We start from the raw sequence: 72,089 nt of genomic DNA, 5'->3' as shown, positions 1-72,089 counted from the left end.
GCATCTTTGAGCATTCATCAACTATCCAACACGGCCTTGAGAGACTGAGTTTTCATAGGCGATGAGCATGAATTTTTCTAACTGAGGCTGTCTGGAATTCATCGGGAGTTTGGTTATTTCCTTCCTGTGTAAATTCTCAAAAGCGATTAGTGATAATAGTTTTGACCTTTTTGTGTTTTCTTTAACTTGCTATGTAAAACAAAGTGAGCGTGACTTTACTGCTCTGTTGGCAGTGAGCGGGAATGCTTCGTGATATGGCATATCAGTCCCCTCTAAGCACTGTTTTTTCAATAAACTGTTCATTAGTGTTGGACATTATACTTATCATTTGTTAATAATTACGTATTTAAAAGATTTCCTGTAATCATTTGCAGGAAAGGAGAAATGCTCCTTCCTGAAAATTAAGACTGTCAAAATCAGTGGGAATTACAAATTTTCTTTGTCAAAACAGTTCTATTTATTAAAGAAATGATTTATTAGTACTCATTAGATGTTGCAATATGGCTCTCTCTCTCTAAAAGAACCTATTTATAATTTTTCAGAAATAAGCTCCATAAGCAGTCATTTCTTATCGCCATATATCCAGTCAATAAGAAATTATTTTTAGTTTCAATTCATGAAATAGTTACTTTCCGGGACAGCATCTCCAATACGAGGCTGCACTGATTAAGATTTTGGCAGTAAAGTGATAGCTATCGCTTTGAAAACCCAGTGGTACTAAACAATGAGCCCATAGCAAGTCTTTGAAGTGGTCCCAATGCTTCTATAGAGACACCTTTATCCACAATGGTTGTTCATTTTATGTCCCATGGTAGTGCAGTAATTAATTTTATGACCTATAGTAGAGCCCTAGTTTACATTATACCACTTTGTTACACCCACATTGTAGTGCCCCAGTACATATTATTTAATATTGTAGGCTCCTGTTCAAACTGTATTGAATATACCAGTATTGTGGCAAGTAGTTTGCAGACTGTCACTTTCTATATCTAATACAGTGTCACCTTAATGCACAGTTTAGCACAGATGCTGATGGGAGCCAGATTCAGGGGAGATGGGCTCTGGATGTGGGCACATAAATCTCCGGGCCCCATAGCAATAGCACATTCTGTACCCACTATAGTTACGCCCATGTACAGCACTGACACAAGGCAATTTTAATATCCTAAAAGTTTGTGTTCCTGAATTGAAGTGGTTATCCATCTTATTCTTTCAATATTTCTGTGAATAGTAACTGATTTCAGTGGAGTAAATAAATGTTTTGTTAGCAAAAATCTATCCAATAATGACTTACATGATCATTGCAGTTGTTTCTTCTCCTTGGCAACATGTTAACACTATAACTCCCAACCAGTGGCCCTGTCCATCGAGTGGGTTTGGAGGTATTCTTCCTGCAACCACATTTTATTGCGGGTCTCACCCACTATGATGCAGACACACCCCACTGTGCCAAGCTATGCCCCTGTCCCAATTCTGGACTCTCAAACGTTGAGAGTTACAGTATGTAACACAAACCTGATTGCTCTGACCAAACTGCCAAAGAAAAAGAAAAAAAACAGCTGGCGCTAATACACTAGATGTAGACTAAATGAGATATAGTCAACTTAGCAGCAGTTCAGCAGTGGAATACTGCAAGTTCACAAAAGGAAAGATAGAAAAAAACAACAAAGATATTGATTTAAACTGCGCTTTGGTGACCATATCACACACAAACTGCAAACACAATTATATAACGTTATTTATTGTAAAAAAGTTTTCATAACACACATAAAAACTTATTCTAGTGTAAGAGGAAAAAATCCACAAATAAGCAACAATCTTTCATAATAATCAACTCATATTAGTTATATTGTAACCCTTATTCGAAGGTATCTCTTTCATGGAATCCTTGGTTACAATGTCCCAAAGAGCAATAGATAAACACAGTCTCGGCTGTTATAGACAGTATCCACACTGTTCACTCCGCAATAAAGTGAAATATTGAAAAAGTCCCAAGATTGGATCTCCGTTGATTTAAGAAAAAGTCTCCGCTGGTCCGTATACACCATGTTCCGGAGTCTTTGTGACGGACTTGCGTCCTGGATGAGACCGGCGTCTCTACCCTGGAGGGCACAGGGGATGCTGGATGTTGTAGTCACAGGTCCAGTGGTGCTGCAGATGAACGGAACCAATTCATATAGCGGTTAAGGTATAGATACCAGTGGTTATAACGTTAACGGATGATAGAGGCGGGCTTCCTTGAAGGGTCCCCGTGTGGAGCAGCTTGTAGATAGGGTACTGCGGGTGATTTTTGTAATATTAGTAAAAGAAACCAGGCTGTGCAATAGCTAACATTCCTAACATGTTTCTTTACACCAGGTAATTTCATCAGAGTTCCTCTGTTGAAATTACCTGGTGTAAAGAAACATGCTATTTTACTTCTGCTAACTGTTCACATATCCGCCACATACTTACCGACTTTCTGGCTGACCCCAGAGACTAGGGGCAGCCAAGTCGGTGATGACGGGGAGTGGCCAGGGCAAGTGGGCAGCACAGTGACAAGCATGACAATTTGATTGCATCATTGTGGCCCAATATACTAAAGCAGGGAACAGGGCCACGATGACATGATTCAAAGCGAATCATGTCATCACTTGTGAAATGTGTTGGAAGAAATGCACTCCTGCGCTGCCCTCCTCCAGCATCCTGTTAGTTACACTAAGCCAAAGGTCACTGGGACCCACAGGAGCTCAGTCAGAAGGGATCTGATCTCTGACATGTGCTACTGCACATGTGCAGCGTCTCTGTGCATCTTTACTTCATTGTGTCCAGGACAGGACAGACTCTGAGACTCCCACCACAGCGAGAGCCATTTCAGCTCCCAAACATTACCGCAAGTACCCTATACCACCATCATTATGTAGTAGGATACCGGAACTACCATCTGCCAGTGCATATAACACAGCTCACAACCGGAGCACTACAACGCCCAGCATTACCCTAAGATACAGGCTGCTATATTCCACACAGATTGCCTACCGCTGTTACACCTGTGATATCCCTGTGTCATTTGTTACTTGAGATTACAATAAATCGAAGAACTGGTTAAGCATACCGTGTGCGGACTTACCACTATTACTGTGTGCATTACACACACAGTACCATCAGTACCTTGGCCAATACATGTGTACCTGGGTATAACTGCTTATCTGGAGGACTACTGCACAAAGCTCATTCCGCTACACATATCTGTGCTTTGCTAACAAAGTGTGCAGCAGCAAATGGCTGCAAGGGGGCCCCGGGAAACTTGCCTATTTTTCCTGACATCTGGGAGAACCACCAGAGATTAGGGAGTCTCCCGGACATTCCAGAAGTACAGGCAATTGTTAGTGATGTACCCTGACCCCTTTGGTTTGGTTTTGGATCCGGATTCATCTTTGTGATTTGGTTTTGTTTCTGCAAAACCACCCTCACGTGTTTTGGATCTGTATTTTTTAAAGAAAAATAAAAAACAGCTAAAATGACATCACTTTGACCTGTTAGCATGCAATCCAAAATCCGAACCGCGAGACGATCCAAACCGGGACTCGGTTCAACTCTGTACCCCAAAGTGATTCTGAACTCGTACTCGGTTTGACTTGGAACCCCTAAATTCGGGTGATGATGGTTCTTTGAGAACCGGACCTACACATCTCTACCAATTATATTAATCCATCAAGGTGTATATGCATGGTGCAAATCATGCTCTGTCTGCAATTGGTGCATATTCGCAGTCTGCTGATAATTGCGACAAGCGATCAACATCTGCGCCTGAAACAGGCCCATAGTACATTTTATTAAAACAATGTGTTGTAGTTTTACATTTCTTCCATTTTATAAATGACCTTTACAATTACAAAGAAAAACGGCTGCATGCCCAGCTGTAGCCTAAATGTTAAGGAGAAAAAAAATTATGTGGAACAATGATCATTTCTGCCTATATCTACTTTCCTCAAACTACAGTACCCCTGTTATCCCACCAAATTCCACAAGATATTAAGTAGGCGGCTAATTTCTGTTACTGGGACTTTGGTCTTTTTTTCTGCTGTAAAGACTTCAGTTTGTCTAGTGATTCATTTTTATTAGGTCCGGTTGCTAACACTGAAACAATTAACTTACAGTTGATTATTGTGAATTACAAGGAAAAATATGTGAAAAATGCACAATTGACTCACTTCAGTCCCGTCTCCTTAATGTCTCGTGCTGTAATTATCAACAGAAATGTTTTTCATAGCAACATGAGGAGCCAATTTCCTGTGTCACTTTCAATCGTATTGTCGCAAAGGCCAGACTTCATTGAATTGAGACTATTAACTAAATCTGCTCTTCCTGCCTTAGAATAAAGATGAGAAAGAGCACCTAATCCCAGGCTTAAACCCTTTAGCTTCACAGGTAGATAGAAATGGATCCACCTATTCATAATAAAGCGACTGAATATAAACAGTCACCGGCTTGCTCACTGGAATGGAATTTATCAGGTGTTGGCCGACATTTCTATTGTTTACTTATTGAAGAAACAAATTTACATTAAAGGGACGGTATTCTGTAGCTTTATTATAGGAACTGTTTATAATGGCTGTTCTTTCTAGAATTAGTCATTTGCATATTCTGGTGACAAGGAGGTGACAAAACTAAATTAAACAGCCCCATATAGGTTAATAAGCATGACCTACCCTACTTGATGGCAGCAAGCAAGGATCCCCACTTGTCATTTCACTCTGATTGCTACTGAACCGTAAATGGGATCTGCATTGTATACTAGACAAAAGACTGCCTAGAATACTAGCTACAGGTTGAGTCTCCCATATCCAAATATTCCGAAATACGGAATATTTTTAGCATGACTGAGATAGTGAAACCTTTGTTTTCTGATCGTTCAATGTACACAAACTTTGTTTAAAGCACAAAGTTATTAAAATACAGTATAAAATTACCTTCAGGCTGTGTGTATAAGGTGTATAGGAAACAAATGAATTTCATGTATGTACACAAACTTTTTTTGATACACAAATTTATTAAAAATATTGTATAAAATTACCTGCAGGCTGTGTGTATAAGGTGTATATAACACATAAATGCATTCTGTGTTCTGATCTGGGTCCCATTCCCAAGATATTTCTTTATGGTATGCACATATTCCAAACAACGGAATATTCCAATATCCAAAATACCCCTGGTCCCAAACATTTTGGATATGGGAGACTCAACATGTATTAGAATGGGCTCCACTATAAATACTAAGGGATAAATTTACTTAGCGTCGGTTTGATCAGCATCACCAGCGGTTTTGTGAAAATACAGCATTTACTAAGCATTGGCTGCCATTTGAAAATCAACAGTGACAAGGGGTGTTTCTAGAGAGGAGGGGGTCCGTGTGCAGTCTCATACACATGCCCACTCCTCTCTGTCCAGCGGTCGGCAGCGCACTGAGCTGTGCGCAGCCAGCGCCAGATTTATAGACTCTGGGCACTAGAGTGTGCCCAGAGTCTATAGAGAATGCACAGGTCATTGGGAAAATGGCCGTGGCAGCCATTTTCCCTGTACTGCGCATGCACAAACGATGGGAAAATGGTCGCGGCAGCCATTTTCCAGTAGTTTTTACAGCGCTGGACCCCCGCTCCGACGTGGGACTCCGAAGAGGTAAGTAATACTATGGGTGCAGGGTGTGCAGTGCAGGACCCCCCTGGTCCTAGGGGCCCGTGTGCCCCTCACACCCTGCACCCATTATAGGTACACCCCTGACTGGTGATATCCATTGGTTTATAGGGTCAAAAACACAGTTTACTAATTTTCGACAGAAGCTGCCATCAAATGCACTTGTGAAGCCTATGGAAACCGTCCACAAACCGACCAACGCTTCCTGGTACATTTCTATTGTTTTCTACATAACACATGCTATTCTGACAGTACAAACCCCCTATAAATGCTGGAAAGAACCAAAACTGTTGATAAGCTGTAATGAGGTGTGTGGCCTTTTCTGGAGTTTATAAGCAATAGCTGAGTTGTTTATCCTGTCTTAAGGGGCCTATCCATTTGCAGATCTTTCTGGAAGACAAAAGATTTATCTTTTGAAAATTCTGGGGCAGCTGTGACAGATATCTGTCCTGTACATGACAGATTTTTGCCAACGACGAACGATATTGCATGACATCATTCTGGGAGTGGATTTTTTTTTATGTTTCTATTCATTTTCACAAAAAAATTGTTCGTCGTTTACCACGACAGATATTTCTAATATCTGTCAGCGATAAATGATAATTGACCAACATGTTGGAGACACAAAAGACCCAATTTGTCGGCCGCGGGAGTGTGCATTTTTATCGTTCAGAGCCTATCGATTAGCAAATAAATTGAACAACTGAATGATAAATCGTTCATCGTTCAAATTAATCTGCTAATGGATAGGCCCCTTGATTCAGTGTTGTCTTGTCTGTTTTTTTCTTGTCTGTCTAAATTTTTCTCTTGTGTCAGTCTAGTATCTATGGCCCTCATTCAGAGCCGCACGTTAACAACAGTACGCTCGTTGCGTTCCGATGTTGACTAACCGCGCATGCGTCGGTGTTACACTGCGCATGTGCGTACGGCAGATTGCGTTTTTTTTTTCTCTCGTTCCTAAAATAGCGTACAGGAAGTGACATGTCAAATGTGATTGACAGAACTGGGCGTTTTTGGGTGTTGACGGGGGTGGAGATGAAAAAACGCAGGCGTGGCGAGGCGTTTTTGGGGCGTACATACATTAGCAGATGCGAACGTCAAATGTGTTCGGACCGTCTCATACGTCACTGGAACATCCGCTTTCCCTTCAAAATGCTCGCACAGCTTAGGGTCAGGATTACTCGACCACATTGGCGATGGCCTTCTCCTCCGTCCCGGGACTCAACGATGGTGCTGCGATTAATCGCGGCTAGTCAGTAAAGTAATTAGTGTTGGATTGAAAACCGGCTTGGTATGTGTTTGGAAAGCAGTTTATTGGGATAGCACAAAAGCGTACGCAGGTGGAAATCAGAGCTGCTAATGTCATGATTACACAATCAATTAGCGTACATTTTGGGTGTTTTATTTTGGCCACAATTTGTTGGTTATGGCCTATTGTAACAATAATGTCATCATGTTTTAATTAGCTCCCCTTTTTTTTGGTTTACTGTGGAATTTGCATCGCTATGTGATTTTTTAAACGTTCCTTAAAGAGGCCTTTTTTTTTTTTTAAGAGGGTCAGTTTTTGCCTTTAGGGCCAGGATTAAATGTAACCCATTTGTACAATAATGTCACAATACAATGTCAGTTTATTGTTTTAAATTTATTGTTTAAACACAAACAAATTGGCCTAATATTTTTTTGCCTTTTTTTTGTGGCAAAGATATTTGTTTAAAAAAAAAAAAAAACCCAAAAAATAAGCCAAATAGGAGTAGAATGAATAAATCAGAAAGAGAGGGAAAACATGCACACGCAGATATGAGTACAAATAATAAATAGGACAGACAGGAAAACATGCACACGCAGATATGAGTACAAATAAGAAATAGGACAGACAGGAAAACATGCACACGCAGTTTGCCCCACAAACACAAACATTAAAACCACAATACATAACACTTACTTTCCAGGATCTGCATGCGAAAGCATGCCAGCAAGCAGGTCGGACCACCTGCGCTCCAGCTGCCCGATGTTGCGGCGTGAGCCGAAGGACCGCAGGCGGGACCGTGCCTCCGCATACGCGGAGCGCTTCTGCCGGTTGGTCATGGGTTGAGGTTGGCTGGTGATCCGGCGATCCATGACCTCCGTAAGCACCAGCAGCTCGCGCCTGGTGAATGCGGAGGCTCTCATGATGGCAATGGTGTTTTTCTTAAAAAACATTTTTGATAAAGTGTGTAAAAATTTTCTGATTGGCTAATGTATTTTGGAAATTAACAGGAGCAATTTTATTGGTTAGTGTATGAGTCATGTGTTCGACAGGGCCAGAAATCTCTGGAGAGTTAGGATAGGCTTGATGCAGTGACATGCGTAAGCAAATTTAAATAAAGAAATGAACCCAGGGAAATATGCGGGGATCCACAGCAATAGAACAATTGTTTAATTGTGGTTCACATGTTTTTTGAACAATAAAAGCGAATGTTTCATCCGTACGTATTCTGCGGGTAAACACAAACACGGACAAGAGTAAAGTTTCTTGCATTGTGTTGAAAAAAAACAAACAATTAAGCTAATTGATACATTGATTGGCATGATACGATTGATGGAGGTAGGCAGAATAAAGGAGCAGGTAATCGACATCTGACAAGGCCACTTCCTGTTTATACTTGTGCGTGCGTTCCTTTCAAGCCATTTCGGGGATGTACGCTCGCTATTTCGTATGCTCGTTAGTTAGAGGAGGGGTCGTCAGAGTTTAGGGAGGAATTTTAGATGCGAACGAAAATACGAGCGAGCCATTGAATTTAAATACGTACGTGCGCCCGCTTGCGAGTGGGTCTGAATGAGGGCCTATGTCTTTTTCTTTTTCTGTGTTTGTTAAAATTGTCTGTTTGTTTGTTCTTTGTTTTTGTGCCAGTGTGGATGCAGCCTTTGCTTCTCGTAAAAAGAGAATGTTGCATTAGTCTTGGCAACTGTCCCTTTTTACGACTTCATTCTGGGAAACAAGGCTGCTAAAACTCCGGATAGGCGCAAAACGCAACTGTGGAATAATGTGGTGAATGCTGTGGGGCCATATATAAGCGTTCAAAGGGCCTGATTCATCATCGATCGCAACTGCAACAGCGTACGCAGATCGGCCGATGGTGCGTACTGCATATGCACCGCAGTGCGCGTGCGAGAGTTAGCATTGCAATCTCACTGCGATCACCAGCGCAGAATCAAAACCATCGCAGACCGAGGGACGGGACGTCAGTGTTTGGGCGTGGTGATGCGAGAGTGGTCGGTGAAACGCAGGCTTGCCTGTCCGTTTGAACGCAGTTGCATGGGTGCGCATAAATTAGTCACTGCGATTGTATACGCAGCTTGAGTGCTCACTGCGTGTGATGATTTTACCAATTTCTGAGTAAGGTCAGACCTGTAGTATTTGTGCGGGAGGGGGCGATGTTACTCGATGTTCCCGATGTATATGCAACACTGCAAGGTATTACGGATGTGAGATAGCGGTAGTGGGCGTTTCTATGCTGGCTGTTCGACAGCTTTGCAATTGCATTCATTAGCACATTTTCACTGCAGACCTGCGCCCCATTGTAGAAAATGTTTCTCAGATATGCAGAGGTGGGTTAAGGTTGAAATGGCTGAGGAACAGAAGGCTGCATTAAGGACAAATGATAGGAAGCATCATTTCACCAGAGTTAAGCAACGAGTTTTATCACTTGTTGTGAATGATAAAACTTGTTGAGAAATTAGGCCCTTAGGGCACCTGACAGATATATCTGCAGATGATGGTCGTTCATACACACTGAACAACCATCATCTGCATGCTGCAGTGGGTCCGGCAGCCGGGGGCGTGGCCTGATCGTGGCAGACTTGGCCACGCCCCCTTCAGGAAAAAATACACATTTGTGGCGCTGGGGATGGGGGGGGCGCTGTGTGCCCCTCAGCCCAGCGCACAGCCAATAGGGGGCGCGATCAACGTGGTCGCTCCCCCCTTTGGCATAGGAGACTGCTCGGGCTGATGCTTTAGCAGCCTCGGACAGTCTCACAGTGCAGCCCAGCACACAGCAGCGTGTCCTGGGCTGCTGTGGATGGGGAGCTGTGCCGGACTCGGATAAGTAGTACCCACTCGCAGATCCCCCCCTCTCTGCACCCCTTTGTACGGGCGATCTGCTGATCGCCCATACACACTTGCCGATGGACAGATATGTCTGCAGACATATCTGTTCATTGGCTGTGCAGCACAGCCAATGCGATGTCTGTGAAGGACGTTGTTCACAGACATATCGTCTGTACACACTGGCTGACGGGGGCACGATATATTGGACGATCAATTGATCGGCCAATATATTGGCCAGTGTGTACCCAGCATAAGCGGCTGGATCTAAACCCCGGCGGTTTGGTGGCGGTTTTGCTATCCGCAGATTTACTAAGGCCAAAACAGCTGTAAAACGTCAATTTTGTTTTTGTTTTTAGAATAGAACAGGGCTGTCATTTAGAAACCTTCTCCAAACCGCCACCAAACCACCGGGGTTTAGAGCACCCTGTCAAACCGCCACCAAACCGCCGGGGTTTAAATTTTGCCCTTAGTATTGAAAGAGAGTTGTGCCACTGCACAGATTTAAGTATTCCTGTCCCTAAAGGTAGGCTTTATGCACTGTTCCAAGCTGGCCACCAAGATCACTACTGAGCATGTGCAGGGGCCATCTTGTTTCTTTAATGAGTACTGTGAGAAAGACATGGTGGGAGAAAAAAGTCTTAATTTATCAACGAGGTTTATCATTCACAACAACTGATAAAACATGTGTATGATAATGGTGCTCCAGCCAATCAGCTCCCAACTGTCATCTGTTTGAAAAAAGCTGATTGCCTTGAGCACCATTTATCATACACAACAAGTTTTTTCACTTGTTGTGAATGATAAAACTCGTTGATAAATGGGCCCCTTTGCTCCAATGAGAAATGGTTAATACCTGCATGTAGAAGCTGTTCCAGCATCCCTGCACTGCTACTCGTTTGCAGCATACACTCACTAGCTAGTGAGCTGTATAGAAGCTGCTCCGCTTCATTACCAGTGAACCCATGGCGTAAGTTCATCCCAGACGCCTGGAGGCAAGTTATAATTTGGTGCCCCCGCCACACTGTAATGTAGCAATTTACATGCAGACAGGCTATAGATAGACGAAGGCAGCAGCTGATGGTCTGACATGGAGCTCTCCACTAGTGTATGGTGGCTTCTCAGGTCCCGGGAAGGGGTGCCATGTATTGGGTGGCCGTGACGGTACACTCTGGGTACATAGTTACAACCCTGAGTGGGGTGAATATGTTGTGGACAATGAAGGAGGTGCCCCTTCAGAGCTGGAGCCCGGCGGCAGGCGCCTCCATTGTCTCCCATACTTCTGCCCCTGCAGTGAACATGTTACAGTGCATACGACTGTACCTACTATACTTCAATAAACCAATAACCAATACTTCAATAATTAACCTGGCTGATCTTAGTTTAAGTCATCTACTGGTATGTGCCAATATTATCAACACCTGCACACATATCATTTCCAACAGTAAGTACATGGGATCAATGCCCATGACTCTGATACCCCACACCAGCAACAACAGCATGTTTAGTGAAATATTATATTATAAATATGAAATATTTCACTAAACAAGGTTTTTAATAACTATATAATAAAAGTTATATTTTATGTATGGTGTCGAAGCTGGATTAGTGGCTGAGATGGAATCAGTGTAAAAATTAGCGTGCGCGATGCCATCTTGCGAATAGCAGCTAGACTCCATCTTAAAAATAAGAATCTGTAAGATGCCATTTTGCGACCAGCGCCATTTTAAGTTACAACTCATGAGCTAAGTACAGATGGCAATGTTTTTGATAATCTTCCAAAAACAACTAGAAAAGCAGCCTCCTGAGAAAAGTAAATAGAATAGACAATACACCAGAATACTGTGAGTATTTTACATACAAATTGGGAATCCCTGTATATAGACAAGTATAGTTGTGGAAATTGTAATATAACCCAGACATTGATCTACACAATTGAATTTGTCTGAATCCTAAACAGGTTTTAGTCTTACTCCCAGACAGAATGGCCCCAGCTTCACAGCTGGGGGTAACACATTTGCATTGGAGTTTGAAACTGTAAGTAAGGAATGAGATATGTGTGTGTGTGTGTGTGTGTGTGTGTATATATATATATACTTATATATATATGTATATATACATGTGTATATATATATATATATATATATGTATATGTTAAGTCCATCATAGATAGAATCTCATGCATAAACACCACACATTACGCACAGTTGAGCTGCTAACATGACGCACAGTAGCGAATGCACAATATCCCGCATGCGAATGCTGTTTATTAGCTGCATGCGTGCACATCTGCCCCAAATCAGATAAACCTAACTAGCGTCTTTTCCCATATCCCTAATACTTACATAATGCACACTTACACAAAAGGTTCCATAGCTATAAAGTAAAAGATCCAAGTTTTATTCATTTATTACAAATGCTGTGAAATAAAGACTATTTTGGTATCTAAGGTTTAATATGTGATAAGAAAGCCGTGTTTGATATTATACTGATCTGCACTTTATCCACAGCTTTCCGGTATCAACGGTGTGAAGATCGGAACATGCGTTCACAACTTATGGACCGTAAAGACATAAAGAACCAAAATGTATTTTTGTGAAACCAACAGCCTAGATTTGCATGCAGGGGAAATAGAGGAGGTAACAAGCTGTTAGAGGCTGTTCTGTGTCCATTTGAACTAACCTGTTAAATGCCCTGTAACAAATGCACCCGCACTGGGAACCAATGGGATCAGCAACAAACTCCTCTATTGTATTGTCTATTTCTGGGGGGGTATAAATATGTGTGCTCTGACCCTGGGTTTCTAGTCTTCTTGCTGATTGCTGATTGACGGAGGTTATCTTGCTGATGCCGGGATCTGGTCCAGAGCGCTTGCGTATGTATAACTGTACTTGGGTCTGTATAATTTCTTTGCAATAAATTGTACTTAGATCATAGCGTGTAACTGACTGTACTTTTACTTGAATAATACTTTGTGCTTTCTAACCACAGGTTCAAGGTCTGGAGTCTTTATTTACTGTATGACTGCGTACGCAAAATAGCGTCATCAGGTTTATAGGAAGGATATTAGAAGGTATAGGCAGGAGTAAATAGAGGTTCAAATCCAGAATCCTTAATAGTTAATTCTTTTTTGTGCGCCATCATAGTACATTTCGTTTCCCTCTGTTACTATTATGTTTATGTAGTTGGGCACTGTCCTTGGCAGAACCCCCACTCAGTATCAATATTGGTTTGGAATATATATAATTGGGGATAGTTAAATTGTAAATTGCTAGTGCAGTGGTTTCCCCCTTTCCCATATCCTTTGTTTTATTTAATATGGTGATGTTAAGCCAGGATTAGGGAAATTTCAACCATGGATCAACATGCGGCAGAGAATATGAAAATATACATTTATTATGCTATGACACATACCTGTTTAATTTATCTGCAGGATGTTTTAATAAAGATACAGTGGACATTCTGGATGCATCTCCTGTTATTAGAGAAGAGGAATTTATACCCATTCAGTTCACCCCCACTACCGCAGTAGACTGTTCATGTACCTACTGTACCTCCTCAAAGTATACCTCCAGGAAACTATTCGGCTGGTGAGATGTTGGAAGCCATTTCAGTATTTCAAAAAACAAAAATAGACCACCTAGCCACTCAAACACACCAACACAATCAAAGACTTTGCCAAATGAGGTGACTACACCACCAACATTCTGCAACTAATGCTCTCACGAGCAGGGCTCTCTTCCCTTATGTGCTTTGCCATCCCTCGCTTATACCATCATCTCCTTCCCACTGCCTACAATGGCACCTATACCTTGGGTATTGACTGTTGATGCAACAATGTTTATAAACCATGTCCATGTCCTGCAAAGTTCTGTAGTGTAAGTCACTTTGTTCTTGTTTTGTTCATTCTGTTTCTGCCTATGTAGCTTGAAAGGCACTGCGGACCCCTTGTGGCACCATATAAAGGATAATAATTATAATGATAATAAGTTAACTAATGCTAGCCTAAGTACAACAGACACAGATATTGAAGCACAAACCTCAGGACAGCTATAGATATGTTCAGGCCTGGAAAAAATGGACACAGGGTCTCCAGAAGATCCTTGCCAGGCTTCACTTTAAAAAATGTCTGGATTGGGAGTTCCTGGTCGATGACAGGGAGGTGGCTAAATGATGCACTGAAATAGTACGTCTCATGGGCGTGTCATGGAAGTGTTGCAAATGTGTGATGTTAATAGTGACTGGATACAGAGACGTAGAATCGTTCTCATAGGAGGCCATATTCAGACAGAATATCTGTACCTGCCCTAGAGCTGATGCAAGAAGTGATGGTTCAACCGATAGTGCGTCTAAATATGCACCAAGCGGTATTTGAGCGTATGAAGACACCCAAAGTGGGCGTCTCAGCTCTTGCACATGCAGATGCACAGATGTACTCCAGGGAAGGCATTTTAGCTGTATTTACAGAAGCTATACCGGCAAAAGATGCACACACAGACACTACAGCATCCAACTAATCAGGCCCATAATATTTTGCCAGAACATAATTCATTTATAATACTGTAACTTCCATCTTATGGGGGCAATGTATCAAACTGTGGAAAAGATAAAGTACCAACCAATCAGTTCCTAGCTGTCCTTTTTCAAAAGTAGCCTGTAATATGACAGAAGCTGATTGCTCTCTCCACTTTATCTCTCTCCAAGGTTGTATAAATATCCCCCATAGTGTGTCTGAGTTATATAAGGGACATCCATTTTTCTGGAGACCAAAATGCAATGAGGCCTATGAAATTGCTCAACCACTATGATTTTTGCATTGCAAATATTTTGTCATGATTGATCACCAAGTAGTGAGGTAGATAAGCAGTGGAAAGAAGTACTGGTATTATGGTATACAGTTGTATACAAGCCCACTGTAGCCACTGATATATAAGAAGAATACATTGAGCACTGCTTATTGCGCACTGACATTATACTGACCTTTATTTGATGGCCATTAAGGTAATACAATTGACCTGTAGGTAAAATGATCTAAAGACAAAAAAAGGATATTGGCCCTGATTCAGAGCCGGACGCTCTGACCAGAGCGCTCGCTCTGAATCAGGGCCCAACTCCATTAATATGGAGCGTCCTCCTGGACGCTCGTATAGCTGTGGGTCACCACCCACAGCATATACGAGCGTGCAGGATGATGGTCACGATGGTCTTGACCATCGTGACCATCGAAACTGCGAGCAAAAGCCTGCGGTTGAGTTTTTCAACCGCAAGGCCAGGAGTGATTTTGGCTCTATCAGAGCCAAAATCACTCCCACTAGTGATGTCAGTGGGGCCGGCTTCAGACGGTAGGTGTTCCTTTGGGAACGCCTCCGTCTGGCAGGCACGCCCCTGGCACGCCCACCTGTCAGTCACCATCGACAGCACGTCCCCTTTGATGAGACACTCCGAGCGAAGGAAAGTCCTTCGCTCGTCGGGTCTTGCGCATGCGCACGACGGAGCTCCCTCCGTCATGCGCATACGCAGTGGGGACCATCGACCCACTTGCGAGCGGACAGCTGCTCGCGAGTGGGTCTGAATGAGGGCCAAATTTCACAACTCAAGTACGCCTTTATTGCCTATAGCTGCCAACTGTCCCTAATATCCAGGAACAGTTCTACATTTAAAATATTTATCTTTGGAAATTACCCATTTTTCATTGGTGACCAACTGCTTAGTAAAATTCCTCTTATTCTGCATACTTAGTCAAATTATCATCATCTATATCAGTTTTGCAGCAGGTTCTAAACTGCTTGGTAAATTTGGGTTTTCTATTATTCTAATGGAAAAACATTGATGGTCATTCGATGTTCTATTCCATAATCGTTTTCTTTGAGGTTTTGCGGCAGGCTTGAGGTTTGTATATCTGCTGGATGCAATCCTGCAAAACAGCCGGGATTTTAAACCTTAAAAATTTCTCCCAAATTGTCCAAACAAGTGTTTTCTCAAATTGTGTTCCAAACGCAACTAAAAAAAAGAGTATTAGAGATCTAGGGCCGCTGTATCGTCCCTGCCCATGACTGCACTGGACCCTAGTCTGATAATTTGTATACAAAAGAAAAGGCCATTCTGGTAGATTTTGTATAAAGCAGAACCAAACCTATTGTCTAGTGCAGGGGTCTTCAACCTTGGCCCTCCAGCTGCTGTGGAACTACAAACCTCAGCATGCACTGCCACCTTTTATATATAACAGCATGCTAAAACTATGGCAGTGCATGCTGGGATGTGTAGTTTCACAGCAGCTGGAGGGCCAAGGTTGAAGACCCCTGGTCTAGTGTATAAAGCAGACCCTATTGTGTTGGTTTCTAAAGAAAATAAATACTTCTACCACCTAGCTAATATTGAATATAAACCAAATCATTCTACTACAAAAAGTGTCCAACGCATGACAGCTTATATTACCTAGACACATCCTACAAATCTCAGAAGCGTTAAACAAGTCTATTGCTGCAATGAGGACATCCTATATTGTTACTGTATGCTTTATATAGATACAAAGTTAGATTAAATACAATACTGACCACAATTGTGTTAGTTTTTGTTTCAGTCTTATATTGTCTGTCCTGCAGTCGTATACCACTGAAAGCTTGATTCTTTGCAGAGCTCTGTTCTCTCCATTGGGGTCTTTTTTATCCCACCAAAACACTCATTTTACAAGCCTACTGACGAAGTCCATAGTGATGAAACGTGTCTGGGAGGAGCTACTGCAGAAACATCGGTGTGGATACTTTGCTCCCAGCATACTAGGAAGGAGGGTTGGAACGCACGCAAGGGATTGGTGATGTTCCGGAGTCCAGTTGGTAAAGCAAGTGCAGCAGCCGTGTCAGAGAATGGTTTTCCATTGCTTATACTGAGAGCAGGGTGATAACAGACTTGTTTGCATGCTGTTGATTTTAAACCTATATGTACATGCTTTTATTGCATTTTATGAAGTTCTTGATTTACATTCGCAGCTGTGCACTCTTTTTTATCTGCTTCCTAGAAAATATTAAGTATAGCCTGGATGTATCTATGGGAACATCTGATGCAATCTCCCATTTTCATTCACAAAGCAGCCACCAAAGAAACCTATGGGGGCTGCTTAATTGCTGAACTTTCTTGCGGAGTTTGCCCTTTATCTAATGCCAATTTCAGATAGCATTAGTCTATGTAGCTTATAGACTACATTCTGCAAAACGTACTAGGAGAGGGATCCATAGGAGTAATGAAGTGATTAGTGATCATTTCACAGCGACAGGCTTTTATCAGAGCCCTTGGCCCTGCATGTGTTTTTTATATATTTGGGCGTTCTTTAATTTCTTACTATTGTGATAAGAATTTGGTCTAGAACCCGATAATTTATGACTCCCCATATAGGCTTTTCTTCCCCATAGCAGCTACTCCAATTTGCAGTTACAGTAGTCACATCAATGCCAAGCAATATAGGCTCTTCCACAAATGATTCCCTGTGTCCCCTGCACAGATCCGACCTGTATATCCCTGGCTATGCCACCTATGCTGTCCATAGCAACAGTAGTGATATAAGCATCTTTGGTGCTACCATAAGAAAATGGTACCTGCATTATATAAGTCTCCTTTGTACGGCATAAATCACTTTTGCCCGTGTGAACAGCTCATGGCTATGATATTCCTGATAGTGTTCTAAATTGCGTTTCGGAGTGCAAATTTAGAAAACACTTACATGGAGTAGCCTGAGGATTAAGGGCCTGATTCAGCAAGGAACGCAGTTGCTTATACGCATGCAATTGGCCGATTGTTGCTTTCTGCGCATGCATATGCTATCGGGACTGTGATTGCAGAGGCTACGCAGACCTCTTGCAGAGTGATTGACAGGAAGTGCCGTTTGTGGGTGGTGACAGGGGGGTGGTCGGGTGCAGAGCCGTAGCCAGGGTAGTGACACATTGCACAGGGCACCACAGGTCAGGGGGCGCTGTTTGGGCCTGTCAAAGTTGTGTATATTATTATTCTTGCTTGTAGCTTTCTCTTATTTCATCCCCAGCATCTCCTGGCCTTTCCTTTCTCTTCCCTGGCCCTTCCCCATGAAGCCATGGCCTTTTTTTGGGTGCATTATGTCCCTTTGAAAAATGAGGGGGGTGCCAATGCTCTTTCTGGCACAGGGCACCAAAAAGTCTATTCTGAACACCTCACACCTCACAATATTGTTTTTAGGAAAAAAGGTTGAACCGAGGTAGCTGGATGACTACGCTAAGTGCCACAAGTGGGCGGCACAAACACGTGGCCCATCTAGAAGAGGCACTGCAGTGGCAGACAAGATGGCAGTTTGAAAAACTAGGCCCCAAAGAGTACATACTTGGCGCTGCTACTTTGTTGATGCACATGCGGCTAAGATGCACACAAACACAGAAAAAGAAAAAAAAGAAAATGTTTTAATTTTTTGGGGCACTTTGGGGGTTACACCTCCCTTCAACGGACCAACTGGCCCTTGACTTATGACTAGGGATGTGCAGGCTCGGATTAGTTTGGATTTTCCTGCCAAGTTCGGATTTTCCTGCCAAGTTCGGATTTTTCCCGCCAAAAATCGGGTCTTAGAAAGAGGCAAAATGTCATCTTTCATGGACAAACATCATCTTTCATGGACTTTTGTCCAGGAATGATGATGTTTGTCCATGAAAGATGACATTTTGCCTCTTTCCGAGACCCCATTTTTGGCAGGAAAAATCCGAACTTGGCAGGAAAATCTGAACTAATCTGAGTCTGCACATCCCTGCTTATGACACAGGCGCACGCGCACGCCTGGCGCTGCTACTTTGTTGATGCACGTGCGGCTAAGGCGCACACAAACACAGCAAAGGAAAAAAAGAGAATGTTTTAATTTTTGGGGGCACTTTGGGGATTACACCACCCTTCAACAGACAAGCCAGCCGGCCCTTGATTTATGACACAGGTGCACGCTTGGCGCTACTTTGTTGATGCACGTGCGGCTACAGCATACACAAGTCACAAATACAGAAAAAGCTTTTATTTTTTTTGGAGTGCACTTTGGGGGTTACACCACCCTTCAACAGATGAGCCAGCCAGCCCTTTACTTATGAGACTGACGCAAATTTGTTGATGCACGTGCGGCTACAGCACATACAAACAGAAAAAAAATTTTGCACTTGGGGGGAGCACCCCTGATGGACAGAGCACCCCCTGGACAACACTACAGCACCCCTTTAGGACTACAGCCTTTATGGAACACTGCACAACACAGCCCAGCAGCCCCTATGGACTTTAGAGTGGACACAGCCCCTATGGACGACAACAGTAGCACAACTCCCACCCTCCCTCTTCACTGTCCACAGCCAGAGTGAAAAATGGCATCGACGCGGGGATCTTTTATAGAATCCAAAACCCGCGAGAATCCGACAGCGAGATGATGACGTTTTGCAACGATTTCAGATCCGTCATGCGGGATAACTTGAACCTGACTCGGATCCGGCTCGGATGGGGGGGGTTCGGATTTCAGAAATCCGAACCCGCTCATCCCTACTAATTACTAGAGATGTGCAGGTTTTCTTTATAAATGAATATTCCCAGAGTTAGCGCTCGATTTGAATCGAGTCCCGGCTCGGGTCTACCGTAAGTTCGGAACTCGGATTTAAAAATGGAATCTCGGTTTTGGATTGCATGTAATTATATATTACATGATTTTAGCTGTTTTTATCAATTTTAAAGTAATCCAAAACCAAATCAGAACCAAAACACTTGAGGGTGGTTTTGCCAAAACCATTGTATTTGATAGTGGTTTTGGCAAAACCAAAACATAGGGCACATCTCGACTAATTACAAAAACAGATATATAATCTATATTGCTCATTAAGATTTTCCAATAATATAATTAAGTGGATGTGATATACAAGGGTGGTTAAGTACGTAAGGTAACAAGACCTCTCATTGCGTAAATTTATTCAACTCATACGTATAATCAATAATATGGCTTTGGTACAGATTATTTTTCCACACAGTACCCATACTTGTCTAAGCATTTTTTCCCAACGGTACACCAAGGCATCTATCCTGGCATAGAAGAAATCAGTGTCAAGCACCTGAAGCCAGGACATGATGGCTTGCTGAACTTCGCAGTCAGTTGCGAATCGCCTTCCACCCAGGTGCTTCTTCAATGGTCCAAAGAGATGGAAATGCCTCGGTGCCAGGTCAGGGGTGTAGTGAGGATGGCACAGATGGTGTAATGGTTAGCGTTACTGCCTCACAGCACTGAGGTCATGGGTTCGATTCCCATACGGCCTTAACTGTGTGGAGTATGTATATTCTCCCTGTGCTTGCGTGGGTTTCCTCCGGGTACTCCGGTTTCCTCCCACACTCCAAAAAATATACTGGTAGGTTAATTGGCTCCCCACAAAATTGACCATAGTGTGTATGTGTGTGAGCATGTGGTAGGGAATATAGAGTGTAAGCTCCACTGGGGCAGGGACAGATGTGAATGGGTAAATATTCTCTGTAAAGTGCTGCAGAATATGTGTGCGCTATATAAATAACTGGAAATAAATCAATAAAAATAATACAGTACCTCCCAATGGTAGCACCATAACAACACACGCGTACGGTTGGCTGAAAGTGGCCTGACATTATCAAAGGCAAAGCACCAAACCCAAACCTGTTCCTGGGACATTATTATCACAGTACACCGACAAGTTGGTGACAAATTTCAGCTGCGGATGTGCCCTTTCCAGAAATCTGATCACACTACGCACCTCAATGTTTGACCATGTTTCCGCCAATTCGTCATCTTACAACTGATGTTGGGTCAGTATGACTTATATGAGGCACAGTCTAATGGCGGTGAGGGGAAGCAGTAGTCTACCTGCTCTGGTCTGGTGGGAAATTAGAATGAAATAGAGAACATTACACATGTGAGAGGTCTTGTTACCTTACTTATTGAACCACCCTTGTGTATTTAATCATGTTTTGTAAAATATAGAATTTCTTTACGCGTATTTGGCAGATGTTTGTGTATTGAGTGGCTGTCATTTGGCACCATAAAGCCTACATATTTTCCCATTTACAATTATGATCAAGTATTTGGAAAATCAGGTTTCTTCTCTCAGACTATAAACAAATTAAAATTCATACACAGATGTTGAACTTTGATCAATTTTTTTATTAACAATATATTCAAACATCTGTGATACAATTAAGATACTCTGTAAGGCGATATTAATTTTCAATCTTTAATGTAACATGTATACATAAATAAATAACAGAAAAATAAATACATAATCCATCTTTTAAACCAGTGGTGGAAACACATGTCTGCAACGCAGACTCATGTAGATAAAAAAAAAAAACAGGTTTACTACAGAGTACTAAAATATAAGGCCTGATGATTTCAAAGTAAGAGTAATAATTAAGGACTGAAATACTGCAGGAAGAACAGAGGCCCATGACCTGCGTTTCCACTTTGAAATTCAAGATTCCTCTAATTATTTTTCCTAGTCTAAGTTTGAACTTTCTTTGCCAGTCTTTTCCTAAAACGCTGGGATAAATTATACATTTTACTTGAACACTAACAAAACTAATTTCCATATGTTATTTAATATATGTTATTAGTCTTTGTTAAAAAAAAATAAAAAACAGACTAGGAGACTTCTGCATGCTTTGTCCAATTTTATCCCTCTCTCCACTGTCTCTTCCTCATTCTTTCCCCGGTCTCCTCCCCCTCAACTTGACTATCTCCTATCCCTACCAATTTGGATCCATTAGCTGTGAATGACATTATGGGGGGAACTTAGAGTGCTCTCCTCCCCATGCATACATATAGGGAAAAATTCAAAAACCAGCTGGTAATGATTTAACAATTGTCCCGATTGGTGTCAAACTTATCAGTAATCATTTAATTCTTGTAAACCCTGCTTTGTTTTCATTGCTGGGCAGTGATATTGGAACCCACACATAAAAGGCTTCAGTATATAAAAGCAAGATTATACATAATGCTGTATTGTGTTCTGCTTTCTCAAATTTGGCTGCCCAAAACATATTTAAAAGAAAACAATATTATTCTTTTCTTCAACTTTTTTGATCATATAACAACTCCAATAATGTTTCTATTAGACAATGATATATTCTGATCTTTCTGGCATTTATTTGCTCATATAACAACATTTCGCAGTGTACTATATCTGAACTGGATGCAAATGTATATATGTATGTACTGGAAATGTTTGCCAGATTATATGTCTTCAATATGGTTTACTATATATATATATATATATATATATATATATATATATATATATATATACACAAAACAAACATACATAATCCCAAATCTATATTATCTATATCTTTACCTAGTACTAGACGTTCATCTTTACGCTACTATTGCAACTAAGTTATGTTATTTGTGGTACATACTGTACTTTTAAAAGTAAAACAAAAATCACATTGTAACAATATTTTTGTTCTATCACCAAAATCTTTATTTAAAGACCTGATTACATATATTGAGAATGTCTTTATTGCATAATTTCTAAGTTAAAGTTACTTTTACACCTGCCTCAGTTTTCTACATTACACTTTATAAAAGTATATTTTTAACTTAAAAATATACATTTTGTATTATAGTAATGTTTTTGTATTATTTATATGTCATTTACATGGTGAATGTCTGAGAATAATCTTTGAAATTCTGATATGTATTTTTTTCCTTGCTTCATTTTTAAGATACACTTAGAGGAATTTAAGGGTAAAAAACAATTCGGTATTTCAATTGCTGTTTTTCTAGGTTTGGTTGTTTTTCTGTGTGAAATGTGGAATGAAAATCAGCTTTAAAGATGGTAATAAACAAGAAGAGGGAGGATATTACAGATGCTTAGAGCACAGCTATTACACTCTACGAAAGAAATACCAGGTGGATGGTTTAACATAAAAAAAAAACTTTTCTATTACACATCCCCTTTAATAAATTTCAAAATATGTTTCCTTCAGGACATAATAGAATAAAAAATAGCATTCTCTTCTGATAATGTGTTATATGTGTTACATTAAATTCACCCCAAAATGCATTTTTCTTCTGAATAATATACTATGTTATAAGTATTAAAGGACAGCTTATATTATACCTGTACCTTCAAAAAAACATTTGATTTTACCCAATACACAATGCCAAGGGTGTATTTAAGAGCTGTTAAATGCATTTCATGCTGATAACAGCCCCCCCCCCCCAACGCCCCACACACACTACCCCCATGTGTATATGCTCTAAAAATGTTACCTCACAGTAATTTGGGCTGAAATGGTGTTTTCCTTCTTTTTTATAATCAATTTATTTTATACTGATTACTGCATTTGAAAATAACCAGGAAGAAGGGTAAATATTTGATAAAATTGTCATATTGGAGGGTATGTGAGCTGCGATAAAACATATATGTATAGAATAGATATATACTTATATAGTGAGGTATGGAATCTCTTCGCTTTAGTTACTCAGTATATTCAGAGTAAATATATTTGAGGAGGATACTCAGGGACTATGTCATACAAACAGACATTATCACCAAGTGTTCTCTCCTGCAGAGGCGTGCAGCTAAACAATTTAATGAGTATGGGAAAGGGCGAAGAGAAAGGCGACTGCAATTTTTAAATATAATTTAGTATACTCTAGTCATTATGCTCCAAATTATGGAGAAATAAATATTCCTCATCAAAACTCTAAGCCCCAAGCATTCTAAATATATACTGTGTATTATAAACAACAAACCCAGTAAAATCATAAATCAGTCTTATAAAGATTATCATATTAAGCATATATATGCAATTAGCCTTAAACTCCATTTTCACGTCTTAAATTATCCATAAGAGACAAGAATCTCCTATAATACAGCTGTGCAGTAGTCTATTAACCTGCGCCTCTCTGCCTCTGTTTGGTGACCAATTGAACAAGCAGGTTGCCCTTATATACAATGAGTAACTAAATGGTGTAACTGCAGTACGAAATAAAATACTGTTACAAAAATAATAGGCTCAATATTTTCTCTCCTCTACTTCAGTTCAGCCATCCTTTCTTATCCCTCTTTAGTTGCCTGCCTTGGGATAATAGATCAGCCATTATCTTAATTTGTTTAAGCAACTACTCAGACTTAATCTTTATGTGTTGCATAAATCAACACTGTCAGCTTATCATAACCACATATAATATAACTAGCCTCTGCTTTAATAGTGTATGATTAATATGCATTTTCAAGTTCATGGTGATTTGATTTGCTCCTGATCCTGGCAAGTCGCGGCTTTTTATTCTTTATAGGCTTCACTGTGTCTTTTCCAAAGTCTTTTAGTTCTGACTGGTTGTGGAAACGGGTATAACGCTTGCACCGGCATGATGTAACCACTCTGATTTTGTATATTCTCACTTCATTGTCAGGACACAGCAGCTGAATGCGCTGTGTGTGACTATGAGCAGGTACGCAGCGGTAATCCATTGTGCTCTGACGCCACCATTTTCCCCGGCCAATAGAGTTTGGTAGAAGGTGAGATGGTAAACATTGACCTGAGCAAACTAGCTCTTTGATTGGTTTGAGACTGCGACAAGGACCATCGGTGATGAACTGAGTGGAGCGCAACTCTCTGCAACTGAATCCTGATGGATCTGAAGGCAAATGAAAAGTAAATATATATTTATTTTTAATTGTTAAATCACACATCAATTACGAACATACTGCATTGGGAAATATAAACTTGTCATGCACAATGCACAATATAAAATTCACACTTCTATATAAGTATGCCTATGATCTGCACAAGAAGTGAAGACAACCATTTGTAAGCAGAAACAAAATTCATGAGTATAAAGCCTATCAATTGACTAATAACTGCCTTTTTAGGTCAGAAAGATGTCATTAGTTCCAATAAACTTTAAGGTTGTTTTTTTGATTGCTGGTTCAACCTATAAAATTTACAGAATGGCTGCTTCATCTGTGTGTACTGCAGATGAGACGTACACTTTAAAGCATCAATGGATATGCTATAAGCTTCGGTTACAGCTTTCATGTGTCCAGTTTTTCCCAGAACAGTTACTTTTACACATAGAAACTCACAATACTTATTTGCCAATAGTTGAAACTCCTGATGAAAACAACTTAACTGGACAAATTGGGATAGGTTCCCTATCGGCACAACCATCTCCCCTAGTCCCCAAGTGTGCTGTATTGGAATTATCCTTAACTCCTCCCTCTCCTTCAAACCACACATTCAGTACCTCTCACTGTCCTTCCGTTTCCATCTCAAAAATATTTAGAGGATCAGACCCTTTCTCAACTTGGATGCTCTAAGGGCAGGAAGTACTAAGCATCGCATTAGCAATGCAGTACATCCTACCCGTCTTCGGGTACATACCGCGGTATGTACCAAGAATATCGCAAAGGACAGCTTTCCCGATAATAGTTGTCCTTTGCGATGCAGCCAGACTTCCAGGTTTAATACCAAGAAGTCCCTCTGGCATCCTTCTGTGCATGCCAGAAGGACGCTGGCTGCCGGGTCTCCTGGGAGGGTGTGATCAGATCCTTCCCAAGGGGGAGCATCCCGAAAAGAAGCCCATAGGCTTCTATTAGGTAACAACACCTCAGGGGGCGTTACCCATCGGGGTGAAGCATTCCGGTGCTTTGTACATATGGGGAATATGGTAAAATACCTGAAAACTGCATTTTCGGGGTGTTTACAGCATTTTTCTATTTAGTACATCTCAGCCTAAGACCCTCACTCACTCACTGGTAAGCTCCAGATTGGAAAACTGTAACCTCATCCTATCTGGCCTCCCTGACTCCCACCTCTCTCCACTCCAATCTGTCCTCAATGCTGCTGCCCCTCTCTTCTTCAAGCTCCCCCCCCCCTTCAGAACCCAATTCAAGCTTCTCACACTCATTTACAAAGCCCTCACCCAATCCTCTCCAATTTACATCTCTGACCTCAACTCCTTTCACACACCTGCCCACTCACTTCGCTCCACAACTACATGCCACCTCTTCTGCTAGCTACTGGTGCTTGTAAGTGTGTTATAGTGGTCAATCCAATTAGCCTTGAACCCATCGCAGGTGCGAGTCACCTCGGCATCAGCACCCGGAAATCGCTCAAAACTGCTCTATTGGGCTGCAAGCAAAAATGAGCAAATTCAGGCTGAGAGCGCGAGTGCGAGATGCGGTGCCATTGCCGACGTTTTAACGCTGTGGAATTGGCAACTCACACCCTTCATGGTTAACTGGGTTGACCCACAGGTCAACAGAATAATATTCTATGTCATAGCTTCTAATAACAGAATGCATATTTTCAGACTTGTTTATGAACTTGAATTTGCACCTTGTTTGTTTGTAAACATAAAACTTTCTTTTTTTAAACTAATTGGACATGACATGCTGTTTGTTCTAATTAACTTCAGTCCATTTGTACAAATTAAGTACAAATCAGATGTACAAATAACATTAATTTATAAAAAATGTCTTTATAAAGTAGTTTGTAGTGTGGTTAATAAGGTGTAAATGACTAGGTTGTAACCACACTATCACCCCCAAAGTCTCCACAAATACATAAAAGTAGAAGAATTATTGCATCATTTTGTGAGGAAAATAGATGCACAGCAGCTGTGATTATCATTATAGTCAGTGGCAAACGCAGGATTTCTAGAGGGGGGTTTCCAAATGCCTGATTTTAGAGTGAGTGTGGCCAGTCCATGAAGAAGGTAGAATTAGCACTTAACCAGCTTTAATATGCGTCATACAAAGTATATTGTGTATCATAATTCCAGCATATACAGGACCAGCAATCACAGTAAGCCATTAAATGCAGCAGTAGGGCCAATGCTGCGTGAGCTGAATGGTTTTATTTTAGATGTGGGATCCATTCCAGAGTATTAGAGCAAGTCCCGGAGTCTGGGGGAGCAGCAGAAGAACCTAGCACTGCCCTGGACATATATGTACAGTACATATTGGGCTCTGTAGCAGCACATCCTTAACAGTGAATGTTTTCCAGATCTCCTAGTTGGTGCACAGGTTATTTATTACTGGCTGATACATGTTAAAAGATCCACAGGTGGTGCTAATTATTTCATTTGTGATACTGAGAAGAACATACAGCACTAGTAATATTGTATTATATTACTATTTCTATTGTGGTCATGGTGTGGGCTGGGGAGGGGGGTTTCTAGGCAGATGGAACCCCCCCCTGCATTTGCCTATGAAAGTATGGGGGGAGGCTTCCTGAAAGAGTAGTCCGGGAGACAGGTAGAGATTGCTGTCTAGCCACTCTGATTGTTAGACAGCCGGGGAGTATCTTTCTCTCTCTGCCTTTCAGCCGGATGCCTTATGCACGAAGCAAGCGGAGACACACTCCATATAGATGCCCCTCCGGCTCAGCCCACCCCTGTTCGAAGGCCCCTAGAATTGTGGGGCCCTGGGCAGCTGCCCAGTCTACCCATACTGGCCCATAAGATGGCCTTGCATAACGGGGCAGGGAGGATGATCCGGCAGATGCAATAAGTAGACCATTGAATTACTAGTTATTATATATTAACCTTAACGTGAAATGTTTGTATGTATAGGTCAGTTATTCTCAAACTCAGTACTCAGGACCCCACACACAGGTTATGGCTTCCAGGTCACCCAGCAGGTGCACAGGTGTGTCCATTACTTACTGACACGTTTTAAAAGATCCACAGGTGGAGCTAATTATTTCACTAGTAATTATGTGAGGAGACCTGCAAAACATGCACTGTTTGGGGTCCTGAGGACCGAGTTCAAGAATCTGCGGTATAGGTGTCTCCTACTTAGGCCCGTATTCAATATGGGGCAAAAAGTCTGAGCTTGGACTTTTCGCCATCATCGCCGTTTTTTCAGGGATAAAGTATCGGGCGCGTGTCCGCTTATCCCCGTATTCAATTAGGATCCGAAGAAAACGGGACACGGCGGAAAGGTAAGTATTGAAAAATCCAGGGAATTTTTGGGAAATTTTCCTGGCACCCCCCCTAAAGATGTCCATACATGGGGGATCACTCTGGGTACCCCCATTTTTGCCAGCTGAAGGTAATCAGGGTTTTTAAGTAGCAGCGGCAGGTGCATAAATGCGCCTGTGAAGAAGGGGTGAAGAATAGCACTTAGCTTTTTTATTTTCAAAAAGAAACTACTTCCATCAAATTTGGGGTACATGAAAATGGGTGCAAGCATATTTTGAAGTCCCTAAAATAATTTTTGAAAATTCTTAAAAAATGCACCTGCCTCTACTACCCACATTCTAGAAAACACCTGTGGCATACACGGGAACCCCCCCCCCCCTGAATCAATAGCGCTAGTTTAAAACTTTGTTCCCCAATATTTTTTTTTCAACCCCAAAATTAAAGTACATTTTTGGTGTGTCCTGAGGATTTATTTATTTATTTATTTATTTATTTACAGATGACTTTTAGGGGACCCGCCCAGGGCTTCAGGTTATTTATTTTAAGCCTGCACCCCTAAACCCCAATTCTGAGTTTTTTTTCGCAATGTAATACATGGAGAAAAGTTATCCCCGTTTTTTAACAAAGACTTTTCGCACCGTCGAAAAGTCTTTGAAATTGAATATGGGGATAATTGAAATAGGCGAAAATTATGTCATTGCCGATAAATTATAGCCGATAATGGACTTTTCGCCTCTAATTGAATATGGCCCTTAGAATTTTAATACATGTTCTTTACATTTTTGTGTTAAAACGATTGTGATTGGCTGAGAGTTGTAGTCCAACAGCAGCAGCATTATTATTATTATTATTATTATTATTATTATAAGATCCTATTGTGGAATTCTGTTACTACTACTAAGCTTTAGCATAGCAAGTGCCTCAGGCTTGCCGATAATCTGGCTGCCTCTTCTGGTAGGAGGCAGCCAGCTCGGCACAGCGAGGGAGGGAAAGGGGGGTATGATGCAATATTTACGAAAAGGACGGAAGGGCATGGCCACGTGATAGAGTCATCACCCCCGCTATGTAATGCGAATATTACCGGCATGTGTAGCCAAGGGCGGGGCCACGATGACACAATTCAGCGTGAATTGCGTCATCTGCTCCCTCGAACCAGCCACCTAAGCGCATACTGGCAGGTGTATGCGGGTGGGTTGCGCCGGCCGGCAGACTTGCCCGCTCTTCTGGGGGTTCGGGAGCGATACCAGATTTTCGGTAGGCTCCCGACCATTTCGGGAGGGTAGACAAGTATGAAGTAATACTGATAATGTATATTAGAAATCTTCAATACATTTTCAAAAATGTCACAGGGCCTTTTTATCTGAGAGAAAAAATGAAATATGGCGATATTCTAGCTAATACTGTAATTCCCTGTGAATTGGTCCTTTGCTGATCACACATACAATACGCAATGTATAATTTTAATAATGTACGATGGAAAGAAAAATGTATTCCATTTCTTAAAGTACTGTATATATTATTTTCCCTGTGGGCATAACATGCCAAATGCTTCATCAGATTAATGGGTTTGCAAATCCAACATATCAAGCTTTCCAGAACTTTGGAGTTACATGGTCTAATGCTTCAAAGCACATTTGAAATGTGCCTTGTCGCCAATAAAACAGGATTTTCTTTATAAATGGTTTACTATGTGTGCTGGAGTAAACATGGCCAAATGCACCATCTAGATGTAGAATTGATTCTTTAGCTTCTCTGAATTTTGAAATAGATTCCTATGGAGTTCTATGGACAGTTTATACTAAATTAATTTTCACATGGGGAAATATGTATAGGTAGTCTAAATGCACTATATATATATATATATATATATATATATATATAATTCAGCTCTTTTCCCCTGTTCCTCAAGAAAGCCAAGCCTCTAGTAATCTCCTTACTACTACAGTACTAGGCTGTGGTCCATGTAGAGTAGTAAGCAGTAGTAAAGTGCAGCACATTTCCCCGCAAACCACTATCCTTCTTGCTCTTGTCACTCAATTACATCTGCTATACATCAGTTTTCCAGTTTTGCTAAACTGGTGCTGCCATACATTACCAGTTCTATATTCTTCCCTTTACTATTGTAGCACAGGTTAATTGCTGTAAATAAAAGAAAAAGACAAAATATCTGAAGGTTGTTGTAGGGGAGACCATGCATGACATATGAGGAACATGTTTAATTTACAATACTATTATTATGGCACTTCCATCTACAAACATAAAATGCTCTGTTGTGTGGCTAAAATAAAAAGTGTTGTAGGCAGTATTGGTACATCACTGACCGGAGCGTTTTTTAGGTGTATTAATAGATTATAGGACATAGACTGAAACAATGCCTATTAGTGTGCAAACTCTGGTAAGCTCTGTACGTTTAGTGATACCTTTATAGAAGCTAGTTAAAGCCTTGCAGCAGGAATACTATTCAATAAATTATGTTAACATTTCTATATATACATATAAAGAGAAACTAGCATAAGTACATATAAATCAATGACCCTCACCATGGCCCCCCTCTCACAAGTCTTATTTTCTTATTTAAGAGTTGACCCGTACAGGCTCTGGGTGTACCATCGGTTAGGATGTTTCTGGTATTATGGTAATACCATAGACCCACTGTAGATGGAGAAAAAAGGCAAAGGCTTCTCCTTTATGTTTCACTGCAGAAGTAGGTTTATGATACTTGAATTAAGATGAATTCAGGGCTCTGCTTTCCAGAGTGGGGAAATCACTGCCTGGAGTTAGGGTAAGAGAGCTACTGGGAACAGGAAGGATCAGGAAAAAAAAAGTCATGGGGCTAGAGAATTATAGGTAGAGCGGGCAAAGAGAACATGATTGAGAGGGAGCCAGAGAGCTGGGCAAAGGAAACAGAACCAGAGAAGGAAGAGATGGAGAGAATTGATGCATAAGGGTGACTAAGCATGAGCAAACTTAAACCACAAGGTTGATGGAGAAGGGCTCCTCAAAGAGATGATAACTAGCAGTCTAGGGGCTCCATTTATCAACAAAGCATAACCCTATTAGTGCTCACTAAAGGGGTTATGACTTCCTTTCTGGATTTAACAAACAACGGTAATCTAAGAGAACATTACAGTAAAATTTGTAATTTTTCCTCTACTGATATGACGATGTTGGAAACTTTCCTTAGTTTAGGCATGCAAGGAGATGGCAAAGATGTTTTTGCTACATCATGATTGTTAGACAGAAAACTTACTGAGGCATTATATTCCCTAAAGCTGCGTGTCCACTTGCAGATATAAATGAGCGATTGTTATCGTTCACTCATTAATCGTGCATAAATCGTGTAGTTTAATGGGCATCAATCATCACCTGAACATGCCGGTCAATCTGCCGATAACGATCGGCAGATTGACCATGTTCGGGGATGAGGGAGGGTGCCTGCACTGAACGACATATCGTTCAGTGTAGGCACTACAGGGGGATGAGGAAGTCGTTCCACTATTTGCAATTGGATACGCGGTTTAAGAGACTGAATATGTATTATGATCTGTCTTGCATTCTTTAAAGAAATAAGTGTCGTGATATGAATAACAAATCCTAGGATATTTATTTGTATACACTAAATTCTGGTTTTGCATACATAATATTGCAGTGCATTTGGTAAGCAAAGTAATTGTGTTTTCTTTACTGTTTTATTACAATTGATTTTCCTATATACTGGGTGAGTAAAAAAAAATTGCAAAATTCGATAGTGTACACTATTTATGCATAATTTTTTTATTGACTAATTCTTATCATATATATATATATATATATATATATATATATATATATATATAACACGAGTATAGTTGATAAATTATGAAAGTGAAGCATGATGTTTTATGTCACTAATAAAATTGCTATAATGCAGGTATGGTGAATTCATTCACATAATAAGGAAGGTTCATTCACATCATAAGGTAGGTATGGTTCTGGTGCAGGGGCGTATCTATAATGGGTATCTATAATGGGTGCAGAGTGTGCAGTTCACACAGGCCCCTGGGTCAAGGGGGGACCAGCACTGCATACCCTCAACTCATATTTTCTAATACTTATCTCTCTGAGGTTACGCAATTTGGTTGTCTCAGCCCGCGGGAAAATGGCTGCCACGGCCATTCTTCCAGCATTTTGCGCATGCGCAGTGAGGAAATCACTGAGACAATGGCAGCTGTGCCATTTTCCCAGCGACCTGTGCATGCGCAGTAGACTCTGGGCACAGATTAGTGCGGGATGTAGTCTGGAAGCCGATGGTCTAAATCCCGACCGCCAGCTTCCAGACACTGTAATCCCGGCCTGGTACTAATGACAGGCGTCGAAAATTCGACGCCTGTCATTAACCAGACGCCAGAAGAGCGACGCCCGGCATACCGAACGAAGGTAAGCTGGGCGCGGGCAGCCGCTGGTTTGGTTAGGTTTAGGGCTCCCGGAGGGGGTTAGGCACCCCCCCGGGAGGGTTAGGCTAGTGTTAGGAACCCCCCCCCGGGAGACTTCGGTTTAGGTAGTGGAGAAGGGGGGGTTAGGTTTAGGCACTTACAGAGGGGATTAGGGTTAGGCACTTCGGGGGGGAGGTTAGGGATGGGCACCCCTAAGGGAGGGTTATTGTAGGGAATTAGGTTAGCGATACTTACCTTAGGACGATCAGGATTTTCACCCTTGCTGGGCAGCCGCTGTCGGGATTTGAACCGCCGGCCATGTGTCCAGCGGTAATCCTTACCACACCCATTATTGCCCAGAGTCTACTGATACTGCGGTCGTCGGTCAGCTGCATCAGTCTGCCGCCAAGGGAGAGAAAAGGGGGCCCCGGACGGGGAATGCACATGGACCCCCTCCTCTCGTAATATGCCTCTGGTCTGGTGGGTTCATTCACATCATAAGGAAACCAGGCACTGGACCTGGTGCGTAAAGAAGGGCTGTTTGGCACGACTGCAGCAATAGTATATGAGGATTGATTAAAGTTGGCAAAATATAGTCATTGCTGAATGCTGTGAGCGCACTGGTTCTCTCTCTACTTAGGCCCTCATTCAGAGCCACTCGCAAACAGCAGTACGCTCGTTGCGTTCCGATGTTGAATAACCGCGCATGCGTCGGTGTAACAGTGCGCATGTGCATACGGCAGATTGCGAGCTTTTTTGGTCTCGTTCGTCAAATAGCGTACAGGAAGTGACATGTCAAATGTGATTGACAGAACAGGGCGTTTTTGGGTGTTGACGGGGGTGGAGATGGAAAAACGCAGGCGTGGCGAGGCGTTTTTGGGGCGTACATACATTAGCAAATGCGAGCGTAAAATGTGTTCGGACCGACTCATACATCACTGGATGATCCTCTTTCCCTTCAAAATGCTCGCACAGCTTAGGGTCTGGATTACTCGACCACATTGGCGATGGCCTTCTCCTCCGTCCCGGGACTCCACGATGTTGTTGCGATTAATCGCGGGAGGGCTGAAAAGCAATTAGTGTTGGATTGAAAACCGGCTTGGTATGTGTTTTGAAATCAGTTTTTTGGGATAGCACAAAACCGTACGTAGGTGGAAATCAGAGCTGCTAATGTCAGGATGACACAAGCAATTTGCGCACATTTGTGGGGGTTTATTTTGCCCTCAATTTGGTGGTTAGGGCCTATTGTAACAATAATGTCATCATGTTTTAATTTTCGCACCATTTTATTTTTGCCTCTTGAATTTGCCTCGTTATATGATTTTTTAAACGTTCCTTAAAGAGCCCATTTTTTTTTTTTTTTTCCCAGTTTTTGCCTTTTGGTCCAGGATTAAATGTAACCCATTTGTACAATAATTTCACAATCCAATGTCAGTTTTTTTGTTTCAATTTATTGCTCAAACAAAATAAAAAAAAATTAAAAATTTGGGAACATCTTTTTTTGCCAAAGATATGTCCCAAAATCAAACAAATTGGCCCAACATAACTGTTGACATAAACATACAAAAAAAATGTAAAAACATTTCACAAGAAAGGAGAGGGAAGTTTTGACCAGAAAGGAATATGAGCCAAGCACAGAAGGATTGTGGGAAAAGTCACCATTGCTGTCATCGTTTTTTCACCCGTTTGGATGGGGGAGGGAGGGCGCCAGACCGGGTCCGGGATGTCATCGGGCTGGCCTGTCCAGAGGCAGATGTTGTGGCCTCTGGACTAGGCACAGGGCTAGGCACATTTGGAGGATTGGCTGATGTTGTGCCAGAGGTGGAGGATCCTGATGTTCCGGCAGGAAGGGAGGTCGGCTCCACCATGTGCTGGCGAATGAGCTGCTCCAGGGCATTGGCGATGCGGATGTTGGCCCTGGTATTTTCCGCCAGGGCCTGACCAATGGTCACGTTGGCCGCAGCATTTTGCTCCAGGGCCTCAGCCACCCGTAGCAGACTGGCGTCCATCCTCTGCAGAATCTCCGTATGGAAATCCAATTTGAAATTGAGTTCTGTGAGGAGGGACACTGCCTGCGAGGGGGATTGCCCTGGACTGGCTTCTGCAGGGTCCTCAGCCGGATGTACTGGTTCCTCCCCTGCCGAGCCAGCAGAAATTCGGCGGCCAAGGCTCCCCTCTGGAGCAGATTCATCCGCCTGTGTCTCTGTTAGGAAAAAAGAGAAAAGCCTCACATTAGAATCTACATATTGGCACAATAACATTTCAGAGTTGATGACATCCAAAGATTTACCTGGGACAACATGAGGAGCCGCAAAGTCTGGCATGTCCGTATCCATGTTGGACACGCCAAACACCTCCACAGGCTGCACACACCACTGTGCCAGCTCTTCTAAATCGGTCAACTCCAATGACACAGGGGTGGGACCCCCACCTGTCCCCCTTGCATGCCTAGCCCTGTCCGCGAGTTTTTGCTTTAGGCGATATTTGAAGTCGCCCCATCTGTGGGAAAAAATGGAAGCCATTATCCTTTTGTTTAAAATGGTGTTTGTTTTTAGGGGGGGCAAGTGTTTACTTACCGCCGTTTGACATCCCGGGCTAGACGGACATAATCACCCACCCTATTGACAGCAACGGCTACCTCTTCCCACATTCTCCCCTTCTGGCTTAGACTCATATTCCTGTCTGCCTGTGGCAGGATGTCCACACACTTCTGTATCAAAACCTCCATCTCCTTTCTTGTGAAATGTGGCTGCCTTTTTTTTTTGGCAGCTTTGGCCGGAATACTGGGCCCGGCAGCCTCTTCCATGTCATCCTCCTCACCTATTTGTGTAAATATTCAGATTTCACAAAATCACAACTTGCCCAATCTTATGTTTCAAATTAATCATTGATACAAAATGCATGAAAGACTTACCGCCTGACTCTTGGGCATTGTTTCCCTGGTCTGTCGCCATGTCTGAGGTCCAATCAAGAAATACACCAGAATTTTAATGTGTTTTCGTGACGTATTTATACATGCGTCCTTATTTTGCGGCCGCATCATTGATTGTGCGTTCCTATGATCCCTCCTTAATTTGTGCGGGAAACGAAACACTATTTATGGCTTGGTGTGTCTCGAGTCGAGGTGGCGTTTTTGGATTGTTGGAGGTTACCTTGGCTGGAGTTTATTGTTTGCGTATAAAGGAGTTGGCGGTTGGCGATTATTTTGTTTGGTAGATTTGCGTTTTTATTTTCCGTTCTCTTTTTTGTTTTTTATTTTTTTTACCTCGTTTCTTGATTTGGTAAGTTTTGTGAAGTCTAACTTTTGATCAATTGTTGTTTCATTGTGTTTCTTCATTTTTGTAAATTTTGGATCCATAATTTCATATATTTTAGCTTTTGATTAATTTCGGACCCAAAGACCTTTTGATTTGGACTCTTATATATTTGCTCTTGGTAAGTCCATTTTTTATCTTGTATTTGTGAACTAATTAGCGCATTTTTCACAGTTTGTATAGTGACTTGTATTTGCGAACTAATTAGCGCATTTCTACTATTTACTATTGTGACTTGTATTTGCGAACTAATTAGCGCATTTTTACTACTTACTATTGGGACTTGTATTTGCGAACTAATTAGCGCATTTTTACTACTTACTATTGGGACTTGTATTTGCGAACTAATTAGCGCATTTTTACGACTTACTATTGGGACTTGTATTTGCAAACTAATTAGCGCATTTTTACGACTTACTATTGGGACTTGTATTTGCGAACTAATTAGCGCATTTTTACTACTTACTATTGGGACTTGTATTTGCGAACTAATTTGCGCATTTTTAAATGCTTATTAATCATTTTAATTTTTTTGAGGTTGCCCTTTCGCTTTTTGGGCAAACATTTCAACCCATTTTGATGTACTGTGTGCAATGTCGTTTTGCTCTTTTGCCAAATGTGTGTTTCGCATATTTTAAGTTTGGTCAAGCACAAAATTTAGAAACAAAAATGCACAGAGTGAAATTTTTCAAATAATTTTTGTGATTAATTTCAGTTTGGACGTATCATGACAATACCCCGGCATGTAAGCAGCAATGGAAGGTATCATCAAGCTAAGTTGTTTTGAATTTTCTTTTGGGGTGGGTCCAAAGCCTTACATTACAATCTTGCCATTTCAGGTTGATCTAGGGCGGATTGTTCTGGCCATGCTCCCGGAAGCCGACCAACCTCAATCTCGTCCCAGGCGTAGGCATCGTAGGCGTGCAAGGCCCCAGATATTTCGAACACGTGTCACCCTTTTTGGAATGCCCGATGATGAGGTTTTAAGACGCTACCGTCTTCCTCCCAAAATCATCATAGACACTCTCTCATTAATAGAGAGTGATCTTGAGCGGCAAATTGACAGTCCTACAGCAATACCACCACTTACGCAATTTATGGCGGTGTTACATTTCTGTGCCTCAGGATCGTTTCAAACAACGGTGGGAATAGTGGCAGGCATCTCACAATCCTCCTTTTCCCGGATCCTGAGGGCAGTGATGGAGGCACTTTTCAAACACCGCCATCATTTTATTCAAATGCCTTTGGATATGGGTGCCCTTAGTGTGGCCAAGGCCAATTTTTACCAAATAGCTGGCTTCCCACACATCATAGGGGTTGTGGATGGTACTCACATACCACTTCAGCCTCCAGCATGGCTGGAGGCCATATTTCGAAACAGGAAACACTATCACTCCCTGAATGTAATGGTGGTATGTGATGCCTCCCTCCAGATCCTGTCCCTGAATGCAAAATTACCAGGAAGTGCACATGACTCCTTTGTCATCCGGCAATCAGGGATATGGCACAAATTAAACAACCTACAAGCTGGTGATGCGTGGCTTCTGGGTAAGTGTAGACCTTTAGTACATAACAATGTTAAGCTTGATACACAGTGATCCTGATGTTGTCTAATCTTTTTCACAGGAGACAGTGGATACCCTTGCATGCCCTGGCTGCTCACTCCTTACTTGGCTCCCACACCAGGTCCACAAAGTGAGTTTAATACCGCACTTACAGCCACCAGGCAAGTGGTGGAGCGCTGTATCGGCCTTTTAAAAGGCCGATTCAGATGCCTCCACCGCTCTGGTGGCGAGCTCATGTATTTGCCGGATATGGTTTCTAAAATTGTGGTCCTGTGTGGGATCTTTCACAACATCGCCATAAGGAGTGGTGTTCCAATGCAGCCAGAGGATGCCTTACCTGAGGATGGCCCCCCCGAGGTTGGTCGGAGGTCAGTATGTGGGGGGGCCATACGCGATGATGTGGTGGCCCGATATTTTAGGTAATTATTGATCAAACAACAGTGTGTATACCCAATGTGTTACGGTTTTTTAACGTTCATCTTTTTTTATATTAATTCTTGCACAATCTTCTGTTTGTTTGCATAATCTTTGGCACTCCCACGATGACTACTTCCTGCAACCCTTCAAAAACCTTTCTGTGGAAACTTCGGGAATATATTCTGACACCAATATTGCAACGCCATATTTGTGAAATCATGTGGGCATGGACCTTCGTCAACCAGTTCTTGATTTGTTGTGTGTTTGTTTAGTGTTTTTGGTATGTGGAGTTTTTCTGATTATCACTGTGTGTTTTGTTTGTGAGTGACCACTTTGTATTTTGATTTCTGTTGTGAATAAATATTTGGAGAGTGTAATTTGTTTCCTTTTTGGGCACGTTAGAAGCAAGTGTAAACAAAATCCCAAACGTTAATTTTACCTAAGGGGTAACCCAGTAATGAAGCAAGTGGAGCTAAAATGTAATATGTTTTTGGGGTACTAACCAACACAACAAGGAATCGTGTACAATCAGTTGCCTTCGTAAGATTGTCCTAAGCAGTTTGGCCACCAAATAGGAACCTGAAAAATGGTGTAAACTATCATGTTGACCACCACAAAAAAGGAAAATGACATTGGTACTGGGAGGTGTTTCTTGTGCCTGTTTGCATTCAAAATACAACACACAATCTGTAGTGAGTTTCTGGGGCAAACCTTGCTTGAAGAGTCTACTTATGTCAGTGTAAAGAATCTTGGATTTACTCCAAACGCATGAGACAGAGCTTGATTTTAAACAGATTTATTAAGGAACAATTTGTTAAAAAATAAAAAAAAAAACTAATTCCGAAGGAGGACCAACAGATGGTCAAGGCCCTGCATTAGCCCGGTGACCTGCTCCCGCATACGGCCCACACAATTCACAATCTGTTCCCGACGCCTCTGTTCCTCTGTGGATGACAAAAGTTTGGGGATTAATAAATCGATAATGAAGCAACATTGTAAAAAAACAAAAAACAAGCAAACACAAACTTACAAGCTTGTGGGCCAAAAATAAATTACACGGATAAAACCCAGAACCCCAAAATGTCGTATGCCAAAAATACAAGGGCCCTAAAAAAAGGCACACAGGTGTGATATGTGTATGGTGACATCAGCAGGAACAGGTAAAGACAACCCCCAAAAATACCCTAAGGCGAAAAAAAGAAAAAAAAAATGGGGACGACACATGATTACATACAAACAGTTTGTGGTGTCCAAAATAAACTTTAAAAACATACCGTTCTCCAAAACGAGAGAGCCAGAAGCCACTCCCTGGACCACCTCGGAGATGGCTACATTCCCCAACCCGAGGGGCAAGGTGTTTTCGCGATCCTGGGAGGGGGTATTTGGAGGAGGGACGGATGGAGGAGAGGGGGAATTGGGCTGGAGGGGAAGTAGGCCAGAAATTTCGGCCACAGGGTCTGGGGAGGAGGGGGGAATAGAGGAATTGGGGGTTGGAGAGAGGGGCCGGGACCGGCGTCTTGTGTGGCGATGCCGCCGTAGTGTTTGGTGTGCCCCTAAAAAATGACCAAAAAATTGTTGTTAGTTTCAATAGGAAACAAAAAAAAAAACACAATAGGACAGACATGAAAACATGCACATGCAGATATGACTACAATGACTCAATAGGACAGACATGAAAACATGCACATGCAGATATGACTACAATGACTCAATAGGACAGACATGAAAACATGCACATGCAGATATGACTACAATGACTCAATAGGACAGACATGAAAACATGCACATGCAGATATGACTACAATGACTCAATAGGACAGACATGAAAACATGCACATGCAGATATGACTACAATGACTCAATAGGACAGACATGAAAACATGCACATGCAGATATGACTACAATGACTCAATAGGACAGACATGAAAACATGCACATGCAGATATGACTACAATGACTCAATAGGACAGAGATGAAAACATGCACATGCAGATATGACTACAATGACTCAATAGAACAGACATGAAAACATGCACATGCAGATATGACTACAATGACTCAATAGGACAGATATGAAAACATGCACACGCAGTTAGGGCCCACAAGATAAACTTGAAAACCACAGTCCAGAACACTTACTTTCCGCAATCTGCATGCGAAAGCATGCCAGCAAGCGGGGCGTCTGCCGGTGCAGGTCCGACCACCTGCGCTCCAGCTGGCCAATATGTCGGCGTGAGCCGAAGGAGCGCAGGCGTCGACGTACCTCCGCATATGCGGAACGCTTGCGCCTATTGGAGATGGGTGGAGGCTGACTGGTGATCCTCCTGTCCATCACCTCCGTCAGCACCAGCAGTTCGCGCCTGGTGAATGCGGCGGATCTCATGATGGCAATGGTGTTTTTTTGACAAAATATTTTTAATAAAGCACCACAAAAAAATTTGATTGGCTAATGTATTTGGGAAATTAACAGGACAAATTCTATTGGTTAGTGTATGAGTCATGTGTTCGACAGGGCCACAAATCTCTTGAGAGTTATGATAGGCTTGATGCAGTGACATGCGTAAGCAAATTTAAATAAAGAAATGAACCACAGAAAAATTGTGGGGAGACAAACAAATAGAACAATTGTTTAATTGGGGCTAACATGTCTTTGGAACAATAAAAGCGAAGGTTTCAGCCGTACGTATTCTGCGAGCAAATACAAATACGGACAAGATTAAAGTTTATTGCATTGTGTTGAAAAAAAAAAAACAATTAAGCTAATTGATACATTGATTGGCATGATACGATTGAGGGAGGTAGGCCGAAAAAACGAGCAGGTAATCGGAATCTGACAGTCCCACTTCCGGTTTGTACTTGTGCGTGCGTTCCCTTCAAGCCATTTCGGGGATGTACGCTCGCTATTTGGCACGCTCGTTAGTCAGAGGAGGGGTCGCCTGAGTTTGGGGCGGATTTTTAGCTGCGTAGGAAAAAACGAGCGAGTGCTTGAATTTAAATATTTTTTTACGTACGGCGAACGTGCGTACGCCCACTTGCGAGTGGGTCTGAATGAGGGCCTTAGTTTACATTAACCATGTCATGTGAATTATTCCATATAATATTTTATCCATTTGCCGTAACCATATTCAATTCGCTTATACAAAGACCAGTAGGTATCAAAGATTTATATAGCTCAAAATAATATTCATATAATCCAATGACAATGATTTTCATCTAAGTAGATACATATGTTGCTAGATATAACAGCCAGTCAGTTGTTTATTTTGTAAACTGCTGAACTGCAATAGAAATAACATTTTGCATTTGACTGACTGCTTTGGGTTACTTACAACATATTTGCGCATACTACACTATACTAAATAAACTCCAATTCTGTGTGTAAGCAGATTTATGTAGCAATACATTGCTCAGTTAAATCACTGCTATATACGAAGCCTAGTTTTTCCCATGGTAACTTCACATTCATCAGGTCAGTGCATCAAGAGGCAATGTAGGTTAAAAACCATGAACGCCAGTGTTTTACCCACAACCCATGCTGCTTTGTCACAATGTTTGCCCTATTAGAGGTCATCAGCTATGATAACCCCTGGGTCCCTTTTCTCTTTGGTAGATTGTCAATGTAAATGCTTCCCAGCATGGGCTTGTTCGCTCATTGTATTTCCAATTTTCTACATACCACCAATGGACATGAAAGAACTGTGTTTTAATTGGCAGCTTTTAAATGGATTGCTCTGGTAGAAATTAATTAAAACCAGAATGCAGACTGTACTGCAGCATTTGAAAAATCCATTCAAACATTTCCTGTGTGGGTGTTTAAGACATTTTTGTACTGAGTATGATATCAGTCACTGTATAAAAGAACATTTATTCTCATTTTTAACACAGGAATCATTTATAACCAGTGTAAACTGTGGAAATGAGATTATGAGTGTTGGGATTCAGTCTGCAGACACACAAATCATAATACCACCGTATCACTTTTCCTGAATAAATGTTGTTTTCCATATCGTACAGTTTGATTTCACAGCCATTTCTCTAACTGGCCTTGAAAATATTTATATATGCTGGCCTATGTCTATGATACAGAAGGTGTAGATGTACCAAGTCTTGGAGAGAGATAAAGTACCAACCAATCCGCTTCTGTCAGTTTTCAAATTCAGCCTGTAACATGACAGGAGCCGATTGGTCGGTACTTTATCTCTCTTCACTTTATTTCTCTCTGGGTGAAATGCAGTCAAAACTCAGAAAAACCATGTTTACACAGTTTTGGCTGTATTTCCATATGTACCAAGCCCTGGAATGCGATACATTCCGAAGCTTGGACCAGGTGGATAACGCTATCTTTAGATGGCGTTACCCAGTGCAGACTATGGGCTTCTTCCCGCAATTCCTCCTGAGAGGGATCCAATCGGATTTCTTCCAGCACCCCGAGGCCTGCGCCTCCTTATGCACATGCGGAAAAGGACACCAGAGGAACTTCTGGGTCAAAAACTGGAAAATCCCTCAATCGCAAAGAACAGCTCTAATCGGGAGAACAGTCCTTTGCGATTTTCTAGGTACATACTGGTAATAATATCACCGGTATGTTACCGATAAGTGGCGGAATGTACAGCATTGTGGATGTGATGCTTAGTACATCCCACCCTCCAAAGATTAGTTCAGACCCCCTTATCTCTCTTCATGTAATGTCTCTCTCCAAGGCTTAGCCACAAAGCTGATTCAGAATTACATACAAGAAATAAATGCGTATTTCCACCTGTATTCACAGTTGGTGACATCTATATGGCCCTAATGCCCCTGTACATCTGCTTGTGAAAGTAGCCGCACATCACTTTATCAATGTGCACATGCAGTGGCCCTATCATTGGTGAAAGAGATCTGTCTGAAATAATGCCCACCTACATGCCACGGCACACCCGCAGCACACCTCCTGTGTGTGAATGCCCTGTTGCCAGCCAGTTACATCCTCTCAGCTGCAAGTAGAGATGCTGCAACTGAAATGCATATGACAGTTGCTCATAATTGCATAGGCACAGCTGGTATGCGCATTGCAAGAAATCACAAGATCCATCTGCAAAACAGACTTAAGGTGGGTACACACCTGAAAGATATATCTGCAGATTGAGTGATCTGCAGATATATCTTTAGATGATGGTCGTTCATACACACTAAACGGCCATCATCTATCCAGCAGCCGCGGGTCCCACTGGCAGGCGGGTCGGGGGCGGGGCCGGCCCCGTCCCGGCGGCTGCCACTGTGTGTGCACGGGCGGTCTGCATACCGCCTGTACACACTTGCCGATGGACCGGTATGCACATATCTGTCCATCGGCTGTGCAGCACAACCAGTGCGATATGTCTGAACAACGCGGTTCATCGACATATCGTCTGTATGCACTGGCTGATGGCCAGCAGATGTAATGCTGGGTACAATTTTTCTACTTTTAAGTATTTATGGAGACATTGGGGGTAATTGGCATTACCCAATAGAAGCCTATAGGTTTCTTCCCATAATTCCCCCAATCAATTATAACAAATTTAGTATGAAAATCCCATAATTTTTGCCCTGTACCCTCTTCACAGTCCCACAATTTCAGGCATTATGCCACAAGAGGCACCTGACCCCATCCCATTAGTGGTCAGCTGCAGCTCCCCTCTGGGCTTCTCCCGGAGGGGAGAAATCAAATTTAGGCAAGAATGACATGCTTGCAACTGAATCTGCCCCATAACCCACTAAAACTACAGTATAGTTTGTTTTATGTCATATTGCCCTCTATTCAGTGATGTATTTGATTTTGTAAGCCACAAAGATATGGATGGTGGGTAGGTGAAAAAATGTTGCTTTATGACTTTAATATATATATAAAGAAGTCCAATGGGACCTGGTGGGGCAAACTGGCAGGCGTCATGCACCCAATGAAATATCTAACTATAAACAAAGGTTTTACAGATAGATTTAGTATCTGGTCTCTGGGTGGTCTGAACTCATATTTTCAAGTAGAAGGTATGGATGCACCTGGCATGTTCTTGTGCACAATAGAAATAAACAAATTAAAAATAGAGATGAGCGGTTCGGTTTTGCTGAAAACCGAACACACCCGAACTTTGGGGTTCCAAGTAGAACAGAGGGCCTGATTCAGACCCTTTCGCTAAGCTGCGTTCGCACGTAGCTTGCTGATGTTTGCAATCAGCGCATGCATATAAGATGCAGTCCGCAAACTAGTCCATGCGATCACGTAGCGCTCGCAACCCTGTGCGCAGATGTGTCATTTGGAGGTGGTGACGGGGTGGTCGATGGAAACGGGGGTGTGGTGTTGTGCGAACACAGGCGTGTCTGTGCGTCTGAACGCCGTTTCAGGGGCGTGCATAATTAAGATGCATAGTCAGCGTACACGTCACATGGCTGAATTACACACAGCAGCACTCGTAGTGCTTGCGGTAGGGTATGGTCATCCACAAGTGCTGCGTATTGGTCTGATGTTACCAATTGTTTCATACACTTCCTGGAGATGATGTGTGTTACTAAGGAAAAGTAGACACCTTGTGTCAGGCTGGTGGGCGTCTAAATACATACCGCAATCACACGGCAAGACATAGTTGGCGTGCTAGCGATCGCAGGATTTGCATACTGACGGCTGCTGACGGCTGCGTGCGAACGCATCCTAGCAAACTGGTCTGAATCAGGCCCAGAATCCCGGGTTGGATCACTTTGGAGTTCCAAGTAGAACCGAATACTGACTCGAATCTTCTTGCAAGTTCGGAAGTCGGATCTCACATATTTTAGATTGCATGTAAGTCCCTCCCTCGTGATTTCAGAATCTGTGAGGTTCGCACAATTTACTGGAAATTAATGTTATTCATATTAATTATATTATAGGAACAAAAACAGGTCGAAGTTACATGATTTTAGCAATTTTATAAATTTTTAAAGAAATCCAAAACCAAAACACAATGATGATTTAAAACAAATACAAAACACAGACGTCTGCGCACATCTCTGATTAAAAATAGATTAAGATGTAAAATTTGCTGCATATAACTACACCACGTAATTGATTCCATTGTCCCATCTGCCGTGCTGTACAGCAGATGGGGAGATGCAATGATCAGGCATACACACTATACGATGTGTACGATATATCATTCCGATCCGCGTCGGGACAATAACTCATATGATACACCATATAGGGACATATTCAATTTGAAGCGAAAAGTCTTTTGCCGGACTTTTCTACTTCATTGGAGGTTTTCAGGTCGAAAACTTATCGCGCTCATCCACGCATATCCCCGTATTTAATCCAAAATCGGCGTAAATGGGACCCGGCGAGAACAGCGAAAAATCCTGTCATTTTTTGGGGAAATCAGCCTGACACCCCCCAAAAGATGCTCTAACATGGGGGTTTACTATGGGTACCCCCGAATAGCCCTGTTACAGGTATTTGGAGTTTTTAAATGGTCTCAATAGCTGCTATTTAGCGTCTTTGAGCAAGTGGTGAAGAATAGTATTTACCACTGTTTTTTTGGAAAAATAAGTAGTCCCATGAAATTTGGGGTACATGAAAATGGATGAAAGCATAAATAAAAATCGCTAAAGCAAGCATTAAGAAGCGCAAAAAAAAGCACCTTCAGCAAACACCTGCAATCAACAAAACACCTCCCCCATACTTGCAGACCCCCCCTAGGCTATTTCGCTAGTTTTTTAATTTGTACTCCCACTTTGAACTTTCTCGCCTGCATTTTCAAAGTGATTTTTTGGGGTGTCCTTTGTGTTTTTTTTAAGAGTTTTTTTATGCAGTTAGGGTGCAGAGTGGTTTCCGCACCTCTGCACCCCAAAACCGCAATTCTGCACTTTTTTCCACCGGGTATTCATAGGCAAAACTTTTTCGCCTATTACATTGCATTGCGTTTTCGCACCGGCGAAAAGACACTACAATTGAATATAGGGATGAGTGAGAAATGTGAAAATGACGTCGTCGGCGAAAAAGTTTTGCCAAGAACGGCTTTTTGCTCCAAATTGAATATGCCCCATAGTGTGTACCCAGCTTAACATTCCTATCTGCTAATTTTATTTTCGTTCAATATTGTGTTTGTTTTCAAATGTAAAACACGTGCAGATTATATAAATTAATGTTAGTAAATAAAACAGTTTAAATGACTAATATAGCACAAGTAGCACTAACACATGACTATACACCTACAGGGCTAGAGATTCAATTACATCTCAGAGCGCAAAAAATACAGGCTAGATCACTGGTTCTCAAACTCGGTGCTCTGGACCCCAAACAGTGCATGTTTTCCAGGTTTCCTCACAGAATCAGAAGTGAAATAATAATTAGCTCTACCTACTGTATGAATCTTTTAAAATGTGTCAGTGAGTCATGAATACACCTGTTCATCTGGTAGGTGACCTGGAAAACATGAACTGTTTGGGGTCCGGAGGACTGAGTTTGAGAACCTCTGGGCTAGATTATGCAGTTAATAGGCATGCGCATACATATGCACAAATACATGCAAGGTTAGGCACAATAAAAAAATAAAAAGCAATTTTGTTTTCTCACATGCCTCTTAAAATAAACAATGCTTTACAGTATGAGTATATCATTTCTTTTAGGTGGGTGTTGCAGATAGATTTGAAAGTTAGATCATAATATAATACCGCTTTTACACCAGAGCTAAAACCCGGGTAATTGCAGGGTTAACCCAGGTAGCTCCTTGGGTAGCTCCTTGGTGTAAAAGGGGAGAGGGTTGGATCGCCGGGTCAAGTCACCCAGCAATCCAACCCAGGTAACTAGCAGGGTTTAACACGGGAGTAACCCATGAAACCCTGCCGTGTGAACGGCACGCTCCGGGTAACGATGATCTGGAGCGCGCAGCATGCCGGCCAGTGGTGCTTGGAGATGACGTCATATCCAAGTGTCCACTTCTACAATGGAAAAGCTGGGTCTATGCAGACCCAGCTCCGGTGTGAATGGCACCAACTCGGGAATATCCTGGGTCGGCAGCAGCTAAATTCCGGGTCTGATCCGGATTGGAACCCTGTTCCAACTCCGGGTCAGACCCAGAATTTAGGTGTTAAAGTGGTATAAGTAAGGCACGGACATAGAAATACCTGTATAATTGCTCATTTACAGTTATTACCACAGCACAGATAGTGGTCATGGCCAAACTGTGTGGAGTTTGTATGTTCTACCAATGTTTGCGTGAGTTTCTGCTGGGTGCGCCGGTTTCCTTCCGAACTCTAAAAACATAGTGGTAGGTTACTTGGATTGTGACAAAATGATTAACATTTAACACCAGTGTGTGCTTGTAAATTAGGGACTATAGACTAAGGGGGAAAACCAATTAGTGACTGGGCTTCCACGTGTTAAACCTTGTCTTACAGCCCAGAGAAAATGATATTTAATTGAAAACCCTGCGTCTAATTGGAATTCCCCCACTAAAAGCTCCAATGGGGCAAGGACGGTAATGACTGACATATTCTCTGTACAGGGCTACATAAATTAGTGGTGCTATATAAATAAACTATAATAATGGGAGACATTCTCACAAGGTAAAACAAACAAAATCTAAAGATAAGCAGCCATTATCTGTAGCATTTATAACCTAATTATATCTCTTTTGCCATTATGCACTTGCATTGAATGGTATGTTTTCTTATGCTGTATTGTTGTAAAGTACATTGAAATGTTTAAATGGAAAACCACTACTACACTGCTCGCCTGCCATCACAACTCAAGTTTAGTGACTCATGAAGATAAGTGTTAATGATTGTTTACATACAAACACAATGACCTGACACACTGAAGTGATGAATGGGCTTTCAGTATCTTTATTATTACAGAGACAATTCACATATCCAGGAGTCATTAGATTAATTTGGTATTCACGCTGCATCTAAAGGGTCGATGACTCCTTCAATACTAGATGTGCAGCAACAAGTACCAGCTATCCTCCCTGTTTCTACTATGATGATCAGATGAAGACAGTGGCATTCAGTAGCACAGCACCTCTCTAGTCATTTATAACAGTGAGACAGGATTAGAACAAGTTTAATCACATTTGTATTTGTCACCTGCGTAGACTTCCTATTTCAACTACTAAATAATCTGTCTAATTGGCAATTGTCCTCGTTTAAAAAAGGCATTTTAGCAATCGCAGACAGGTCAAAAAGTGCTGTTAAGACTAGAGTTACTGATTTCTGTATTGATCTCAAAGCAGAAATAACAGTGGCCATACACTGTGAATAACTGTGGGTTATCAATTATGAGGATAATGTGGAGATTGTCTGTTTGTACTGCGATACCCCTTTTCCACCAAAAACCTGGGTCCGACCTGGGTTTTTGGACGTGGTTCCATCCCAGGTCAGACCCCGTTTACACTGCACCTTCGATCTGGGTTATTCCCAGGACAGCCTTCACACTGAACCCGGGTCTGCCCTGCTAAACTTGCGAGGTCATAAAAAGTGGGAGGTGACTACTCCACAACCACCAATCACCTAATTTTAGGCATGACCAGGTCGGATAACCCGGGTCGCGCCATTTACTCTGCACCATTACCCGTGTCTATCCTCTGTCCAAGTCTACCCTGGGTTGGGTTCCAGGGTCACTTGCCCCCCTGGTTATTTTTCCTGGACCCTTTTCCACTGAGCCACGACCTGGGTAGACCCGGCAATAGCCAGGGTTATTGCAGCAGTGGAAAAGGGGTATAAGTGATAGTAGTATTTCGTATTTCCAACCTGAATATAGTGCAGTGCTTCTACAAGGCACTTTGAAGTGTTTGCTTTTGAGCATGACTCTTGGCTAACAGTGATGTGAGCACTCATACTTTCCTTCTGTTAATATTCATATTATAATTATTTTTTATCAAACAAGTGAAAACTTATCACCTGGACCAGCAAAAGTTACTAGTTACATCAACCTATACATATATCAATCTAAGTATATATTGTCTACAAGAGAGATTAGATTATATTCTAAAAATGTTCTTAACGAGCACTGAAGTGATGACATTATTAGAATAATAAAGGGTAGGTTTCCATTCTCGCAGGCTATAACATAAGCTCCTAGGAAGGAAAGAGAAATAAGCATGGTAAGGTCTAAAGCTGTTAGCAGGCTGGATGAGATATCACACAGCTTGTGCTTACAGAACTAAAATGTACGTACATGTACAGAACATTAATTCAGCAGACAAAGTAGAGGCTGAAACATAATATTATAGCTAAACAATAATGAAAAACAACCATCTCTATTTAACGGAGATATTTAACTGCATACATTCACAAATACTGCTTTTCCACCTAAGTACCGGGTCTGACCCGAGATTTGGAACTGTTTCAAAATGGGTCCGAACCGGGACAGACCCCTTTTCCACTGCAGCGACAATTTGGGTTACTCCCGGATTGGCGCCGTACACACTGTACACGGGTGCAGTGGAACACTTCTTCCGGCGCTTGGGGGTAACATCTCCAAGCCCTGAGAAACCTGGAAGTCCCTATGTTGTAAACAGGACCAGGGTCGCATAACCCGGTTACACAGGTCGTTCCCGTGTTAAACCCTGCAAGCTACCCAGGTTGCATTGCCAGGTCACTCGAAGTGGGAATCCAACCCTTGCCCCTTTTACACCTAGCAGCAACCCAGCTTAAACATGCAATAACCTGGGTTTTAGCTGTGGTGTAAAAGGGGTAATAGTAAGAAATGAAAAGCCTCCCCACCTAACCGCTCTCACTTCTTGTATGTATGATTCTTTATGGGAGAGACACTAAACAGCATAATTTAATTCATTAGCTACAACTAACTCAGCTGACGGGCTGTTTTATAATCTCCTAAAGCTGGCCACATAAACACGCACGTACGCCTATGCTAGCACTATCAAACTACAGGATGCTTTTTAAATTTGGTTATACTCTGTGGTAACCAAGTTGGATAGTTTGCCTCTGGGTAGCCAAAACATATGGTGTCCTGTTAGTTAATGGATGAACACACACCATACTTGTTGGGGGCCATAATGAAGCAGATTACAACAAATCACGTCATAAAGCGCCCATACAGTTGGCTACTCTGGGAAAGTGGGCAGTATCTCGGAGGTTGATCTACTATCTCAAGAGTCCAGGACAGCTCTGAATTCTGGAATCTGCTGGACAAACCAGGAGAATAGGCAAGTATGCCACACATTTTAACTACAGTGGCACCACAGTGGTCATCTGCCACCTGAAATAATAAATGTGCATAATAATGGTCTGACTGAGTTAATTTTGGGCCTCTTGGAGAAATCAGATGGTATTAGTGCTATAGAATATGTAAACTACCAGCGCTCTAAACTATACAATGAAGGCATAAGCTCTTAGTGGACGGTTGAGTTAAAAATATGAATAAACATTTATTAAAACATGTGCATCACATTTATAAATATATAAATGAGAATAAAATTAATAGGTCATAATTTAAAATAAACCTCAGATAGTGTCAAGCCACTGTAACCACTCATAAACGGGATTGTTTAAATTAGGACTTACTCCAAACAGTCTCTTATTAAGGGTATACGTACTAAAGTGAGAGTTTTTAGAAGTGGAGATGTTGCCCATAGCAACCAATCAGATCTAGCTATTATCTTCTAGAAGGTGCAAGATAAAATTTTAAGTAGAATCTGATTGGTTGCTATGGGCAACATCTCCACTTCTAAAAACCCGCACTTTAGTAAATATACCCCCTTAGAGTAAAATATAAGCAGCAGATAGTTACCAGCTACAAGTGGACCACGTACACAGCCTAATCATCTGCGGAATCCTCGCTAAAGGACTGTATTGATTCACCACTTGGTAACTATCTGCTGCTTAGTTTAGGAGTGGTTACAGTGGCTTGATGTAACTGTATCATAAATATATTTCCTTATTTTTTTCACCACAGGTGTTCACAACTGTGTAATATAGTGCCTATTGTAGTAATATAGGGGCTGATTCAGCACTGAACGCATGTGCAATGCTGAACGCAGATTGCCAATTATCGCAAATCTGCGGCTGTGCAGGACCCATCCTGCGAGTGTGTAGAATGGGTCCTGCGTAATCGCATTCAGTCCCTTCGAAGCCTCTGCCTGATTGACAGGCAGAGGTATTTAAGGGGCGGTGCGGGGGCTGGGGGTTGCCAGCATTCCCTGAAACAGGGACGTGGCAACCCCATTTTCCGGGAGTGGCAAGGCCGGGGACTGCGCCGACGGATGCAGTTTCCTGGCATCGCAAGCCGGCCAACCTAAGTAACCTGAGGCTTACTTAGATGGGCAGCTTTGCAATTCTGTCCGATGCTGAATCACCCCCATAGTGTCTACTTCAGAATTGTGGTTTGTAACTAAATTATCATGATCATGTGTACAAAACTGTCTGGATTATGAGCATGTTTGCTCTATGTTAGTCCAGTGAAGCATAAAGGTACATCATGCATAGGTCCAGCACAGAAAAGGAAACAAAAAAAACTTTTATTATTCAGTAAACCCAGTTGTGTAAACACTCCCATAGGCATGAAAAATCACAATTTTAGTCTCTGTTTACACTAATAGCCAGTGCAACTTAGATCTGAAATAGAAATGTATGTCCAGCACCAGTTCATGTGTGCAAATGAAATGCACTTCCAACTTTAGTATTAATTTTAACAGACGTGTGACTACACACTTATTGATGACATAAATCATTTAGAACATCAAAATATTATTCTACACCTTACTGACACAAAGGTATTCTCAAAAGAAAGGATATATGTAAAATCATGTTCAAAGTGAAAAAAATATACCTTAATAAATTTCTGTGTGCTATATTTTTATGTACACTGCAGCAGGTCAGCAATGTTGCCATGGGAAGTTTAAGTCTAGTCATCTAACAATGTCACACTACTGTACTTTATCATTCATGTAATTATGTGCACTGGAAACATGCCCTTTCATGAGCACAGTATCAATCGTGTTATTAAATCATTTATCATGCTGTGAAATGGAGCTATATGTTAGTTCATTAGTGATTGGAGGGGAGTTTAAAGTGGTCCTGCCAGTTTAACCAAAGTACATTACTTTCTAAGTGTCCAAAAGACCACCTAATAGGTTTTATAATTGATTACTTGTGAAGAGACTCAGAACCTCACACACCAGAAACTCAAAAATGCCATTAGAATTTCTAGTACAGAAGTTTGTACAATATACTGTAAAGGATTTTATACATAAACATTGGAGCTGTCGCTAATAAACATATATATATATATATATATATATATATATTATAAACTATCCCGGCAGTGACAGTCGGAATGCTCAGACAATATATTAAACAGAAAATATTGGACATTTTTCTTAGAGTACAAATAAAGTGACAATATTGAAACTCTGTAACATTTTATAATGTGTTGTTACCTGTTGGATCAGTGGTTTGATGCAAGTATCTTCCTCCATGTTTAGCTTGGTTCAGAGTGTAATTGTCACTGCTCACAGTAGTTTCTACAATGGCCTCAGTATTTTCCATGTTCCCTGGAATGATTTCCGTTGCATCATTTTTAAGAGATGGCCATCCCAGTACAGGATCAAAGACCGTCTGGAGCAGCATAAAGGCACAGCTTATAGCCAAAGCAATGTACATGATGCTGTAGCTGCTTGACTGATTATCCTTGCAGCTCAGACACAGGCTTAAGATGTTACTCAGACACAAATGATACTCCCTTTTTTAAATCTTTTCTGTTCAGTAGAAACAGCCAATGACAAAAAAGATAGGAAGGACTTAATCCCAGCTTCATTCATGGTGTAGAGGTGACCCACAGGGAGGGGAGGAGGTGTGGTATGGTTATCCAGCTCCACTAGTTTATCCCTTGTTGTCACTCCTCCCATCTCACAGTTTAGGTAGCCAAATTTATCCTCCTTGTCCCTGTTTAGAAAGCAGTCTAGAGAATTGTCACACTGTCAATAACATCATGTGTGTAATTCCCTCATTTCTGAATGATCAAAAGGATTGTTGAGTGAAACACAAGGCTATTAATTAAGTTGTTAGCTGCAAAACAAAACAATAAGCACTTTAACATTTTTATTACTTGCAGAAGTCTATTCTAATTTTCTGCCTGGGTGGTAACTAAAAAAAACCTAAAACTATTTTCCAGTATTTGAGAGAGACCACCATCCTGCAAACACACATGTACATACTTATTGGAAGTCCTTAGAATCCCTTAGGGAGAGTGCTTTAGTTTGTGTGCTGTAGTTTGTGTGCTGTTTCTTGATGCTTTATGTGTGTGTTGCACTTCTTTTACCTTTATCATTAATGATACATAGCTCTTAAAACATGTAAACATTATTCTTAAATCTATATAATTCTATCCATCATGTGCTTTACGGCTGTAGTTATCTCTGCTCTTTGTGTACTTTGATGTAGATAGAACATATACACCAGATTTAGGTATACTGGGAATGATTGCTGGGACTTATAGTTCAACTACAGCTGTAGCATCAATGAGTGCATAATGCCATAAACTCATTTACATATACTATATATATATATATATATATATATATATATATATATAGTGCAGAGCCCCTGTGATTTCTATTTAGACAATGTGATCACATACCATGTTGCACCCCAAAATATAGGAATAGTGAGTGCATTAGTGGTTTTTGTTTATTTGATTATTTTTTTTTAATCATTTTGTGATCACATTTTCTCATGCATCCCTTTTAACCTGTTTAATATAGCTTGTGTCAGCTGTTTTCTTAGGTGCTTTGCAACAGGCGTGCATGGTGACTGTCTCACCTTTAAAGCAAAGTTGCTGTGAGCTTTAAACCAGATAGCATATCTTGAGTTTAATGGAGCATACACACGGTCAGATTTGTCAGATGTGTCAGATGAAAGATTGAACGATTTGACAAACGATTTGAACGATTTGAACTATGAACGATTTTTGACTGCATTAAAATGAATGGAACCGTCCAAAACTGACTGCAAACACATCATATTTCAGATATCGTTATCTGACCATCGGGAACGCGCATCTTTCATCGTTCATCATTCAGACATGTCAGATAAGTCAGATTTTCCTTCAGATATGAACGATTGAAAGATTTTTTAAATCGTTATCGTTCAGATCTGAAGAAAAATCTGACCATGTGTATGCACCATTACACTAATGTGCTAGCTATTTTCATGTTATAATTCTGAGCAATAGAGTAGGGACTTGCAGTAATGTGGGTTCCCTTGACAGGGGGCTGCAAGCTTAAATTCATTGATCAATTCATGAACCAAAACCCCACTGTTTATTATTATTGCTAGTTATTAAGGTGAGTGCAGAGCCCCTGTAATTTCTATTTAAACAATGTGTTCACATACCATGTTGCACCCCAAATCTAGGAATGGTGAGTGCCGTGGATTAGTGCTTTTTGTATGTTTAGATATATATATATAATATATACTTATTTTGGTACTCCTTTATCTTTGCGGCCCCCTGCTGGAGGCGCTGATTGCGCTACTTACGTATCTTCACTAGTCAGTGAAGATACGTAAGTAGCATAAAGACACAGCCAGTGTCCAACATCATTCCCTACCATCCAAGTGGGCATGGAGGGGAAATATATCCTTGTGGCGAGTGAAGCGAGCCACTGTGCACGCAGTGTGGCGAGCGAAGCGAGCCCGCAAGGGGCTGAATGGTATTTCCTCATGTTTACGCTACTTACGTATCTTCACTAGTCTTCACTGACTAGTGAAGATACGTAAGTAGCGTAACCAGCGCCTCCAGCAGGGGATCGCAAAGATGAGGAAGTACCCTTATTTCACCTGTGGTCCTTAGCAGGTACAGTGTGGCCGAGCTGTTCATCAGATCTGCCTGGTCCAATAAAACCTACTACAGTCCTACATTTCAGTGACTTCTATATACTACTGCTGCTGCTTTACTTATTTTAACAGTAGTATTGGCAATTCCTCTTTCATGTAGACCTTCCAGTGTATGCTATTGGAAAAGTTAATAGTATACAGAACAGCAGCATGGGACAGGCATACCTCCCAACATGACCCTCTCCAGGAGGGACACAATGCTCTGGTTCTGGACTTCCCTGGTAATTTGTGATTGGTGGCGGCTCCAGGGGTGGGGCTGCAGTACAGTCCAAAATCCAAATAGGGGAGTCACACCAACTGCCAGTGAGTCCCAGCCAGTGATGTTTGGCAGTGTGTGAAATGACAGTTGGTGTGACTCCCCTATTTGAATTTTGAACTGCGCTGCAGCCCCACCTCTAACCAGGGAAGTCCAAGACCAGAGCATTGTGTCCCTCCTGGAGAGGGTCATGTTGGGAAGTATGGACAGGTGTGGTCATCTGTACTAGAAGGCAAAAGCTTAACATATAACAAAGTATATTATTTATAACCATGTTCAGTTTTGTAGAGCCTAGAGGTCGGCTAAGATGTCGCTATGTATTTACAAGTGTCAGTGCTGCGGCTTTGTACTTCTGCTGTTGACATGTTGGCAGTTATGTAACAGTCATGTTTGAATTTTGACTACACTGGGTAACTACAGAGGTAATGAGAAAGGAGCAGGAATATTATTTTTTACACAGAGTATAGGTGGGTGCTTCAATATGGTCTTAAAGTGAATTAATAATTAGGATAGTACAATTTCTGTGCATACTGATATCAGTTTGATTGACTTAGATCTCTGTGAACGTTTTGTTCCGATCAAGGCAATGGTACAAAACAAATGGTATCCAGTACTTACGTGGGACCAATACATTTCAGATGAAGGCGACATTATAAACATAACTTTATCATTTTAATTTAGTTCAAACACATATTTTATACATTTATACAAGGGTATACATTTGCACAAAATCCCTATACAGCAGTGGTTCCCAAACTTTTTCGAATCACGACGCCCTAGAGTATCAGCATTTTTTCCATGGCACCCCTGGGCCAAAAGTTTCTTATAGAGAAATTCAGCAAAAATTATGAAATAAATTTTGCTTATATATTAACCTTAGGTTCAGTTATGTGGTGGTTGACAGGTCTGCACTTCATTTTGTCATTAGCACTGGTTTTGCCTATCACACTATCTAAAATTAATTTTATTTGGTACTGGACCACCAAGGCACCCCTGCAAGTGCCCTGAGGCACTCCAGTGTACTACGGCACCCAGTTTGGGAACCACTGCTATGCAGTATGTTTCTTTTTTGCTGTTTTATTAATTGAGCTGTAGCTGTTACAGTTGTTCCTCTCCATGAGTCTGAATGGCATATTAAAATGCAGCAAACAGCTAAAGGTGGGTATCCACTATCCGACTGTGTAAAGACTGAACAATAACTATATCAATATCATTCAATCGTTTATTAACTGCACAGTGCCCACACTGAATGATATATCGTTCAGTGCAGGCAACCACCCTCATCCCTGAACATGGCCAACCTGACGATATCGTCAGGTTGCACAACAACAAGGAATTGAATCCGCACTAGAAAAAATATATTGGTCTATACAGATGAGCCTATAATTGGCACAAATAGTTGTTACACAAAAACCAACTCCATATACAGAAAACCTGTATTAAATTAAGTGTTGGTGGTGCTCCCTCTGAGTCAGAATACACAAAATTCGTACAAAGAGGAGAGAAAGCAGACGCTTTCTTATGGGGCGCTCATTGATTTATATGATTCAGCTAAAACATAACTTTTATTAATGTATTAGTTAATATGAATGAGTCAAAAAATTAGTTAGACAAACCATGTTAATAATTATGCTCGGGGTATACACAGCAAAATAGTTTTTTTTTTGTACAAAAAACGTCATAATTTTTTGACTCATTAATTTTAACTAATACATTAATAAAAGTTATATTTTAGCTGAATCATATAAATCAATAAGAGTGCCCCATAACAAAGAGTCTGCTTTCTCTCCTCTTTGTATGATATCGTCAGGATGACCAGCATGTTCAGGCGATGAGCGATGTCGGCAATGACCAGCTTGAACACGCATTGCTAGTTGTTGACGATATTTTGCTGCCTGATCTGTGCACGATTAATGGACGACTTAACGATATCGTTATCGTTCAGTCGTCCATTAATATCGCGTAGTGGATACCTGCCTTAAGACTCACTAGTATCACTAATACACTGATATTGTTGTGCGTAGCAGAAGTTTACAACTTGCAGGTCAAGACCCCAACTGGGGTCCCAGAATATGTTTTGGGGTCCCTGTATTGTCAGTTATGCATTTAATTCTATTTGCAACTGCTTATGCTGGGATCCCAAATAGCACACTATGGTGGGAATAGTGCCTCTAAAGAGGACAGGTGAAGTTGCCCATAGTATTCAGTCAGCTTCTGACTATCATTTTATAGAAAGTACTTGATAAATGATAGCTAGAAGCTGATTGGTTGCTATGGTTAACTTCACCTGTTCTCTTTAGAAGGTTTGATACATGTCCCCCTATTTGAGCCAAGTTACAAAAAAAAGTTGAACACCACTGGTATATAGACTAGGCATCATGAGTTTGAATGAAGTAAGATATATTGTAAATAGAGACCTAGCTCTGCTTGTGAAAGAACAGAAAGAACACTAACTTACATTTTTAATTGTTGTTACATTGGGCCTGTTTCAGAGGTACACGTTGTCTCTGCCACGGCTGCGTGTGTTTGCGTAGCCACAGTGGCTATAATATGCAAATGCTAGTTTCTGCCACCTCCTGGTGCACTAACCAGCATCTGAGTGAACAAGCCCTGAAACGCCAACTTTCAGCATCTCTGCATACTGTAACACCGCCGGTGATCCTTGACACGTCATAGACCGTGCACCATTGACACTTGCACCAGCCCTTTGACAAGTGCAGTGTCTCTGTCTGGGTATGGACTCTGTGCCGCGGCTGTGGTTCTGAGAATACAGCCGCTTTCACTGGTACCACCCCTGACACTCCCATTACACGCCCATGAGACGTAATTGTTTTGCTTTCACTTCAGGCTACCTCCCAGTCATCACCGATGAATGCCCATCACTCTGCTGCCCCATTTCCATTACCATCTCTCCCAATCACAATAGAATCATTGAGCGCACACTCGTTGCACTCTAGGGGTTTCCAAGACTTTTAGCGCATGCACAGTAGCAAAAAATTGCTCAACTAAGTGAGTATCAACATTGCCTTTGAATTCCATGTACTTCTGAATCAGGCACATTGACAGCAGTTATTATACACTTAGGCCCTCATTCAGAGCCGGATGCTCTGAGCAGAGCGCACGCTCTGAATGAGGGCCGTCCTCCATAATTATGGAGCATCCTCCTGGACGCTCGTATAGCTGTGGGTCACCACCCACAGCCTGTACGAGCGTGCAGGTTGATGGCCGCGATGGTCTTGACCATCGCGACCATCGCCACTGCGAGCCGGAGCCTGCGGTTGAGTTTCTCAACCGCAAGGCCCGGAGTGATTTTGGCTCTATCAGAGCCAAAATCACTCCCACTGACATCACTAGTGATGTCAATGGGCCGGCTTCTGACGGTAGGCGTTCCCTTGGGAACGCCCCCGTCTGGGAGGCACGCCCCCGGCACGCCCACCAAAGGGGGCGTGCTGTCAATCAACATCGACAGCACGCCCCCTTTGATCAGACACAACGAGCGAAGGAAAGTCCTTCGCTCGTCGCGTCTGGCGCATGCCCACGACGGAGCTCCCGCCGTCGTGCGCATGCGCAGTGCACACCATCGACCCACTTGCGAGCGGACAGCCGCTTGCGAGTGGGTCTGAATCAGGCCCTTAATAGACACTTTATTAGGTACATTTGTACACTTCCTCACTAGTGAATATATCTAATCAGCCAATCATGTCACAGCAACTCAATGCATAAAAACATTCATGGTCTAGAGGTTCAGCTGTTCAGACTAAAAAATAGAACAGGGAAGAGATGTAATCTAAGTGACTTTGACAGTTGAATGATAAATGTTGTCAAATAGGATGGTTTGAGTATCTCTAAAACTTTTGATCACCTGAGATTTTTATGCACAACAGTCTTTAGAGCTTACAGAGAATGGTGCACAAAACATATCCAGTGAGTGCCATTTCTGTGGATGAAAACTCCTTGTTAATGAAATAGGTAAGAGACTGGTACAAGCTAATTATTATTAATATATTTTATATATAAGGTGCCACAAAATCTCTGCAGCACCATACAAGAGGTAAACATTCACACAAAACAGAGTTACAGAGCATAAGTACAATACATTTCAGCTAGACAGTGTATAAGTACAGAGCAAAAATCAAAGCATTATAGTAACAACACATAGTGGTTAGAGATAATAATAATATAACTCCAGACCACCTGTACCATACAGATACTTTACTTGTGAACTGTATAATAATATCGGACATGCTGGTACCTTGTTAACAATAAATTTCAGTGAATCAGTTCTCCTGTATTAACCCTTTTGCTGGTGAACGTTTTCGCATCACCGTGCTGAGGCCATTTTTTTATATTTGTGCTCATCAATATCACTATATTTTATTCAGTACTTTTTATAACTTATTTTTTCAGAACACTTTGTAATTTCAGAAAATATTATTAGTCTTACATTGTAACACAGCAATAAAACACAGCAATAAAATGTATCCAAAATGGTCAAAAATGTGTTTGCTTTTTTAATTAAAATTTCTAGAAAGTAAACCAAAAGCTAGCGTGATATTTTTCCCCATCTTATAAATGCCACAAATAAATATTTTGGGATTCTTGTTTCATCATTAGTCCACCTTACCAAAAAAAAAAAAGATTCTACAAAAAAATCTGCACCAGAACTGAAAATTTATTTATTTTTTATCCAAAAAGGCCTACCATTAGGCAACTTACCACATTAATTACAAGAAATCTCTGTGCATATGTGCATAAATAGGTAATAATATACAGCAATTTGAATTAATGGGAAGGTTCACACAACTCCCCACATAAAATGACAAAAGTGAAAAATATTATAATACAAATGATGCGCAAAACCTATTAACATGTATACATATAAGGAAAAAACAGGAAAAATAAATCACCCTTAAAAGTCCAGAAACATGGTGTCTGTATACAACCTTCTGAGGAAGAACCATTTCTGGTTTGAAATGCGTTAAGCGGTGTGGCTGCATTGACTACTGGATGTGGTTGGGGGGCTACCTATCCATCGTTTTTGGCCCAGGACTGAGGAGTATCCGGAGCTCTGATTATCATCCTGCTTTTTCATCTGGCCCGATGAGTATATGATGATCCATTACACATGCTGTTCATGTGATATGCATTATATTTTACTATGTTTGTGAGTGCATTTTTTATCTATTAAACACCTTTTTATTGCCATAAAGGTGTCTGCACTATTGGTCTTTTTCTTTCATTTTCATGTCAATCCTTGATGTTAGTGCTTTGTGCATTGGGATTATCAACACATGGTCCTTTTGGATAAGAAGAATCCTCATGGTTTGACCTATGCATCTTTAGGAAGTTTAATCACCAAGGTTTATACAGACACCATGTTTCTGGACTTTTAAGGGTGATTTATTTTTCCTATTTTTTCCTTTTATGTATACATGTTAATAGGTTTTGCGCTTCATTTGTATTATAATATTTTTCACTTTTGTCAACTTACCACATTAAATCAGGGACCAATTTTTTATTTGTCACAAGATGGGGTAATGGGGGAAGATGTGGGCTTCAGATCCCCCAGTCTGTAGACATTTAATTTTTTTTATAAGGTAGAATAGGTCGAATTTTTTTAAATTATTGTGCCCTCCACTGTGGAGAATGAGTGGGGTTCATCCTCTGTAGCCTGACTGTATATCTGGAGGATGAACCCCACTTGTCTTCTACCTTAAGAGGGTTAAAATACACAGGGTATTCAAACACCAGACCTCCTGTATCATAGTCACACACATAATGTGTGAGCTATTTGCAACTATGTAGCAATCACACTAATTCTAGCTATTTGTCAGCAATCCCTTGTCTGAAATATTGGTAGCCAAGCTGATCTATGTAATGTGTGGCTGCACACTACTGAGGCTACAGTGGGCACAGGCTCCACAAAACTACACAGTTGAAGAGTGAATTAACCCCATAACATCAGTCACTCTGGATACAATGATAACTCCCTGTAGAGGATAATGTTTTCAAGTAGGGGTTAAGGAGTACTATTCTTGCAGTATTTTATTATTGTCCATATGCTTTACTGCTGCATAATCATTGATTGGCATAATTTCAGGTTACAGCTGAATGCAATCCTACATAAACCAATCAAAGATACTGAACAGTCACATATTCCAGTTTTTTTTTTCCTTTTCTTTTTACTGTCTTTGGAAACTAGGTACAACAGTTAAACTTGGGTCCTGATTGCAGGTCTGGATTGGATTATTAGATTACAAGTATATCAGTTTTTTTTACCTAAAAACACTTGCATGTAAGATAAAGTTGTCTTAAGATGTGTGTTTTAGGGGCCTATTTATCAAGCTGGGTTTTCATGAAATTATGCAGAAACTGCAGTTACTGTCAAGCATGCTACCAGGGCCAGCGCTACCATCAGAAAGGCGCCGACCACTGGAGGCTACTGCTCAGTCAACAAAACAAAAAAATGAAGGATGTCATTGCATTGACTGTTTGTGTGTTTAATCAGCCGCAGTTGCCACTGTTCCACCCGACCCCACTGTAACCTTCAACTTCACCTCACACATAGCCAGCAGCAGCTGTCGTTCTCAGTGCCATGGCTGCTCGGGCTGTCAGCTTAGGCGCTTACATGTGTTGTGTAAGTGTAACACAAACACAGCATGTGTGCCCACCACCAGGCTCCCTCCTCACCTCTCTCCTCCCATTCCTTGAAAAAATGCAGACAGCAAACTGTCAGGCTGGCTCTGCACCGGGGCTGAGAATATTTCTCGCACCCTGGGTCCCGCCTCCTCCCCATTGACAGACAGCATGTTATACATGCACTGCATGGTGTATGTCACTACATTTGGGCAGCGTGGCCGTGGCTACCGGGAGTTATGTGAGCCCAGCCATGCAACTGTAGGAATTAAAGTAGTTGCTGTAAATGTGCCCGGTTAGCAGCAGAGGCATCAAGTGGTGAGCAGGCTGGGGATGTGCAGGTCTGGAAGTGTCAACACCCTTTGTCTGTCCATCCAGCAATAGTGGAACTACAAGTCCAAGCACATCTTGTCAGCTGTATCTGCTGTGACTTGTAGTGCCATTGCAGCTTGAGAGCTGGCATGTCATGGGCTGGTTATATATATATATATATATATACAGTATATATATATAGCACAAAGTCAGTGGCACTCGTACATTTACAACAAGCAGGTAAGTATACCAATGTTTTGAGTGTCGCCGACATTGTGCTATACCTGTGGGATTCTATTGGAGTTCCTAACGGAGGGCACCGGAGCTGAATATTTGGATTTGTATACGTGAATGACGTCTGGACTGTATGTGTTCCTTGCACATTACTGATATAAAATACCATTACACCCTGTGGTTAACTGCAGATTCAGCACTCTCACAGAGTGAGATTGCAGTCACTCACAAAATGGTTGAGCTGCTAATTCACAGAATTGTGTGCTCATTGGAATACACGCATGCAGTCTATGCAACTGAGGTCTGAGCAGAAGTTAGAGCTGCACAGATGGGCTAAGAGTGGGTGGATGGGGGAAGAGACAGGATGGTGTGGATGGGGGAGACAGAAAGGCATGAAGGGGGGGGAGATTAAGCAGCACAGATGGAGGGGAGCCAAAGTGATGCGGATGGGTGGAAAACAGTGGTGCGGATGCAGGGGAGACATAGTGGCACGGTTTGGGAGAACAGAGCAACATTGATGGGGGTATAGAGTGGCATGGACGCGGGAAGACAGAGCAGTGTAGATAGGTAAAAACAGATTGGTAGGATGAGGGAATACAGACTAGCACAATGGGAGAACACACATCAGTAGGGATTGGGGAAGATAGATTGGTGCGGATGGGGGGGAAGACAGAGTGCCACGGTTGGGGGGACAGAGTGGTGCAGATGGAGGAAGAATGAGTAGCACATATGAGGGGAAGACAGAGTGGCATGGCTGGGGGGAAGGTAGTGGTGCAGATGGAAGGAAACATAGATGCACGGATGCAAGAAGACAGGGTGGTGCGGATATGGAAAGACAGATTGGTTTGGATAAGAGAATAACTAGCACAGTTAGGAGACCACAAAGCTGTAGGGATTGGAGAATATAGAGCAGCATGGAGGAGCAGATAGTGTACATGCATAGACAGAGTATGATAGTTTTAGAAATTAGGGAGCTGAATGTGTTTTCTGAATGAGATGGATGTATGGAGTGAGAATGATGTTTTAAACCCAGTGGGATTGTTGTGGGCACTGAGTGGGATGTGTGTGCCACATAACTGCTCAGACCTCAGTTGCATAGACTGCATGTGTGTATTCCAATGAGCACACAATTCTGTGAATTAGCAGCTCCACCATTCCCTTTTGTGAGTGACAGCAATCACACTATGTGAGAGTGCTGAATCTGTAGTTAACCACAAGGTGTGATGGCATACCATATCTGTATTGTGCAAGGAACAAGTCCATTAAGGCGTCGGCCTTAAAGATCGGAATTTCATTTCTTTTTTGAGTTTGAGTGGCAGAAATTCAGTAGGTTTTGTGAAATTTCAGATAATGTCTAATGAAGCCTTAATGGGACATGTGAAACCGTAAGGTTTTTTGTCTATGGAATTTCATAGCTTTTTTTTTTTATTTATTAACTATATCAATCATGAGTGCCTCTATTATAATCCTAATTTAGTCTAGTATAAACCACCTAGCTCACTCATGTACCTTAGTATAATCTCATGTCATATGAATCATATGTGCCTCAGTTAGAATACATTATTTACCCCAGTATAGACCTCCTAGCTCACTCATGTACCCCCAGTATAATTCCTGTATGAGCAGTCATGATGTATAGTTGAGTGCACTGCGCACTATGTCCTCTGGGAGTTGTAGTTCCTTGCATGCTGCTTAGTAATGGCTTCAACTGAGTAACACGTCCTACGCGGAACTACAGTGCCCATCGCACCCGTAACACCAACAGTGACAACCAGCTCAGCACCCCCGTCCCATCCTCTGTTGTATGCTGCTGGAGGAGAAAATCCCCGGACACCACCATCAGCTACAGGTGGGTACCAATGACTGAGCCTTCCAGTAGTGCGGGTGACCTGCTGCTGCTTCCATATGCAGCGCCGCATGTAAAATGAGGGAGACGGCGTTGCTGTGTGGTTACATTACGCATAGCGGAGGGGGCAGCACTGGCACGGAGCAAGAGGGCACACATGGCAGTGCCCAGTGCTGGTCTCTCCTATGTATCATACAAGGAGACAGGACATGTATAGGATATATTAGCAGGTGTATATGACATATATATGAGGTGACAGGACATGCCTTACAGTATAATAAGTTTATATATATATAATGTATATATGTATTTTTTGTAAACTTTTTTATGTGTATGTGTAATACTTACCCCTTATACTTTGTTTTGTCTATATGTTATGCTATGATGTCGACTTTGTCTTCTTTTTTGACTCTGTATTGTAAATAATTTGAAGAGTCCAGGCATTTTGCAATGAAGACCTTGAAGATATTTGTGGTTCAAATCAGCCCAATGATTGGTGTAGTACGGTATCATTTGTCGTATTTATAGAATCACATTAGTGGTTATTTTATATTCGCACCAGGATGCACCTACTTTATTTAACTAACTCTCTCTCTCTTTGTCTCTCTCTCTGTGCTTTATGTACAGTACGGCAGTCACTGGGTGGTATGGTGGTCACTGACATACTATCTGTGCAATAGAGAGGCCACTGTAATGGTCTTTGGAATGCAGACTGTGCTATTTGACAGTTACTGCAATGATGTGTGTATAGTATATGGTAACTGTAATGCTGTTTGCATTTTATGGTGTTCACTCTGTGTGCTATATATCATCGTGAATATCAGCATGTAAAACGTGGTGGTTGTATGAGGGGCCCAGGGGTTGCCTTTTGCTTTTGCACCAATTTTCTTTTGCTACAATATTCTTTTAGGGTAGGAGCCCCTATCTAAAGAAGGCAGCATTGTGTGAGATGGGATCAGTGGATCTAAAAATATTAATGGAGAAGAGTTTTCAAATCTAAACATTTAACATTTTGCATATTTACTTAGTCAAATAAAGGTAAATGAGATCCGGGTTAAAAGATTTTTGAACCTTAGGAGAGCTTTATAGCCTCCTTGCCTTCTATACATACTTGCTTTAGAACCACTGCGTGGTACGAGATGTGTCAACTGACAGATGATTCCCTCGTTCTGCTGTCGTCTTTACCTACCTCTACTGAAGGTTTTTATTTAAGTTCTCGTCCTTCTCCTCTTTTTCCTTTTCTCTTCTTTTTCTTTTCTTACTTCTCTTTCTTAAAGCTTAAAGGGTCTATACCCGGGATCCACTGTCCCAATTTCTGACAGACAGTCGGACTTAGGCAGTGCACATTTATTTACTTTTAATTGCATATCGTATTTAATGTCTCTATACTATGGCCAGAGTCAAAAACTTCATGCTTGTGGCTTTGTCTGTTTACCATATTATGGGGCATATTCAATTAGGTGCGAAAAGTCTGGTACTTTTTCGCATGCTGGACTTTTCGCCGACATCACTGAAAAAGTATCGCGCTCATCCCTGCTTATCCCCATATTCAATTAGATGTCGGCGAAAACGGGACCTGTCAAATTCTGACCTGGTGAAAAGTGCTGTCAGATTTGGGGAAATCAGCCTGACACTCCCCAAAAGATGACATTGGGGATCACTATAGATACCCCCGAATAGGCCTGCTGAAGGTATTTGGGGTACTTAAATGCTCTCAATAGCTGCTAATTAGTGTCTTTACAGAAGTGGTGTAGAATAGCATTTAGCAGGTTTTTTTGCAGAAAATAAGTAGTCCCAGCAAATTTGGGGTACACGAAAATGGGTGCTAGCATATTTTAAAATTGCTAAAGTGAAATTTAGCATCTGCAAACTTAAAAACACCTGGGGCATACTTGGGGACTCCCATAAAGTCTATTTCGCTAGTTTTTAAGTTTGTCCCCCAACTTTGGTATTTTTTGACCCCAAATGAAAAAAAGTATTTTTTTAACTTTATTGACACAGTTTACCTTTGGGGGACTGTCCCAAGGGTGCTGGGTGGTTTCTGGACGTGTGCACCCCAAAACCCCAATTCTGCACTTTTTTTCGACACCTATTCATAGGCGAAACTTTTTCACCTATTCCAATGCATTGACTTTCCGCACCGGCAAAAAGTCTTTGGAATTGAATACAGGGACAAGTTTTCGCCTGGCAAAATGACATCACCGGTGAAACTTTTCCGCAGAAATGGGCTTTTCGCACCTAATTGAATATGCCCCTATATGTCTAACATGTTTATTGTATTTTCATCTTTTGTACATTCTAATGCTTAATAAAAAGTATTATTAAAAAAATAATAAAGGTAAATGTGTTTTATAAAAGCTGCCTTTCATAATAAACTGACATCCAGTGTGCCATCTAGTTCAAAATTCCACATAATTAAAGGTTGTCAGAGTTAAACTACATTATATTCAGCTTAAAACATAATACAGAGCCAGTGCAAAAATAACCTGTGTTGTGTCTACTTTCACACACAGTATGCAGTCATGCTGAAAGAATGAAAAATATACTTCCTCCACAGATAGGATGTGTATTTGTGAAATATAGAGGAGGTTATTTATGAAGTGCAAAAACGGTTGAGGCACAGTGCAAAGTCAATTGCTTAGGCACACAAAAATGGTACATGTAATAAGAACAAGCCCTGAAATCCCTTTAAAATGCCTTTCATGCATGATGTTTCTGTATTGGTTCTCTCAGAGTGTGAGGTTAGGAATAGCCTGTTTGGTATTAGAGCTCGAAAAGCGCACAGCCCTGATGGTATTCTGGGGAAGGTGTTAAAAGGTTGTGTTGGGGAAATTTTCCAGATTTTTGCCTATATTTTTATTTGTCCTTAGCATATTGTACTGTGCCTGAATGTTTAAAGAACACTTTGCTTATTCCAGTCCCTAAAAATACTAAGGTTATGGGTATTAATGATTTTCGACCGATTGCGCTGACTCCGTTAATTATGAAATGTTTTGAGAAGTAGGCGTATGAAATGTCATCTGTCTGCTGGCTATGACAGTTATCAAATGAGGATGCTTTGATTTTTGTGAGGCATTCTTCCCTCAGCCATTTGGAAAGACCTAATATGTTAAAATACTTTTTTTTTATTTTAGTTCAGCGTTTACTATCATCGTCCCAACTGCTCTAATAGGTAAACTACTGAAATTGGATTTTAGATTTTTTAATTACTAGACCATAACAAGTTAAATTGGTTAATTTGAGATAATCTGTTATAAGGCTAAGCACTGGTACCCCTCAGGGGTGTGTTTTAAGCCTACTTTTATTCTCATATTTCACATATGACTTTGTGCCCTTGTTTGAATGAACTCTATTGTGAAATTTCACTGACTGGGTCTCATCCCTGACGGGGATGAGAAGGTATATCATGATGAGGTGAAGCACTTGGTCGAATGATATATTGAGATATATATATATATATATATATCTCAATATGTCAGCTTGCTCTCTGAAAGACAATGAGAAAATGGGAACTGTATTTCACATAGCAGCCACACTTTGCTATAGCTGTAAGGGTGAAGGATATGTCTAATCACAAGGAATCCCATACATGCACATGCACAAGGGTCATGGTTCCTACATGCTGGTGGGATCTTAGGGCCTGATTCAGAGCCACTCGTAAGCGGCAGCTCGTTTGCTCCGAGCGATGTTTGCCCAACTGCGCATGCCTTCGGATCGTTATACGCATGCGCGAACCAGTCAGTGCAAGATAGCAAATGCCTGCTAATTTGAGTGACAGAATGAGGCGTATGTGGGTGGTAACAGGGGAAGGTGCTTGAAAACGGGGAGTGGAGATCTGATCGCAGGCGTGCTTAAAGGTCAAAACAGGCGTTTTATGGGTGTGCATATTTAAAACAGCAGTGTCATTGACCACGTCACTGGGTCTTTTTTTAGCCAGAACTGCTCGCAAAATTGTGGTAGCAAAAACCAACCACAAGAATAGCGAGCAGCTCATACCCTGTTCGATGTACTCGATTAATCTAATAAATAGCGGACATGACGTAGGATGCGAGCGGCCAGGGGGCGTAGTTTTCCAAAAAACGACCGCAAGTTTTGTTCGCTCGTTCAGACCTAGAGGCATGAACAGACCGCAAACGGCGAACGGTTCATTTGAATAGCCACCCCTATTTTCAGGACGATCGAGCGCTAATTGCATCCGGCTCTGAATCAGGCCCTAAATCTCTAAACAAGTGATGAGAAGGTCAATGTTTTTTGCTATCCACCTGTCTTAATGACCTGCTGGTGTGTGGATGTATGTATATTCTCTAAATTTGAGCCATTAAGTGACACAGTAAATAATTGTTTACATGAAACATTACAATTAAAGTTCATTTAAAAAGGAAGGTATTAGTTTAACCAAATGCTGATTAGATTTCTATAACTACTGTAGGAAATAATTTCTTTCCAGATACAGCATTGAAGTCTTTAAATGTAGATACAGATTGTACATCTTGCAGAAATTGAACAGAGGCTTAAACAAAACATAAGCTCATTTTGTTCATTTGCAGTCACTTGTCTAATCCGAGGTGAGGCAGACAAAGGCTGAGGATAAGCATCAGTGACCTGTGTGATACTTTAGAGGTGACAATACAGTAATTCATTCACTAGCCACTAATGAAACAGAATATGCAAGAAGTAAAGTTGGTAACATTTCAAGATGTAGAGTAATGTAATGGAATCACTATAATTACTTTATTTTAATATGTGTTAATTCTATTATATTTTGATTTTAAACAGATTGACTGTAATTGCACTTTATAATTGTCAACATGTATGACTACGTTGCAGATCCATTTAAGACTTATTGGTTGAGCCATTATATAACAATTTATGGTAAACTGATTACTTTTATAGATTATGAGGCCTATTCATTAACTGGGGCAGGGTGGCCCTGATAATTAAGTATCCAATTCACTACGAGTAGATACAAAATGACCAGAGCATTTCAACATTGCCCCAGTGCAGAGACAGCTAATCTGAAGATCGGCTGTCCCCGCGGTCCTAATCCCCGTGGTGAAATTTAGTACTGCCAAGTCTGACTCGGTAGTGTTAGTGTGCATGCATGAATTTGGGTTCCCACATGTACACCTACTGTCCCACTTTTGGTGGAGGGAGCCAAACAGGGCTGGAGGGTGCTGAAATGGAAGGAGATGGCGAGTGTTCCCATTATAAAACTCAGAAAATGTATTTTTGGAGCTTGATGAATTTATGTCTCCATACAATAGTATGGGGACAGCGGGCTAGATACCTTGTGGCACCATATAAATAAAGGTTAATAATAATAGTGACTGAAGGGTAAGAAGGATATATCAGTGATAACTCCTGTGTTACCTTTATAATGAATGGCAATTTCTACAAAAGTAGTTGAAAATGTACATTTTTACTTAAGAGATAATGAATAGACTCCTTTATCTGTTAAGCTGCCTATACATGCAGCTAAAATGCAGTTGAACTGTCATCTGGCAGCATGAATCATCATCTGCCAACTGCAGTACTTGGACCCAATAGTATCTAACTGAGTGCCAAGTAGGGAAATCTACGCAATTTGACCACCTGTATATTTTATAAATTTGGGCATAGATCCAGGCACTATGGCCAAGAGCTTGATCTGCTTTGTACCTGCAGCTTTGTGCACCCTCTGTTGGACAGAGCATGAAAAAAGCTCAAAGAAACGTGAAATTGATTAATATTAGTGTTGAAACCTAAAAAAGTATGAATATATTATATGAAAGCAAATATTGCACAATTCTCTTTAGTTGAAATTAAAAAAAAGTATATACATATACAGACATGGACAAATTTGTTGGTACCCTTCCACAAAATAAGAAGAACCCATATCTTTCTTTGAAATAACTTGCAAGTGACAAAAGTATTTGGCATCCATCATTGTTTGTTTTCCATATGTAATAGAAATCAGACTTTGCATTTGATTTTTGATTCAACAGAATATTTGAAATAATAAAACATATGAAAATGGCATGGATAAAATTTATGGTACCTAATATTTTGTTGCACAACTTCTATTGGCAATTACTGCAATCAGACGATTTCTGTAGTTCTCAATAAGACTTCTGTAACTGTCAACAGGTAATATGTCCCACGCTTCCTGAGCAAACTGCTCCAGCTGTCTCAGGTCTGATGGTAGTCTTCTACAGATTGCATGTTTTATCCTTTTCTATAGATGTTCAAATCAGGGCTCATAGAATGTCACTTCCGAATGGTCCAATGTTTTGTTCTTATCCGCTCTTGCGTGCTTTCAGCAGTGTGTTTTGGATCATTATCTTGTTAGAGGACCCTATGACCTACTCCTGAGACAGAGCTTTCTGACACTGGGCACTATGTTTTGCTCCAGAAGTTATAGAGATTTCATTGTGCCCTGCACAGATTCAAGGCACCCCATGCCAAACACAGCAAAGCAGCCCTAGATCATAACCATGTTTTACAGTAGGTATGATGTTCTGTTCTTCAAAAACTTATTTTTGTTTTGTCAGTGAACATAGAGCTGATGTGATTTGACAAAAAGCTCCAGTTTTGATTCTTGTGTCCAAAGGACATCCTCCCTGAAGCATTTTGGCTTCTCAATATGCATTTTAGCATATTCCAGTCTGATTTTTTAATGTTATTTTTCAAAAGTAGAGTCTTCATGGGTCGTCTTCCATGGAGTCCACTGTAGCTAAAAAATCGTTGGATGGTGCTATAAGACACTGATGTATCTTGACCTTGGAGTTCTGCCTGTATCTCTTTGGAAATGTTCTTCTTTTTCTACCATTCTCACTATCATTCTGTTTTATCTGGGGTTGATATTTCTCTTGCGGCCATATCCTGGGAGGTCGGCTACAGTCCCTTGGACTGGTCCATGTTTAGTATGGTGCACACAATGATACCAAACAGCAGAGTGACTACTTTTCTCCATATAAATAGGCTGAATGACTGATTAGAAGATTAAAGATATGTGTGATGCTAATTCATGAAAGCAATTAGATTGACAAATCACTGTAATCCAAATATCTTTTCTAAAGGGGTAACAACAAATCTTGAATATATTTGAAGAGTAAGCATTATCTTCTTTTCTTTATTTTATCAATGCAGGTATAAATGTGATGGGATGTAGTTAATTTGCCGCCGTACATGATGCCAGCAGGAATTGGAGCATACACCCTAGTGGTGTGTGGCACTGTGCTCCACTAGTCAAGCAGTGGTGGTACAGGATGTGTCGGACACCTGTGTAGCCTTGTATTGCAGAAAAGCTGGTAGTGTCTCAGGGAACATCCTCTTAACATGGACGCCAAGCAGAAAGATGCCCGAATAAGCCGAGCAACGCAGTAGGGCATGCCAGAGGTCAGACCTCCAGACAGAGCCACAGCGGGACCCAGAGACCGCCGGCTCTCACTAGTATGGACGGAGTCAGTGCAGAGCTCTCCTCACCTAACACACCATCCCTCACTCAAGAATGTCTCTCATTACATACATACTGTAATAAGAAACAAATGCAATACAACATAATGAAAACATCAACAGTCATATATACTGTATGTTTAGTCTGCATTCCTACAAGAGAACACTGAAGATATGAGAAATCAAACTTTCTAACATGTCAGTAACACTGTTTTCACTGGATACATGAAACACACGAAGGGCTCTATTTACTACAATCTGCATTTGTAATGCAGATTGTAGTGTGATATTTTCGACTGAATTCGCATTGCGAATTCAGGCAATATCACAGGGATTTACTACAAATCCCTTGCAGGGACAGAGCATGCGAGAAAGCACTGTCCCTGCGAATCCCCTCCGCACTCTAGTCACGATATTTTGCAAAAAAATACCATGACTAGTGCCCCGCACATGCGCCGACCGGCCACCGCTGCTACCCCCCCCAGTGCTAAGCCCCACCCCAGCACTAAGCCCCACCCCAAGATCTCGGACCCCCCGCCACCCTTCACGTGACCACCCCTCCCTTAATAGCACTTACCTGCAGTCATCGGAGCTCCGGTAATGTCTTCCATGCCTCCGGACAGCTGATACCCGATCACCTGATGACTGGGCCGCAGTGCAGCATGGGAAACCAGCTGACCGGGGAGTCATCACCGGAGCCCCGACCACCGGTCCCTGGAGTCAGGTAAGTGAATTTTTATTTTGATTATTTTTTTTTTTTTTTGCAGTGTATCAGCTTGCGGCCTGTTTAGACTACACAGCTGATCACTGGAACCGGCTCCGGGCTCTGCTCTGGCTTTTAGAGCAGAGCAGGAGTCCGGTAACCAGGGGAGACCCTGGATAACGCCACCTCCAGGTGGCGTTATTAACACAGGGCTTTCACCTGTATTTTTTTACAATTTATTTTTTGTAACTTTGGTCGGATCACATTTCCCATTACAATTAGAGATTGTCCGAACCCCCCCAAGCCCCCCCGATTCCGAGTCGTATCTGAGTCAGGCTCGACTTTTCACGCCTGACTCGGATCTGAAATCGAGGCAAAACGTCATCATCCCGCCTTCAGGATCTTGTGGGTTTTGGATACTATAAAACGTTCCAG

General features: G+C 41.5%; 1 protein-coding gene across 1 annotated transcript; it reads right to left on the bottom strand.

Moving 5' to 3' along the window:
- Positions 1-22,986: 22,986 nt before the first annotated feature.
- Positions 22,987-52,336, bottom strand: SOST (sclerostin). The gene is made up of 2 exons (XM_088480832.1): positions 51,779-52,336; positions 22,987-24,395 (listed from the first exon to the last, which is right to left on the bottom strand). The coding sequence occupies exons 1-2, from the start codon at positions 51,999-52,001 to the stop codon at positions 23,977-23,979; spliced, it is 642 nt and encodes a 213-aa protein (XP_088336958.1). The 5' UTR covers positions 52,002-52,336; the 3' UTR covers positions 22,987-23,976.
- Positions 52,337-72,089: the final 19,753 nt, after the last annotated feature.

Source organism: Taudactylus pleione, unplaced genomic scaffold (assembly GCF_031769625.1).
Source record: "Taudactylus pleione unplaced genomic scaffold, aTauple2 ptg000256l, whole genome shotgun sequence".
Taxonomy (NCBI): domain Eukaryota; kingdom Metazoa; phylum Chordata; class Amphibia; order Anura; family Myobatrachidae; genus Taudactylus; species Taudactylus pleione.
The sequence above is the reverse complement of the archived record's forward strand: the minus strand, read 5'-3'. Positions and strand labels throughout refer to the sequence as shown.

Coding starts and splice junctions, on each gene's coding strand:
- SOST (XM_088480832.1), bottom strand. CDS start 52,001: ATGTACATTGCTTTGGCTATAAGCTGTGCCTTTATGCTGCTCCAGACG. Junction 24,396..51,778: donor TCAAACCACTGATCCAACAG/GTAACAACACAT, acceptor ATTTGCCTTCAG/ATCCATCAGGATTCAGTTGC.